Here is a 52609-nt window from a genome sequence, read left to right as displayed (position 1 = left end):
TGAATAAGTCAGCTTTAAATTTTATGCTGAACTAGCAGAAAAGTCAACCACCTCAAACAATTAGTTCAGAATATCATGGGTTTATTGCTTGCGGTGGAGCGGGGAGTGGAAAATGGTTTTAAAATACGTTAAGTTTTGAAGTTGCAGCATCTCAGACAAGGTTGTGTGCAGTGATTGAACCGAAGGGGATATGGGAGGAAAGAAACCCCTCTTTTGTCTAGTGACTGCTAAACTTTCTCAGCCCAGGATGATTTTTTTTTAACCCAATTAATGACAATAATTTTGAAGAGCAGATGCTTTACCTTTGGAATGCATATAATGGGTGGTGCTTTCAAGGTATTTTAACAATAGAGGCTATACCTGAACTTCCTACAAGAGCTTAATTTCCCCCCAATTCTTCTGGAAATGTATGTATTTATATTACACCTATCTCAATGGTGGCTAGGTGCATGAAATAGAAAAGGGGTTTAAAAAACTAGTGAAGCAACACACAAAACACTCACCCCTTGAGCACTTTTTTAAAAAAGGCTTATCAAGTTTGACTCTGTAGGATGGGATTCAAGCTGGCAGTGACTCCTATCATGAGGTCAAGTGAATGCAGCCCCATCCTCACTTAACACTGATCTCCGTACAATGCTCCTAATCTGTATCACTGCAATGCAGGTTAAGTGCAGTTACCTTAGACATGGACTTGGATGTTTCTAGGTGCAATTCAAGGTACTGACTAGGCTCTTTTAGTCCTGAATAGTCTAGGAGTCAACTACCTAAGAGGCCACCTAACTTGGTTGCATTACAGCAGTTAAGATCTACTGGGTTGTTCTTCATGACGATGATTTCTGGAGTTTTATAGTCAGTGGTATATCTTTGGTTGCGGATCCCTTGCTGGTGGAACACACTCCATTCTCTCTCCACCGCTCAGAGCCAAGTATAGTGAGCTTTAAGGAACAATGCAAAGCGTATTTGTTTACATGGGACTTTTAAGCACAACAGCAGACAGTTAAAAGGGAGACTTACGCTAAAACTATGGGTTTTAACTGTTACAGAGCTGCTGCAATGGGTGATGTACTAAAAACCAATACATAACTAACATTCAGGACAAAGGTTATAAAATCTCTTCAGGGATAGGTTTCACTTTTCGAAAAGAAATGCTGACAGATTCTTGGCTATGGGCACAGGAGCAGCTACTGTGCAAAACACACGTCAAGTCTCAGCTTGAGCAACAGGAGAATAGCAGCAGAACAAAGACTGTGGGGCGGGGGGACTGTGCATTGTTGGCAGCAGGAATAATATATCACCCTACTGGTTGGGAAGAGCCATAAGGATCGAAGGTTCTCTCTGTCTGGCGACGAATGCAATATACAAATTTAGATATACATCCATGTACAACTCTGGAGAAACACTGAAATGTTGCCTCAGTAACCTCCTGTAATAGAAAGGCATGTCTTTGTTTGGATCCTGGCATGTGGACCTTCAGATCTTATGCATAAAGTCCCTTAGACTTCTATGGGATGTTGCACAGATGTAAGGGTCCTCATATATGGAACTTGCATTGCAAATTGAAGGCTGAAGATTGTAAAGTCTTCAGGGCAGGGAAAATGTATTCTATAGAAGCTAACCCACTCAGGGTACTGTAAAACAAACATTAACATTATACAGATTAGTTGTACACAGCATACAAACATTTCATTTTAATTTTCTTACCTTTTCAAAGGGTCACTCAGGTCAAAGCTGGCCCCAAACTGAAGTTTGATAAAAACAAGCTGTTAGCCTGGAGGTGTTGGTTGTGACTCCACTGTTAAGGTTGCACTAAGTTTTTCACTTAAAGCAAGGATTTGACCTATTTTGTATGACAAATATAGTGTCTCCTCCCCCAAGTTCATAGCATACAATCTGAAAAAGGACTGAATTTTCTGAGGGTCTCCCATTAAATCTGCAGATCTGTAAGAAGTATGTCCTGGTAAATCATCTTTTTTGTACCTTTTTGCTCAAAAACCATATGACAAAACTTCTCTGACACCTCTTCAAACTTCTGACAATCTCTTGGACGTAGGTCCACAGGTTATTTTCTGTTAGCCTTTATAACTGAAAATATGTGCATCAGCAAATATATTCTTTTCAAGAGAAACCCAGGAAGGAGTCTTTTTCAAAATGGTCACAATCTGCCCTCATTTAAGAGGGCTCCTGTTTCCCTACAGTATTGAAAAGAGGAAGTTTAGGCTGCCCTGAGCAGAGACAGCCACTGCCTTCCATTGTTGCTATTGGGAATGCCAGGAGCCAGAGCGGGATACAGAGGTGCTGTGACGGCATGTGTGCTGGGGGAAAGAGCATGTGGAGGATAGATGGAAAACGAGGCTGCAGGGGAATGTGGTGTACACAGAGAGATGAAGATCAGATGGCAGCTTCTCCACAGCCCAAAGGTGAGGAGAGGCGAGGCAAAGTAGAGTCCCCTCCAGAAGCCAGCAGAGAGGCTTACATTTTGTTTGTGCATTTATTGTTGAGTTTTTAAATCTGCAATGCTCACACGCAAATTGAGGGCTGGCTATTTCCCCTTCGAGGCTCAAAAAATCAGAAACAGGAAAAAAGCCAATGTGACTATTAATATTTAAGTCAGTTTTAAGCCAGTCATGATTTCAGGGGTCTCTAATTCATGAGTATTGAATACTTGTGGTTGGCAGTACTGCTCCTGACACCCACTCTCATTCCCCTCACTGTAATCCCAACTTCTTTCTGGCTAGTGGGAATCTTGGGCAAAGACGCTCTCTGTGGCTGCCCCAGTAACAGAGCTCAGACAGTCTGCCTCTCATCAGCTTACTCTTGTAGCTTTAATTTCTGTGGGGTACTCCAACAGAAATGCCTATAAAATAGAATCTCATAATTATGAACACGTTGGGAATGGAGGTTGTTTGTAACTCTGAACAGAATGTTATGATTCTTTCAAAAGTTTACAGCTGAACACTGACTCAATACAGCTTTGAAACTTTACTATGCAGAAGAAAAATGGTGCTTTTAACCATCTTAATTTAAATGAAACAAACACAAACCGTTTTCTTACTTTTTTTAAAAAAACTTTCCTTTTAGTAGTTTACGTTTAATACAGCATTGTACTGTATGTTGGTTTGTTTTTTTTAATAAAGTCTCTGCTGCTGCCTAATTGTGTACTTCCAGTTCCAAATGAGGTGTGTGGTTGACTGGTCAGTTCGTAACGCTGGTGTTCGTAACTCCAAGGTTTTACTGTACATAAAAATAAAATGCACTGGTCTTCCGCAGCACTATTTTGAAGTGCCACTGCTCTTCACATGGTCTCTAACAAAACCTCATATGATAAATGAGAAGCCAACTCTTAAACACTGCACCTAATAAAAATTTAATATAATAAAACAAATCAAAAAACCAACAACATGATTTTTTTAACCATTCACAATTAAAGTGGAAAAAAAACAAAAAAATGATAAGGCAGCCATTCATGGAATGATTTCATGTATACAAATGGTTTTGAAAAGACATTAAAATTACAGCTCAGTACTCTGAGTCACTTTAACTGCAGTAACCAGGCAATTTTATTCCCTGGAAAGCCTGAGCTTCTGGAAGATGCAACCAAAGGAAAATGAGGAAAGCTGATATTTTTAAAAGTTTGAATCTGAAATTCATTGGACAGGTTCCCCACAACTCCATAGACAAAAGCAACCAAACTCCTCCCCCCAGATTTCCTGAGGATGATCAAGGAGACAACGTAGAAGAGAGCAACAGCAACATACTTATTCCATAGCCTTTCCATGTTATTCTGAGTATAGTTGACAATAACAGCATAAGTTAGTCACTGCCAAGAAATCCTGTAAGACAATCACCAGCCTCTACAGTAGTTCCTGAACAAATACTGTGGTTCTCCTGGGTCTCTTGGATAACGTTAAAGTTTTACGATATTCCACGCAGGAACGCTCTTTGAAGCTCAGATGTAGACACTAGGTTCTCGTGCTTAATTCATGGCCAACTTACAATACACGGAGCAGCCATCAAAACATCTTTATCCTGGTGTGAGTGCTCTGCCATTCTCACATCTGTAAATATAAAGGAGGCTCCTGTATCACAGTTGTCATCAGGTACTGAAAAAATATTTTGCCTTTAATACGAGGAAGACTGAAATCAGAACAGTCAATGAAATAGCTGAACTCATTGGGACTAACACAGATGTAACTCTAATTGATTCTTAGTATCAACTCAACCATCAGGATCTGATAAATTGGCTGATGTGGAGAGTTCTGGTTTGGGGGTAGGATTTGGAAAAAGAAGAGAAAAATGCAAGCCAATCAGATAGTATTGTCTGGGTGTACCTATTTTCCACCCCCATTACAACTGAAAGCCTATATAAGGAGGGACATTACAGACAAAAATGGAAGAGTAATGAAGAATTTATTTGCAACTAAGTTTCCTGAGGAATGGAAACTGACAAGAGATGGTGATAATTGATAACTACATGTTGATTTTATTGTGGCAGATAAAGAGGGAGGATGGAGGTATGATCAGAGATGTTTTCACTCCAACTCATATTTAACTGAAATCTTATGTTGAAAGAAAATAATTTACTATGATGAACTAAAATTAGGATAGATTTGGTCACCTGAGGCAAAAAATGGTTACTCACCTTCTTGTAACTGTTGTTCTTAGAGATGTGTTGTTCATATTCATTCCAACCTGGCGTACAATGGTCACGGGGGTTGTAATGAGCTGAAGGCAACGCCAGCAGTGGCACCGCCAACAGAAGCACCGGCACTGCTGTTGCCTTCTACAGCCCCGGCACCGACCCTCCTGTCAGCAGCACCGCCGACAACTACAGCTTCAATTCCACCGGCATCGATGATATTGGCACCGCCGGAACCAGCAACTTCAGCACCTGCCTCGGCACCAATATTTCGGCCTCCAACAAGCCTGACATCCTCGCACCCCCTGGTTCCTCTTGTGTCGCCTTGCTTTTAATAAAGACGATTGTAGAGATGACCAGAACCCTGTGGCAGACCCCAGCTTCAGTGACTGGGTCTGATTCCTCCACCACCTCCTCCACTTGTATGCCCAGGTTCTGGGCAGCACGGTGTAAGAGCTGCTGGAGCAGTCGACATCCCTGCCACCGCTTCATCCAGAGAGGATGAGGAGGAAAGGCCTGGCAGCGGACCCTGCTCACTCCTTTCAGCACCCCATGGGTCTCGCGACACATCGTATTCCACAGCATGCAATGCCGGGCCCATTGGAGGCAGAAATATCGGTGCTGAGGCTGGTGCTGAAGTTACTGGTTCCGGCGGTGCCAATATCATCGACGCCAGTGGAATCGAAGCTGTAGTTGTTGGCGGCGCCACTGACAGGAGGGTCGGTGCCAGAGCTATAAGGGGCAACAGCAGTGCTGGCACTTCTGTTGGCAGTGCTGCTGCCAGCAGTACCAGCATTGCCTGTGGCTCATGGCCATTGTACACCTGATTGGAATGGACATGAACAAGCACTCAAAACTTTACATTCTGCTATATTCACAACGAAACTTTACATTCTGCTATGCATCTCTCTGATAACCCCCAATTCCCTTGTTAACTGCAGCAGTCTCAGCCATATAAGTTTAAACAACAGTTCAACAGATATATACCATTAAGGCAGCCAAAAAAACTAAGCTAGTTCAAAGTGGACAGGAAAAAACATAAATCTTATGCCACTTAGTCAAACTGCGAAGTGAAAATTGCACATAACTGGGCCTTCTATCCCCATTTTGTTTGTAGACATTTTAATTTGTGAACCCTTTTCAGACTCTTGCACTGTTATATGTTGGCCAATAACGCTTAATGCTCTGGCCTCTCAAGCTTAGTTTATACAATACTAAACCGAGCGTTATCATCACTGGCAATTGGCCCAGAAGTTGGAGACTTTATCTTATGACATGTCCATGGCAAGAAGTCTGACAGAACCCTCTTAGCAATGCCAACAGGAAGACAATTATCACTATGGTAAACCTGCCAGAATCTATGTCAGCAGGGGAGAGAGATTTGGTCAAATGTCTCCTCCTCAATAAGCAATGGTCCACAGAGAAAGGTTCTGGCTGAATACTGCAGACTGGCAGGAAAAGATGGTAAATGGGACAGTAAAAGTGATGTATGGGTTTCTGATGGCTGAAGCTGAACCACAGATGTTGAAAGATAACCATAAGCACATGCTGGGGAAAAATGGAAGCAAACTTGAAGTATGGTTCTATCCCAAAATGTAACTGCAGAAGTGTCACCAAGGAGGTTCCATTTTCATTTTCTGCCAATGACTACAGATCAGATTTGCTCAGTTTACAAATACAATTGGTGTTTTTTCATAACTGTCAGCCCTGCAAATTTACCAAGAGGTCTAAGAGCAGGATTCTTTGTATGTTGTATGTTGCCTGTCACCACCACCTGTCAAAAAGGTTCTACAAGCCCAATTATGCTCTCAGTGACACTTGTGCACCATCACTGCCTTCAGTGGATTTACACACGTTTGTCATTGCAAACAGTTCCACAATTGTGGTGGTGCACAGGGAACAGAATCCAGCTCTCTAGCTGAGCTGTGTTGGCTTTTCAGAGTTAACGGAAGTAGATTTGTATTTGTCTCTTGAGAAACTAGGCATGACTAAATACATAGAGGGAATAGATTTAGTCAGTTAGGTGGTGCTATTTTTGCTATTGCTTTTCAGAACACAACAGCTTTTTACAGGCCTAGTTTCATGTACCATGGTTTAGGTCTAATATTTTATCTACCTTAAAATAATTAGTCTTGTGGGAAGGTCTTCTACATTCTAATAATTCTGCATTGATTTTCAAATCCAACTTTCTAACGGTAAAAAACAAAAAAGCAGTCACCACTGTTAAAATCTGATCGTGGATTACTGTTTTTGTGCTGCTACAAAGCCACTGAACAGAGTGATTACTAATTAAACTAATAAATCCTGTTCCAAGAGCCATGCTGATACCCACTGCTGAGCTAGAAGATAATGAGGATGTAATGAAGTAAAGAAGTCAGAGCCATGATGGCCTGTGTACCATAAGAAACAGATGGCGAGGGAAGAAGGAGACTCTCTCTTTCACAAGGAGACAATATGTTCCTTTAGAAAGCAGTGATTTCAAGCTTTGAAGATTTGTTTCAAACAATGAAAATGACTAAACAAAAACATTTTGGCAATATTATACATAAGAAGTGCAGATAGAGTCAGACTAGGGCTTAAAATGGATGCAACATAAAAGCAATTTTTGTAAAACAAAGAGTTGTGTTTTCAATCTGTGCATGTCAACTGTTTTGAATTTGTATGCACTACAGTTATTAAAATGTACCATTTCTTGCATAATTAAACAAAAACACTGCCTGACAAGAGAAGGCATGTCTTGATAAAGAGAGTATCTTTTATCATTAAGCTGCAATGGACTGAGTCCCAGAGGAGCATCACAACAACCAACCATAATCAAGAGGTGGTGGATTGCAAGATTCCCAAAGGAGAAAGGTGTGATTTTAATAGGTTCTCAACAAAAAACAAAATGCTTCTTGCTTTTTGGTATGAAGATTTAGCAGAGCAGAGCAGTTAATTAGTTTAGACACACCGTCCACCTGCCAATATGCCCAGAGTATGAGTATTTAACCAGAGATCTTGTTTCGTTAACCTTAATATTCTTTATTTAATGAAAGAAAAAAAAAAACAGACCACTAGTTTAAGCCCTTTGTAAATGAGCTAGTATAGTTCTCTGGTCCCTCAAAACCCATCTTCATCAGATCTCCACTCAGAACCCTGAACGGTTTGATTTAAAAAGACACTGTGTATGTGTCTCCCAAGGATAGAAGCAGTGCAGCCCTGGTGCCAGATTCCTAACTGCCTCTACAGTTTTGGTTGCTACTCTTTACAGACATGATGGGAGATCCACTTCCAAAGTGTGCTTTGTTTCTCTTTTTTGTTAAATAATGTAACAAGCCATTGCATAAACCAAGTAAAAACAGAGTATTTCCTTGTTTCTAGGACTTCCTTGTTTTCTTTGTGTTAATCCAGGGAATGCAATGCAAAAGTCATCTCCACCTACTTAACTAGCTGAATTCTCATATCCTGGACTTTCTCTAATCTTTGTCCAATAATGTTTCTTCCAATCCACATTTCTTGTCTTTTGCAACAAGTGCATTAACCAGAATGTTGAGCACTGCATCTTTACAGCAAGGCTTGTGGCATTGATATTACATGGATCAGTCACATATGTCAGGATAACATAAAAAAATTGTAGGGGAGGTTCCCCTATTCTACTGGCAAGAAGATTTCCACATATTAAAAGGCATCCATCCATTGTTTTATTCTCAGCTGTGAACGCTGAGTTACAGAATACTTTGGTGATTGCAATTTCATGATGAGCCATTAAATTCTTCCCCACTCACCTTTCTTAAAATTCAAAGTCCATCTTCCCTGAGAATAGGGGCCAGAAATCAAAATTAAAATATCAAATGTCTTCAGAAAAGAAAATTACACAGAATTTATGTCCGGCTGCCAAAGTACATTTTGCTACACTAAAAGTTTTTCCAGAATTCTTCATGTTGGAATCAAGCTTCCCTCTGAACTCCACAGTGCAGATGGGGTGGATGATGGGGTAAGAGAGACAACGATGAAAAGAGCAGCTGACATTTACTGCTCATACAAGATCAAGGAGAACAGTGACTTTGAACCTTTAGTGCTGGTGCCCGATGGACAAAACTAGAGGAATAAGGCAGCCAAGGACCAGGGCTGCCACCTCCAGGCGGCTGAGTCCTTTCCCACCTGTTGATTCAGGTTTGTGGCTATGCCCCATTCCTCCTACCTCTGGGAGGACATGCACTGTGGCAACATAAAGGAAAGTCCCAGCAGAGAAAAGCATGGCAACTCCAGTGGCGTTGACTTCTGAAAGGGCTTCTTTGCTGCTCTGTGAAAGAGAAAAAGGAGGGGGGAAGAGTGAAAATGAATCCAAACTACAACAGATTCAACAAATAAATAAAAAACCCTTAACATTCCAACTTCATTATGATTTGATCAACAATCATTCTTTCAAAGCGATAATCTTTTTTAAAAAAAAGATACCACACTTGTGTCTGAAAATGTTTTAACGACTTATACTTTCAAGTAGCATCTGACATTATAAGATCAGAGGAATTAAATATATTTTTTCCAGTTTACTTTGTGCATTTGGCAGTATTGTGTGTATCGTAAATTGAACTGTTTCTCTTGTATAGTCAGTTATCCCGTTCGTGTGAGTCTTTCACACAGCAACAGAGGAGCAAAATATACTTTTTAAAATAGGAAAATTACATTGTAAAACCATAAAATTTGGCGCTCACACAGTGAAGTTAATTTTTTTTTAAATGACTAGATTTTAAGATGACCTCAAGTCTTTAAAGGCCTGGTTCTCTTCCCACTGTGTCAATGCGAGTTTTGCTACTCATTTCAATGAGATCAGATTTCAGGTAATAGATGCCCACCCAGCAGTATTTACACTGTAAGCACAGCGAGCACTGTGCATGTTCCAGGGGTTCTATACAAAATTATTACAAACATGGGATGCGTGTAACATGTTAAGAATGATCAAGGATCCTTCTATTCATTTTACTTTAGTATGTCACTTATAGAAGAGGTTCTGCCACACCATGATTACGATCACACTACACATAACCATAGGTAATAAAATGCAAAATCTGTCCATTCATTTTTAAGGTCCTTCTTTGGTCAAGCTCCCATTTATCGCTGTGATCTTATTCCCTGGTATAGTCTCAACCTATCCCTCTGACATAGGAGAGGAAGCCAACGTTGGCAAGTAGAGGTTAATTCTTTACATCTGCAACTGCACTAGCTCCATAATTATTTCTGCTTCCCCAATTCCCTATTCTTCTAAAATGCTGCTCAAAACTCAGCTCTTAGCCTGCCTAAAACCAATGACCCATCAACAAAGATCCCTCACTGGTGTTTTTTATTAACAAACCCAACAAACCTCTCACCATCTACTGTGTAAATGGTGTTGTTGCTAGCATGGTTCCTTTCTAGTGTCTCTCTCCCAGGCTATTTACTCAAAGTCTCTTCCTGTCCTTTCTTCTAGAATCCTTTTATACAACTTCATAGCGCATCATCTATGCGAGTTACAGCAGTGGATTTGCTACAGAAAGGCGACAGTAGATACGAAAATTTAGATTGGGACAGGTGTGATAAGCACACGTGCAGTGACCTGGTTGACAACTCACTGTTTGTAGACAGCCTAGATGAGGTGGGTTTTGAGCTGTGCTTTTTACAAAGAGAGATGGGATATCAATAAGGCAAAAAGGCTATTTTACAGAGAGCGAGAGTATAAAATTCAGCACCTGACACAGGAAGGATGATCAAAACTGACAGAGCAAAGACTGAAAAGAGAAGGAGCCCTTGAACATGAGGAGAGCAAACTGCAGTGGAAGGGGAACAAGTGGAGACCTTTCAGAATTCGAGATGATGCGATGGCACACATACAGGCAAGAAGGCATGCCACAATGTTCTGAATGGACCTGAATATGAAGTCACCTAGGCATAACATGACAGAAAAATATACCAAATGCTTAGGAAAAAAAATCTTGGTGAGAAACAGCACATAAACCTAAATAGACATGTCACTTTCTGGTATGCAGAGAACATGACAGTCTCCTTTCACATCTTACATATGGATACCACTACCACTTTTATCCCTTGACTTCTGATTAGTTCTCATTACAATTTTAACACTGGATTAAGGAACAGATTTATGCATCCTAACTCTTCCTTCACATCTCTTCACAGAGACTTCAATTCCAAATTGCAGTATTTACCTTTTTACTCACTGCAAGAAATGTCAGGCTTTGTATTAGGCCACTTTCTTAGGTTATTATATCAACTATACTGAACAACTGGAGGATGGAAGTTCTGAAATATCTATAACGCTAAGAACTTTTCTGAAAGTTCTACACTTGGTGCATTTTGAGTCTCAACTTAGGCCCTGTATATTGAGCTATATTTTAGGCTGTGCTCGGTGACAGATCTCTGAAGACAAATACAATACACTAACCAAATCAGCCTCCCACATACAACCCTCTGTAGATAAGTTAACAGGCACTTATAGAAAGACTGTTACACATGTGTAGTGGTTCTCAACCAGGGGTAGGGTGCACCACTGGGAGTATACTGAGGTCTTCCAAGAGGATACATGAACTCATCTAGATATTTGCCTAGTTTAAACAGGCTACATAAAAAACACTAGCAAAGTCAGTACAAACAAAATTTCATACAATGACTTGTTTATACTGCTCTATATACTATACACTGAAAGCTTCAGTTTATATTCTAATTTATTTTATAATCATATGATAAAAATACGAAAGTACACTATTTTTCAGTAATAGTGTGCTGTGAGAGTTTTGTATTTTTATGTCTGATTTTGTAAGTAAGTAAGTGAGATGAAACTTGGGGGTGCACAAGACAAATCAGACTCCTGAAAGGGGTACAGTAGTCTGGAAAGGTTCAGAGCCACTGCACTGGTACATTTAAATGTATTTACTACAAACTAGTTAAGATGAACAAATGAGGCTTCGCCTAATGAGCATCTTATTGGGTGTTCATTCTCGGCAGATGCTGAGGTTTTCCTAGGGGATGATGTATGGGGTCACTAACAGTGCATCATTTATTGTTGCAAGTCTGTTTTTCTTGGAAAATCTTTTGATTTTTCAAAGGAACACTGGTCTGTCTCAATCAGAGTTCACGCTACACACACACATATCAGGATTTTATTATGTAAATGAATATTAAATGTTTTTAGAAATGTTTAGGTACAGATCACTTTGAATGTTTGAACTGCTATAGTCAAAAATCCAAACCTTTAGGGTGGGCAAGTTGTCTAATGGTCATACCAGTGCACCTGGGAGTTGCGATTCCTAGTTTTCCTGTTCCTGGCTTTACTAGCAACTCAGCCTGTTTTCTATGCTTGATTTACAGGACAGTTGTGAGATTTAATGACTCATGTTTTTAAAGGAGATGGATTGTCTGGATGAAAAGCTCCATGTAAATGTGAAGCATTAGCAAAGTCCCAGGGACTCTGTCATGATCTGGACCAAAGTTCTGCAGCAAAGCCTCTACTTTGAATGCACACCAATGCTGAACTAAGTGATACTTGATAATGCTGCAAAATTTACAGTATATGTTCAAAACTTGAGATTTTTTTTTTTTACCTTACTAGAAGTACGGTGTCCCTTGTGATACTATGTTTTAATATTAAATACTGTATATGGTATGCTTCACCTACAGTTTTGATGTGCTGCAGATTTTTGTATTGACAATATAAGAAGTTGTCAAGGGGGAAAGCTGGAAGATTTGGGCAGCATTTGGGGCCTTTGTCACCATAGAAGGAAAGGGAGATGATTTGAGTTTGAGCTCCCAGGAGCTGTTTGAGGCTTTTGGTACCATGGAGGGGATTCAAGGAGCTGGGGCATGAACTCACAACCCCTTGACAGTGACAGCCATACCACGGCCCCAATATCTTCCACTGAATCCAGTACAGATGGATACACACAACAACTAAATGTTTCCACTAAAATTATCAGCACTGTAACCGTTAATGTTAAGATTTAAATTATCATGTTTCAGAGGTAAAACCCCTTCAAGGAGAATGGAGATACAACCCCACATGTCAGAGATACTGTTTCAGCATATCTGCTTGCAGACTCAGGAGATCAACAAAGCAATCATATGCATTTGTCAGGTTAGCTTCTTACAATGAAACTTACAGGGCAACTTAGCTTCTTAAAATGAAAATTTAGATTCCCCAATGCAACTGTATGGCAGACTCAACTGCCACAGAATTGTGGAAAAGTATTTTTTGTTTAGTTAAAACAAACAGAAGCTTCCTTTTTTGAGAATTTTGTTCATAAACTTGTAACTATATGGTGGGGAAAGTCCCAGCTACAGCAGATAGTATGGAAAAATGTATTGGCGGTGGGTGAAGCAGTTTGGAGTTCTACAAGCCCAGTAAGAAGTTCCATGCCCCCCAAGTCCAATTGCTAAGCTCCCGGCAAAATTAAATCCCAAACATTTACCTTGCTTAGCCCTAAGTATGTCACCATTGACAAAACAGGTGCTGCCAATGCAAAGACCAGCAGGTGCTTTCTGATTCGATTCCGTTCCAGCCCAGCATGCATTAGAAAGGAAACCAGGCCAAAGGCAGCTGGTGCCTGTAAAAGAACAATAGTCAGTGCAATATCTGCTTGGCTAGGATTCCCTGTAATTTAAGATGTCCAAAGACAAAAAAAAAGTTGTGGTAAATATGTATTATTCCTACTAACTATACTGAAGTGGAATATTTCCAACTAGAGTGCAGGGATGCTCTACAGTTACTGAGCTAGAACAGTTATGCCACTCTCTGCATTCTTTTTGGTTCTGGTTATCTTATTTGCATAATCACTAGATGGTTATTTCGTAACAACAATACAGCGTATGAATCAACGTATTATTATTGAATGCCAGGATTTTCATTACTGCACTGATTTGATCAGTAACTACAACCCTTTTGTTCTGACTCGCTTTGGTAATCAAAATTTGTTCTGATCAACTCTTGTAATCAGAATTCTTAGGCTACCTGCAAGAAACAAATATGCCTCCTAAGTGACTTTTCTTCAGCCAAGGGAGGAAAAATTCCAGCATTTACATGAAAAAAGAAAAAATGCCATCAAAGCAAAGAAAAAAGGGGCTGTCAAACTGTCAGTAAAAGATGAACAATCTTTTTGATGTATTTCGCTCCTTCAGGCCCAATTCTGATCCAACTAAAATCAATGAGAGCTTTGCTACTGACTTCAGTGGAAGCAAGACCAGACACCACTTCCCCTCTTCCATCAGTACAGTCCCTTCTGTACAAGCCACAAGAACTATCAGATTCGTGGTTACATCAGGACAATCCCAATCTTTCCTTCCCAATTTAGTTTTGAAACACAGTATAAATTAAAATATATTGCAGCTGCCTGCAGGAGAAGCTGTCGATCTGCAGGAAGGGAAATATAGGTGGGGAAAGGAAATATGTGGGGAAAAAAGTAGCAGTAATTGTGGAAAGAGTAAGGAAGAGAAAAAAATTCAATTTTTTTAAAATTCTTTCAGCATCTCATTGAAAACCCACTTTTAAAAAAAGTTTTCTTCATGCATTTAAAAAATATTTACTGTACACTTAAAATATTGTTAATAAAAATTTAAAATGTCAGAATAATAAGTGTTCGCTTCCCCTTTACTTTGTAATAACCAGATCCTGACCTATAAAACACTGTGGCTTTTGGCCTCAATGTTGTCATCCCAGAACATGGTTACCATGTATATCACTTATTATACAAGTGAAAAGTGAAAACACAGCACGCCTGATTTTTCAAACACTTTAGGCATGAATCTACATAGGCAAAAGGTCTGAACAAACTGCATGACTAATTACTGTGATTACAGTAGGTTGCAATAACTGCACATATAAATTAGGTGTGCAACTGTGTGCTTGAGGTATTTGAAAACTAGATCCAATAAATCTTTTCCATACCATTTACAAATAAGGTCTGAACAAATACATGTTTAATGTGGTATTAATGGGAAATTGAAAGGCTATTGCCCCAACTTTGGAGTTTGGTGTTTCTTCTTTATTGGCAGAAGACGTATCAAAACACTTATTACAGTATAAGGAACTGAATTCAATTTTGCTTCAGACGTCTGCAATGCTGTAACCCTATCAATCTCAGAGTCACCCTTTAATGATGAAAAATGACTACAGACCTCTTAATACGTTACTCCTGGGAGAATTCTGTGCAGAAATTAATGTCTCCTGCAGAATAACTGATTCACGTGTCCCTTCCAGGCAGCAGTTCCAAGCAGGTGAGTCTGATTTGGGCATCAGGAACAGCCGGGGGAAACATAAATCACTGCCTTGGTGGGCGAGGCTGGGCATGCATGAAAGACTCTGTCCCTCTTGTTCACTATCATGGTGTGCCCAGAGCTGGAAAGGGGCAGAGCTGGGGATGCCCTGTCCGGTGGCTCCTACCCTGTGCTGTGCTCCAGTTGCTAGCCCCGGCTAGGCTGCAGGGGGACATGACAGGATTTCCTCTTCCCCTGGATGGAGTAGCTGGGGATGGGTCAGCCCACTTCCAGGAACCGTCCCAAGCTGCAGAGGGTTACACACATGCGTGCACACACACACACACGCTTCCTGCCCCCATGGCTCCCCAGCCATGGGGAGAAGGGATCACTGTACAGGTAGTTGCCCGCATCCACTCAACCGCAGATGCTCCACTGAGCCCCACCCCTCTGTATCCTGACCCCCATGCCTGCATCTATACCACCCCTGAGCTCCCTGCACTCAACCCCCTATCCTGACAAGCCCCACCCCCCTGCACCTGAACCATCCCGCCAAGTCCCCAGCACCCAGGTCCCCCCACCCCCACTAAGCCCCAACCAGCTATACCTGGACCCCCACACCCCCTGCACCCAGACCTCCTGGCCGAGCCCTATCCCCATGACACCCAGACCCCCCCGATGAGCCCCAACCACCTTCACCTGCTGCCTCCCCCCCCACAAAGTCCAATTCCCCCTGCATCCGGAACCCCCCAAGGAGTCCCTATGAATCCAGATCCCCCCACACACCTGCACCCCCCAATGAGCTGCCTGCACCCACTGTCCCACACAGAACCCTCCCACCTCACACCTAAACCCTTCCACACTTAGTTCCTGCTGGACAGAGCCTGCTTCCCCCACACCCGGATCGGGCAGCAGGGCTGGGCACGTATGAGAGTGAGACTCTGTCCCTCTCGCTCACTATCATGGTGTGCCGGCATGGAGGGGCAGGGCTGCATGGTGTTTTTGTGGCAAGCCCGGCCCTTGTGCTGTGTCAGGGTGGGGTGCAGCCTTACCACTGCATCCGTGTCCCTGGGAGGGGATGGGGGCAGCAGGATCCCCCACCTCCAGGTAGCCAGTAGCCTGCACTCGGCCACTGCCATGCTGGACCCTTCACACCCACTGCCCGTCCAATCTATTGTCTGTAACAATTTCAATTCTAGTCCAGTGACTATACGGTGACATGCCGAGTACTACTAAACCATGCCACTCACTAAGGCCCCAATCTGGCAAAGCATTAGTTTCACTGGGGATACTCAGGCGCTGAACTTTATGGACATATTTAAGTGCTGTGCCAAATCATGGCCTAACTTCACTCCTAAGGATGTACTGCCCTTAAGGGTATGTTTACACAGCAAAGAAAAACTCGCAGCTGGTCCATGCCAACCAACTTGGGCTCACAGTTCTTGGGTGTAGTGGGGCTGTTTCATTGCTGTGTAGACGTCTGGGCTGGGCTGGAGCCCAGGCTCTAGGACCCTGCAGGATGGGAGGGTGGGGTTGCCAGCTTTCTAAATGCAGAAAATTGAACCCCTTGCCCTGCTCCCTGCCCCAAGAGCCCATCCCTTCTCTGAGGCCATGTCCCCACTCACTCTATACCCTCTCCCTCCATCGCTTGCTCTCCCCGACCCTCGCTCACTTGCTCATTTTCACCAGGATGCAGTCGTGAGGGCTCCGGCTGGGGGTGCAGTCTCTGGGGTGGAGCCAGGGATAAGGGATTTGGGGTGCAGGAGTGGGCTTGGGACTGGGGCTGAGGGGTTTGGAGTGTGGGAGGGGGCTCTGTGCTGGGGCAGGGAGCTGAAGTATGGGAGGGGGTATGGGCTTCAGGGTGGGGCCAGAAATGATGGGTTCAGTATGCGGGAAGGAGCGCCTGGCTGGGGCAGGAAGGCGGGGTGCAGGCTCCAGGAGGGAGTTTGGGTGCAGGCGGGGGAGCGGGCTCCAAGAGGGATTTTGGGTTCAGGAGGGGGCTCAGAGCTGGCACACAGGTTTGGGGTGCAGGTTCCAGGAGCGAGTTTGGGTGTGAGAGGGGGTGGCTAGGTCCAAGGGGTTCAGAGTGCAGGAGGGGTTTTGGCATGCAGACTCTGGGCGGCACTGACCTCAGGTGGCTCCTAGGAAGTGGCCAGCATGTCCTTCCGACTCCTAGGTGGAGGGGCTAGGGGGCTCCATATGCTGCCCCTGCCCGTATGTACTGCCCCCGCCCTCAGGCACTGCTCCTGCACCTTCCACTGGCCAGTTCCTGGACAATGGGAGCTGCAGAACTGGCGCTCAGGGTGGGGGCTGCATGTGGAGCGCCCATGGCCGCCCCTTCGCCTAGGAGCTGGATGGACATGTCAGCTTCTTCCTGGGAGCCAGGCAGGAAGCCTGCCTGCCTGCCCTGCTGCACCACTAAGCAGACTTTTAACAGCCTGGTCAGCAGTGCTGACCGAAGTCACCAGGGTCTCTTTTTGACCAGATGTTCTGGTTGAAAACCAGACACGTGGCAGCCCAACGGAAGGGTCCCAGGGCTCTGGCTCTAGTCCAAGCCCAAAAGTCTGCACACCAATTAAACAACCCCCAAACCTGAGCTCCGTGAGCCTAAGTTGGCTGACATGGCATTTCTTTGCTGTGTAGACATACCCTTAAAGTCTTCTGTGCTTGACATACATGGACATTATTGTTGTCTGTTCTGTGGAGCCATATAGATGTGCTAATACACCTAGTAAGAAATCTGTTTGTCAAAAAACATTTCCTGGATCTTTTGTGCTGTCTGTATTGTTACAGACACACTTGCTGATGGGTATTTTGAAATAGTATGATTATATTATGTAATTTTGACAAATAAAATAAGGAAAATTCTAAAATACTGTGCACAGAATTTTTAATTTTTTGGCACAGAATTTCCCCAGGAGTAATAATATGTATATATTGTTCCCAGAGCACTGAGAACCACACATACAGATAGAAATGAATCCTAGCAGGAGGAAACAGTTTTCCATACTTTTAACATAACCTACATAAGTACCCCTTGCCATATTCCCAGGGCTTCTTCAAGTATCCCTAGGGGCTGGTCTACACTACTGCTTAAGTCAATGTAATTTACGTTGCTCAGAGGTGTGAAAGCCATGCAAGTTACATCAACTTTAAGTGGTGTCCACACTGCGCTATGTTGGCGGGAGACACTCTCCCGCTGACATAGCTTCCGCCTCTCGGTGAAGTGGAGTAATTATGCCAACAGGAGAGCACTCTCCCATCAGCACAGAGAATCTTCACAGGACAAGATGCAGCTGCGCTGCTGCAACAGTGTGGCTGCTACTATAGCAGTGTGGCTACTACATTGCCTCCCGTGAATATACTGTTCTCCTTTCTCTCTCTCCTCCATTTTTGTAGGTCACAGTCAGTTGTTTGGGCAGCAGGGAGTTGGGTTTGTCAATGAACAGATGAAATGCATCCTCCCCCACTGAGACTGACTGGATATAGCTTCCTTTGATACCCATAGCCACCCAATATTATACTTGTGTTCTCCAATCCCTTATTTTGTATTACCACCCGATCACTTCACTGCAGCTCCACATACTGAGGTTAACTCAAGCAAGAAACCCAAATAATTAACTCCTTCTACATGCAGTAGAAATCGACTTTCCTTTAAAAAAAGAAAGTATGAATTTATTATCTGGACTTACCTTGTGTAACATAATTGCAACAAACACTATTAACTGGACACTGGTCTGAGAAGTGGAAGCTGCTGCACCCAATGCAACACCATCAGCTTAATGGGTAGAAAGCCAAAAGAGTGCATAAGAGTTCACTGATTATTCATACACATCACAAGGTTTACTTATTTTTCCATTGGCTACCAATATAAAATTGTATATTGCTTTACAAATAATTTCCCTTACTTACAAAAAACCCTTAATACTAACCCAGCTGCTCTCTGACTTGCTTCCCCATTCCTTTCCTGAGCCACTCTGAGGTTTGAGGGCAAAATCCTAGCCCTAGTGAAGTCAATGGGAGTTTTGCCACTGACTTCAATAGCGCAAGGATTTCACACTGAGTCTGCTCAGTCTTTGGTATGTCCTAATATAAAACTGGAATAATTCAGGGAACAGAGAGTTAGTAACTAATTTCAAAAGTTATGGAATGTGGTTTCCTATCTAAACTTAAAGCAGAAAATCAGTTTTAATCTTTACAAATTTACAAAGAATTCTAATTATTACTTTTGGAATTGTGAACTGCCTAAATGTTACATAAATATTGGTTTACTGTGTAAAAATCAAAAGAAAAACATACAAATCAGTTAATTGGCTGTTCATAAAAAAAATTCTCTCTTTTTATATAAAACACATGCATGAATGAAGCACTATTTTTTGGTTAAAATCTGTTTCATGATGTACATTTACACAGTGCCTTTTATCATGGTAGATCCAAAAAAATTTGTGTATATGTATGCATTTATATTACACACACAAGTGTGAAGCTTAGAGGAAGTGTAGGACTTCACGAGAGTTTGAGCTAGACAAATTATATATAAACAATAAAGCAATGGATGAGTTAAACAGATCATCCCAAATGAGTGTGAATCAAAACCTTAACATTGTATGACACAGACAAATATTTTGTTTATAGAACATATTTTTAGAGGAAAAATGGCTTTAAAGAAGTTTTAGAGAAATTTAAAATTGATACTATTTTTCACAACATCCCCCTCTCCCATCTGTAAAAGTGGCTTATCTTAAGACCATGAATCCAAATTGTAAAGGTCTTGGAAAGACAGGGGGAAAAGTATTAACCAATACATCTTAGAAACTTCTAAAAGTTACTTAAGGTAGCTTTTCTATATAGAAATGTATAATGATGACCAATATCTTCCAACCTACCAGGAGTAGAATTAAATGTTGCCATTTCATTGGCAAGGAGTGTTTGTTGTATGAGAACATACCTACATTTCCAGTGGTTAAATGCACCATTTTCTAACCCCAGTGGCCTGCAAGATATTGGACCTAAAACCAGCCATGGATCCAGCACTGAATATTGCTCATCCTGCAAGCAAGTCATTCCCCTCCACCAAATATGGATTTTCCCCTCACAAAATTACAACTTTCTTCCCACTCCCTGCAAAGTGACTGCTCTATGAAAGTTTCTCAGAGGTTTGGAATTTTAGAAGTGGTCCCAGCGGGGACAGATTAGTGGGCAGATTGAAGATAAGGCAGCCAAAGGTTCAATTTAACCAAATTGCTAAATCTAACTTGCATTTAAGTGGTAAAATCCCTGGAACAAGAAGTATCTTTTTTATTACATGTGTTTACAGTGCCTAACCCGTTGTGCACAACTGAAATCCCAATAAATGAATAAATAATTCATTACAAAGATTTCAACCCCACATGTATAACATAACAAATATTTGTATGTATTGCTTCATCCATCACTGATCAGCAGCCACCACGGGAGTTGGAGCGGCAGATGGTTAACAATGCACCACAAGTCTTCAGGAAAAGAAATGAAGAAAAATATTGTATCTAATTAAGGCTCCCAGGAACATTTTCAGAAGGCAGAATACTATTTTCATATTAGGGTTTAATCGAGCCAATCACTCTGCTTTTGTTTTAAAATAAAACAGACGATGCAAAAAAATTCAAGGCTTTCAAAACAGCCTTCATTTTACAGTAAAAGTAATTTACTAAATACATGACATGAGGACTCACTAAATCCTAAATGACTGACCAAACATACTATAATACTGTTACAGCTGCAATTATAATAGACAAATTGGTGTTCCTTGCCCCTTAAAATTTTTGGATGAAGTGTTATTTTGCATTGCTAACACTTAACCCCCAACTATTAATACATTTTAAAAATTCTCTATGTTGTTTCTTAGCATCTAGAGTAGTTTCTCTCCTACAAAGTTAAAAATCAGGTTTACTGTGATTAAGATTTCTAAAAACCTCCCTAAATCCTTCTTATCTGAATCATATCTAGACATATATCCCAGGCCATGTGTGGATTTTTTCAAACCATTTTTAAACAATCTTCAGTTAGCTTACTTAGGAAAAGATGGAAAATGTGCTTCTAAATACACCTCTACCTCGATATAACGTTGTCTTCGGGAGCCAAAAAATCTTACCGTGTTATAGGTGAAACCACGTTATATCGAACTTGCTTTGATCCGCCGGAGCGCACAGCCCCATCCCTCTGGAGCGCTGCTTTACCACGTTATATCTGAATTTGTGTTATATCGGGTGGCATTATATTGAGGTAGAGATGTACATAAAAAATCCCCACAGTGCTGGCTTTTTTGGTGAATATATAATAATTATTGCAATTTAAAATTCAAAAGGTTTATTTAAGTTAAACAGGAAAAGTGACAGAAGATTGTCCCTTACAGATCTTACAGTTATTCAGCCTACCTGCAGCATGGACCACTAGTCCCAGTGTAGTAGTGATTTTGGAATTGCCTGACCTTGCCGCTTCTGGATCTGAAATAATCATCAGGAAATTAAGCATTAGACCAGAGGCAGGCAACCTATGGCATGTGTGCCGAAGGCGGCACATGAACTGATTTTCAGTGGCACTCACACTGTCCGGATCCTGGTCACCAGTCCAGGAGGCTCTGCATTTTAATTTAATGTTCAATGAAGCTTCTTAAACATTTTAAAAGCCTTATTTACTTTACATACAACAATAGTTTAGTTATATATTATAGACTTATAGAAAGAGACCTTCTAAAAACGTTAAAATGTATTACTGGCATGCAAAACCTCAAATTAAAGTGAATAAATGAAGACTTGACACATCACTTCTGAAAGGTTGCCGACCCCTGCATTAGACAATATAAGATATCAACAAGCATATGAATCATGCTGGAAGAAAACATATTACAAACACCGAGGCATAATTTCCCAGCTGTGACCCATTTTTAAACAGTTAAGCAATTACCACAGGTTTCCCAGGCAAACTAGTCAAGATATAATATACTATCCTTCAGAATTTAAGGGAACATTGACTAGGGGATGCAACAGTCATCTTCCCTCATCTTTTTTAAACTAAACTATAGTTTGGGATTCTTTACCTTCCTCAGCTCAGCACAGAAAGGTAGCTTTAAGCCATTTTTGTACTCAGGATTCTGGGCTACTCCAAGGGCTAGTGCATCTCCCAGCCTAAATAAGAGCAGCCAAGAGTTGCTCTAATTTACGTCAGCCTCCCAAATGCTGCCTCTGGGCTATTCCACAGTCTGATGCAGCACAGAATGCCCACACTATCATGTGCTACCCACGCCTGCTCTCTCCCACTACGCCCCCTGAGCTGGGGCTTATAAGAAGGGCCAGCTATGGCAGTGATTGGACTATGGGCAACTCCCTGCTGGCTCCTTGTGAGCTGTTTATGAACTCCATATGCTGTCATATGGACTGAAGCAGATGGCAGAATCCTCCCATACTCTTTAATGTAGAAAAAGAACATCATGCATAACTGCTTAGGGTTGAAGGCAGACAATGGGCCATTCATGTCTGTAATTGTTTGATAACTACTTTTATCTCACCATCTATTTGTAAACTAACTTCTTCTGGAGAAATAAAAAAAACACAACACTCCTATACAGAAGGGGAATTGATCAGTGAACTTTTTTTCCAGTGGGCGGTCAACTACTGTTACAAACATAAAAATATCTAATCCTTTACGTTTCAAGTGGTCAGACAACTTTAACTATATTGCTACTTGACTCTGCTACCTGAACTGGAAGCCCATTCCATCTGTTCACACTCTCAAGTTCATTTTCACCCTTCAAGTTCAAGAGACAAAGTGGATGAGGTAATATCTTTTATTGGACCAACTTCTGTTGGTGAAAGTAGACGTTTTCTAAAGCTTGTCGTTCACCAACAGATGTTGGTCCTATCAAATATATTATCTAACTCATCTTGTCTCTCTAAAGCCCTGGGAACAACACGGCTACAAAACTCCTTCAAGTTCTTCTGTCATTTAATTCCTCTTAATTTAAACCCATGTCCTTAGTTCTGGATTATCCACAAAACCCAAACAGATGATCACGTTTAAAGGTTATACTCCATTCTAACCTCTATATCTATCCTAGTTTAAGGGAACAGAAAATCTAGTCAACTGAGATTACATTAATGGATAATTAATACCACTGGTTCAAGGTTCAAGTCAGGAAAAGGTGTTTTATAAATCCCTAATTATTCTGGCAACACTTGCAGTTACTCTGTTATATTTCATGTGGGAGATAAAGCAAAGGCTCAAAAAAATTGTTCCCTGTATCGTTCAGTTTTTGAGTCTGTGCATCTTAATAAGTCAAAGGCACAAGGAATCCCATTTTCTCCTAACGAGGAAAGAGAAAAAAAAGTGTTGTAAAATGTAGAAAACAAGGACTACTACAAGTTGCTCCACTGAGTTTTTTGGTAACCTATTTGCCAAGCTTCCATTTGAGAAGCTAAGCGAATAAGATAACAGAGTCAGTACACAGACATGAGCATCTGCAGGGGAGACTTTCAATCGAGGTGAGAAGCCTGTGCGTAGAGGAGGGGAAAGACAGAAAAGCGAGAGAATGTGATAAAGAGTATAAAATACTTACATTAACAAAATCTAAACATAAGCACATTGCTGAACACTGACAAGAAATAAGGATGTAAGTGAAGTGTGACAGAATTTTGAACTACATTTTATTCAAAAGGTTTTTGTAGAGGAATAAAATTTCACATTAAAATTACAAATATTTATTGGCCTAGTTTTCAGGAAAGATTACCTACATTTTGTTCGGCTGTACACAGAAAACCAGCATGCACTTACTGCGAAACTACTGAGGATAATTACCAGTGAAAGTCACCATAGCCCTTATCATGCTTGGTGGTCCACGTGAAGTCCACTGAAGTCAACAGGGCTCCATCTGGTTGCAACACTCAGTTTCTGCAGATCACAATGCAGGACTGGGGCCTTTCTTCCATGAAAATGGACAGCCTGAACTAAGCCAATATTTTGTTCTTTGAAATGTTTAATTCTAAGCAAGACAATAAAGTAACTAATGAAGTTAAGGCTCTGGCTCTTCAGTTCTGGATTTTAGCTATGTCAGTGGACTACTCTATTTGTCATATATTAAAACTTACACTGCTTAAAGCCTTAACACACAATGCTGTTAGTCATCTATTATTTCTACGTAGACTTTCTCTGTCAGCATGGCACAGTCCACACACTTGAGCATTATGAAGCAAATATTCACACTATGCTCGCTTCCAGCACTGACAGTAACACTGCTTTATTATTTCACATAACAGACCATGCTTACTTATGTTTGTAGAATACCAAGCTAAATAGAGCCCTCATCCTGAATGGGCACTACTGTATTAAAAATACATAATAAATAATCATTTTGAAAATACACCTTGTTAATTCATTCTGGTTGCTCACTAGCTCCAAGGCAAGTGCCAGTCTGGCAAAAGAGGCTTTACTTACCATCTGTAGAGTGCACGTGGGAGCTGCCTATCTGGTCCACCAAAAGCATGAAGACAAAACCAAGGACAAGGGAAACGCCAATGTACGCGTGTAATTTTGAATGGTCGTGGCCATGGTCATGCTCGGCTGTTATTTCTGCTACTTTCTCAGATTCAATCACATTTTGCGTCTCACTGGCCTGATGGTGCTTCCCTAAAGCAGATAAACAGGTTGATTAGGAGAGAAGATCCCAAAGGTGATGTTCTAATATTTTCTAATCCTTCACTGAAAGCTTTCTTCATACCTGGTCTTAATAATATAAAGCAGGAAAGAAAAAATCTAAATCTATTTTTTGTTTTATTTTTAATGTTCTAGTTTATCCCACTTTGGGGACCAACACTACTACTGTTGTAATTGAAATCAGTATATTTGAAAATGTAGAAAACATCCAAAAATATTTAAATTGTATTTTTTCAATCGCGTGATTAATTTTTTTAATTGCTTGACAGCCCTACTTAAAAATCTGTGGTTAGTAAACTTGTTTTATATTTTACCTAAAACAGTGTGTTTTGGTTGAATTGCTTGTGAAATCTCAGCTCAGTTTACAAAAGGCTAGTGTGTGTCCATTCCACACTGAGGGAGTGGTGAACTACTCAACAAACTTACACTGGCTAGGCTTCTGACCAGTGCAAGACAATTTAGTTCTGCGGTGCAAGGCTGGGGAGCTGAGGGGAATTGGCTGGTGCCTCCCTATTGATGGTTCATGAGTGGCTGGGAGATCATTCATGTAACACAGTTGAGTGTGTTCCCGCCTGTGGACGTCCGTGCACGTGCACTGCCTACCAGAGCATGACTTCAGCATCAGTGTGAGCAGCAGCCCAGGTTAGTGGGTATGAAGGGCTGAGTGGTCCCTAAATCCAGGTTGCACCCTGGGGACCTCATCACAACATCTGAAGTTATAGTATAGCCCCAAGTACGGAAGTCAGACTTTACTAAAAATGCATTTAACCATACTTAAAAGCCCCAACTATAATCACAAAAATTAAGCTGTTTCAGTTTCTCAGTAATATGATCCCAGACATCTCAGCTGCCCTTTCGTTGTTTAGGTGGGAAAAAAAACAATAATGGAAGCATGGTGACTGGTTTGAGCAAAGTTCTGGGTTTTGTTCCTGACTACAATGTGACCTCGGGCATGTCATTTAACCTCTTTGCACCTCAGCTAACTCATCCATAAAAATACTGTACACTTCCATAGCACAGATCACCTGAATCTCTAAAAAGTACTTTACAGATAGCAAAACAGGTGCAGCTACCTTGCCAGATCAATGACTGAGTCAGAAGCCCTGAGATATATTCCTGACTCCCAGTCCCCATTCTAGCCTCTAGACAGAACTTGCTGCCTCCATCACAAAAGAGGGATAATACTTGTGAGTGTGTTTGCTAGGTTTACTTAGTATTTGTAAAGCACTTCAAGATCCTGGTAGGAAAAGATGCAACAGAAGTGCTAAGTATGATATTGTGCTGGACCCAACCTTTGTCTCTTTTAACATTATTATAATTATTTTGTAAGGTTTTTTCCCCTGAGAAGACATAATTAATGTATATTCAGAGGGGTGACTCCATATTTTCATGAAAACTCTTAGGGGGTATTTTAAAATGAATTTAAATGAAGCATTTTGCAATGTCCTACAAAATGCATGCATGGTGACTTTGAACAAAGAGGTGTCTGTGGCACACAAGACATTCTACAGACTCCTGAAGAAACAGTTAGCTGTGGATGATGAAATGGCTGACTAAGTCTGGGGTGTTTTTTTGTTTTTTTTTTTGGTTGGTTCAAACGCTTGAGTAATACTGAATATTGTTTTCTATTATGAGGACTTCTGGCTTAATTAAATATTAGTGGCCTCTTGAGAACAGCAGCCACTGTTAGAGACATTTGGGACAACCCTAGCAAAATCTAATGATGTCTCACTGCTACTCTTTTTATGAATTAAATGGACCTTTCAACAGTTCACTTCAGGGGGAGGAAGTGGAACACTATGTGCAAATGTTCAGTTATACTCTGTGCACAGATCATTTAATTTGCAATTAAAGGGACACTGTCCAGTTTATTGCTGTTTTTTACACTCTTCCTACATCTCCGTCTGGTCCTTTTGCACTGCTCAGGCACTACTCTTGTATGAGTCTCTCACTCTTGTCTTTGTGCCTTCTCTTATGCTGTTCCCTAAGCTTGGAACTGTCTCCCTGATTTTGCATGCCACTAAAACATCCTTTCTTCTTTCAATCTTCCTTAAAAGCACTGTTTCCAGAAGGACTTCAAACAATAACCCAAAAACAAAATTTAAACCAGCTTTAAGGGAAAACAGACTAAGTTTAACTTTCGCGTACTTACACACTAGCACAAGGTAGCAAAGTTTGTGTTGCAACACTGCAGAGGAAAATGTATTGATTAAGCAAACTTTCCACGGTAATTTTAAAAGATGTAATGGAAAACATTTTATTTGCTTTGGTTTTGTAAGACACAGGCTTTTACGAAAGCTTCATTAGGGCCAAATATAACGTGACTGCATCTCTTTAAAAATAGTCTTAGGTATGAACAGACAACTGGAATAAAGGAGACGAGAAGACAGTCCATTTCTTAATCTAGCACTTCAATAAGTTTTAGATAGAGGACAAAAGCAAAACAATTAAATTTTACGCCTGCTAGACATCAATGAGTGAAGTAAAACAAGTCAGATCAGATTCTTATGCTTAATTCTGAATGTCTTATTTTGTAAGTGGACCCTTTACCTTTTATGGCAACCTTCATGGCTGAGTCTATGCAAGTGGGTACAGCTCTCTACAACTTTATCTTCACATATAATACACACATTTTATGCAGTAATATTAGGATTAACTCATTTTTCCTTGATTTATTAGTTCTAGTTCTCTTCAACTTGCCCTACAAAAGTAGACAAAGGATCAAAGTGTGATTTGTAACCTGAGTTATACTGAAGGGACCTAAATTCTGGCCTGAAATAACTTCACCTGAAAAAAATAACTCAACGTTCCTTAAATAATTTCTTTACAGCTAGATTGGCTTTGATCAGGGTATTTTACGTTAGAAATTTAGTTTAAGATATCATTAATGCACACTGTAAGTTTCCCAGTTATTTATTTTACTTCAATATGGATGGACAATATGCATGAACTGCTGTGTAAATAGGAAGAGACAGAATTTTTCAAATGCCTCTTATTTACATGATAGTTTAACGGGTCAGATCATCTCACTGAAAGTATCAAGCCTGGGCAATAAACTGACCAAAAATTTAATGAGAAAAGTGTAAGTGCTCCCAATAACATTGTCTGCTGCTATGCTAATCATAACAAAGATTAAAATGGAATGGATCACAAACCCTCAACTAAAGTGCAATATAGTGAGAGGCTACAATAAACATACAGATTGGAAAGTGTATGAGCACATGAATAAATAGTTTTATGTTATTGCAAGGTTCTATGTTTATCAAATATGAATAATTTTAAGTTACATGAAAGACACTAGGTAAGCCTAAAATACACAGAGAGAGACTATAAAGTAGGTTAAATAAGTGCAAATGGTAAAAATGAAAAATATATTCTCCTCCAAAGCATGTAAAAGGAAAGCACAGATACATCAAGAAAAAAACCCAAACTTACTATGGTGGCATAGAGTAGTGGTTCCCATCCGCTGATATGCAGTAGCAGTACTGGTACTTCGAACATGTTTGAAAAGTCCTCTAGAGTCCCCTCTCCCCCATCTTGACATTTCTTTGTATTAGGACCCAGTGCGTTGCTGCCACCCACCTTTGACTGAGTTACTGATCTTAAATCTACTCAAAACCTGTGTCATACCATTGGAAAAGCACCTGAAGCTCCAATGAGGATTAGAATGCATTTGAATGAGAGATGATGGGCATTTCCTCATAAAACTAAGGGATGGCATAACTGGTACAGTTATCCAAGACTTTGGGGCTTCAGGTATACCCTATGCCTATGTCTCTCTAAGACATGTATTTTCACTTAACAAAAAAAATCAGTTGGCATCAAACAATTTTCTAATTAGTTTAACATAAAACCATAAGAACAGCCATACTGGGTCAGACCAAAGGTCCATCTAGCCCAGTATCTGTCTACCAACAGTGATCAATGCTAGGTGCCCCAGAGGGAGTGAACCTAACAGGCAATGATCAAGTGATCACTCTCCTGCCATCCATCTCCATCTTCTGACAAACAGAGGCTAGGGACACCATTCCTTACCCATGCTGGCTAATAGCCATTTATGGATTTAACCACCATGTATTTATCCAGTTCTCTTTTAAACGCTGTTATAGTCCTACCCTTCACAACCTCCTCGGGTAAGGAGTTCCACAAGTTGACTGTGCGCTGCATGAAGAACTTCCTTTTATTTGTTTTAAACCTGCTGCCTATTAATTTAACAGGCAATTTTGGCCTGTTAAACTAATTAGCAAAATTGTTTGACGTCAACTGAGTGTAGAAAGTTCTTCAGCTACAAGGGAGTGAGACTCTTTTGCAAGATAAAATATATGGAGATCTATAAAATACCACTGATAATGATTGCAATAACCAAAAGGGAACTAAACCACAGAAAGCTGCAGCTTATAAACACAAATTAAATCTCTTTCAAAGGCAATTTCCATTATGTCCATTGTTTGAGGTTTCAGCAAGAGATTAACTTTAATTATTCTCAGAGTAAGATACTCTACTTGTGCCTTTCTGTCTTATCAACCGTCTTGCACAAGGACATATATCAGGCTGTTTTTTTCCTCACCCTCCAAAATGTCTTCATAAAGTGCATGTACTCCTTCAGGCACAATTACCGCCAAGGCAGTTCCGCAGAGGAGCCCAGCACCCAGAACTGTCACCAGCTTTAACCTTTCCTGCAAGCAAGCATAAAACAAGTAACACTCTTTAGTAATGAACAACAAACTCTCCTATCCCCCAACAAAAACCAGAAACTTTAACATTTGGAATCAATATTTTTGCTCAAGAATGTTGAAGTAGCATGACAAATTACAACTCCTGATCCACAGATCAAGGTAGGATGGATGCAATGCATGTTTCCCTCGCAATGTTTTAGAGATTACTTTAATCCGGTGTTAAGTGAGATCTGAAGTCAATAGACTCACTTATGAACTTTTTCTGCATACACTGCCAAACACTATTTAATACACACTATTTACTTTATGCTAGAGTAAACTTACTTCATGTAGTCCTGCTCAATAACTCAGTGCTTCATAAGATTTGTTACTTTAAATTACAAAGTAAGGTGGATAGAAGGCCATATAATTGGATTAATACATTTCTCTCTTTAAAACTAAACCTATTTAAAATTAAATTTGAAATTACAACAGCTGATATTAAGGTGTAATTTTACCATAATCTATTAAAATAATTTAGATTAAATAAAAAACTAAATATTCAAGAAGTGTCTGCTGCTCAAGTATTAAAGAAAATCAAACCACTGAAATGGCTGAAGTCATTGGCTAAGCACCTGGAACCAGTCTGTTGAAGTGTTCGACCAACTTTTGAAAGAACTAGCCTCTTCTGCAGGTGCAGAGAGAGTATTTTCTTCATATCAGTTTATTAAACTCAAAGCTCAGTTCAATGGCTAATTCATTCAATGTTAAGAACATAACTGGGAGTTGAAAAGCAAGAGAGCTTGTGAATACAAATGAAGTGCAAGAGGGTGAGATCTGCTAGTTCTAAAATCTTGAAGGATGTGATGACCAGAAATAATCATTTCAATTCACTAATAATTTAGTTTAACAAATCAGTTAGTTTTAAATAAAAAAAGTTTATCAAAATGTTTTGTATGTATTCATCATATTTACAGTAATTTTATTTAATAAAAATAAATTAAAATGCTGTTTTTGTGCATTTTAACTGAACTCAAATTTCCATTCAAATGCAGATTGACACAAATCACAAGTAAAAAATTAATCTAGTAAAGAAGAAACGTAACATTCACTATTTTCTAATGTGATAAAACATAAAAATTAAAAATCTGAATAAATGTATGCTAAGCTATATCATTTGGTTAAGAAATCATGCAGAGATATACTGTATCCTCCTGGATAGCAAAAGAGAGGACCAAATTTAGTGTGAAGGTTATATTTAGTTGCAAACTAATATGTTTTAATGCTTACCAATCAATGAGAATCAACCTCTCTTTAGGAAAATCATAAAAAGTACAAATGCAAATCAAGATTAAAATTGATTATTTAAATCAAAATTTCCTGCTTGCTGATTTAAATCATGATTAGAAACAGTGACTGATATCAATCTACCCTGTCAGAAATACATAATGGGTTAAAATTTGCCAATCATCATTCAGGATTCCCCACTTCCCAAAAGTGAGATCTATTAGACTACAGTACAGTCCCCCAAAACAGTGGAGCAGATTAATAGATTACTATCCCTTCTCTAATTTCTATGGTTGATTAGAAAAAGTTAACTATTTTTCAAGCATGCCTGATAGAGTCCAAAGTAGTAAGAAAGAGAGATTATAAGAGAGTAGGGAACAAACGATCCACAAAACTTTACAATATAGGTTTTCATTCCAGAAACTGAATTTCTTAACTTTACATTCCTAAAGGTTAATAAACAGTTGGAATAGGAATGTGTATTGTCAGCATCTCTAACTCAGACAATTTTGAGCAGGAAATGAACATGAAAGATATCCTCTTCTTTGATAAATAAGGGCAGCTGAGAATGAATGAAATGGGAAATATCATTTCCCAATAGAAAGGACTATTTTAATTGACAATGAAGATTACTCTGAACCTCAGCTGCCAGATCCACTGTGGTGAATACTGTTTAAGTATATATGAGTTTTGAAGGATGCCCACCAGCAGCCCAATTTTGACAGAGTCAGGTTTATATTTTCAGAGCCTTCAAGCAAGGCCATTTTTGAGGTGTCCCCCTACAAATGGTAATCCTTATTTTTGTCCATTGTAAAAATCTAAATGTTTGTCCTATGAAGCCAAAATCTACCCTGCAATGTTAAAACTAATAAAAAATAATGTAGTATTAATACAGTGTACAACTTGTTGATCATTCCCTTTATAACTTATTTTTTGAATTAGGGTAGCACCTAGAAACCCTGATCAGGAGCCCAACAGTAGTAGACCAGGGTGTCAAATACACAGCTGGCCAGCAAGGTGTATTTATGAAGCCTGCAGGATATATCCAGTCTGTGCAGAAACTCAGCTTTCATTTAAAAAACAAAAGGACATTTCTAGACTTCATGGCTGCAGAGATAACTTTCTAAACATAAACAGAGTGTAACTGATAAAGTGACATCTGCCTGAATCCACAGTTTGAAACAACAATGTAGGGGAAAATCCTCTGTTCTCTATTAATCTGGAGTGTCAACTCTACACCCCAATAATGGCATTTCTATGTCAGCATTAACTATTAATTGCTGATCACTTTAATAGATGGATTGAGGAAGGAGCTGGGACTGAAAGCCCTGGTGGAGTCAATTGGAGGTTGCTATAGGCAAGGAAATGTAGAGGAAAAGAACTGAGAAGACTCACAAAAACAAGGAAGAGGGAGAGAAAGAGGATGGGGATAAGGAAGGAAAGAAACAAAGCTCAGGAATAGCAGTGGGCCTAAATGGAAGCATCAATGTGTGATAAATGTAACAACAAGGCACTCAACAGCTAATAAATAACCACGTTTAATTACTACATGAAGGCCACATGCTCCCTTTGAACTCTGTGAAACCCTCCCATTGACAAGGGTAGGGTAGGCATTGTGCTGTGAATTATTAGGAATATACAGCCCTGCATTTCTCTCTACCCATTGAGCATAGCTGTATAAGGGGATTTGCTCTCCTCATCTCCAAATGAGTTTCACACCTTGTGCTAACCACAGTACAAAGAGTAAAAAAACTATCCTAACACCAAAAAACTTCCAATCTAAATGACAAGAGATGCAACAAGTGAGGCAAGAATGGGGAAGGTAGTCGAGGGAAATAGTTACTATATAGCCCGGACACAGGCAAAGCTAAATGGCTGATAGTTCTATTAAAAAAAAAAAAGAAAAGACATCTCAGAGGCACCTTCTGGCCATCAATAACCTCACTAGCAGCTTCCCAAGACACTGTGCTAAAGAGAAGTCCTGAGGAAATATTTGAATGAGGACCGAGTAGTGTCTTTATGAACTAATTCAGAATGTATACCATGCATGAGTGGCAGCATATAAGAAAAAAGCCCAAAAGTCTTCACAGGAGAAGTGGACAAATGGATAACCAAGGCTGACACTGACAGTCAACTGAACACCATACAAATCAAGAGATAATAAATTAGGAGGTGTTAAATTGTGAAGGGTAAGACTAAGAATCTGAGGTCAATATTTGATGTGGCAGCGAAGAGGGAAATCGGTGGGTGATTTCAGAGAGGGGAGCCACATGAACAGAATGATGACCCAGGAAGATTAGTAGCTGCATTTTAAATGGTGCTGAGAGGAGTAAAGTGGGTATCAGGAAAGCCAGAGAGAAGGTGGTTTCTATAGCCTAGGCAGTAGATGAAAAGGGCTTGGATGGAAGTTTTAGCAGCATGGATAGAGAGAAAAGGGTAGGATTTTAGAGATTTTATAGCGGGAGATAAGGCAGGATTTGAACACTGCCTACATGCGCCAGTTTAGAGAGGATGGAGATGATGACGACACCTAGGCTATAGGACTATTGCTGGTGAATAAACCAATATGCAATATAGCTTGTTCACCCATAGATGATATTGGTTCTGAATAGCAGTGGTAACAGTAACAAAAACAAATGTATGTAACTCAGATATATAGGGAGTGCAGCAGCAGCCAAAAAAGCTAACAATGTTAGGAACCATTAGGAAAGGGATAGTTAATAAGATAGTAAATATCATAATGCCTCTATATACATCCATGGTAAGCCCCATATCTTGAATTCTGTGTGCAGACCTGATTGCCCCATCTCAAAAAAAGATACATTACAAATGGAAAAAGTACAGAAAAGGGCAACAAAAATGATGAGGGGTATGGAACAGCTTCCGTACGAAGAGAGATTAAAAAGACAGGGACTTTTCAGCTTGGAAAAGAAATGACTAAGAGGGAATATAGAGATCTATAAAATCTTGACTGGTATGGACAAAGTGAATACGGAAATGTTATGTACTCCTTCATATAACACAAGAACCAGGGATTATCCAAAGAAATCAATAGGCAACAGGTTTAAAACAAACAAAAGGAAGTACTTCTTCACACAGTGCAGTCAATCAGTGGAACTCATTGCCAGAGGATATTGTGAAGGCCAAAACAACAGTAGCGTTAAAAAAAGAATAGATAAATTCATGGAATATAGATCCATCAATAGCTATTAGCCAGGATAGTCAGGGATGCAACAGTATGTTCTGAGTGTGCCCTAGCCTCTGTTTGTCAGAAGCTAGGAGTGGACGACGAGATGGATCACCTGATGATTACCTGTTCTGTTTATTCCCTCTGAAGCACCTGGCATTAGCCATTGTTGGAAGACAGGCTAGTGGGCTAGATGGACGATTGGTCCAACTCAATATGTCCGTTTTTAGGTGTTGAGCAAGAAGTTGTCCTTACTACACTTTCTTGACTACAACTGTGCTTTAAAGGCCCCTCTCCAGCAACATACCATCAGACAAACTGACTTGTTCCATTTTTTTAAAATCAAGTGAAAATTACTATTGATGGACCCATATAAAAAAAAAAACCTAAAACCTTGCCAGGGCTTAAACTTTTCACATTAAAAAAATGAATATGAACTCTACAGAAGGATTAAAACTGGAGTAAGTTGTGAAATTCCTGTTTTGTAAGCATCTAACATTTCACATTACAGAAGAGATTCAATTCCCAAAGTAGGTTTAAACAGAAATCATGTAAATCATTAAAAGGGTTTATTTAAAGGAAAGCTTGAATTATGGAGCTGTATTAGTCAAAGATAACAACTGAGCTCTCAAAAGCACCAGTACACAGTTTAGGTCAGCTCAATTAAAAAAAAAAAAAAAAAAAGTGTGTGATCAGCAGATGCATAAATGCAGAATGTCGCCAACTATTTTATGCTGCTTCTTCTAAGATTTACCATGGCATTTATACTGATCTGAAAGTCTGATCAGAAGATTAAATACAAATTTCAATGGAATATAAAAAGGTATTCTACTCTCTACACAGCTACAAAGATGTCACTGCAAAAGTTTAGTTTTTCTTAAACAATTAGCAAACTGCAGTGAAAAAGCAGTCACCATCATCCTAATTTGATATATAACAAGGCCAAGTGCTAGTTTATGACAAAACTAACAACTTACTTGTTTAAAATATAATCACCAGCTAGTCAGAGGTTAAAGTGAAAAAAAAAGAGAACAAGTAATTTCATGAAAATTAATAATGTAATTATAGTAACATCTCACAACACAGACATGCTTCAATCAGAATCATTAGATTAGCCACATTAGGGCCTTATCTACACACACACACACATTTACACTGGTTTAGATAAACTAATGGAAATCTCTGTGTGGACAGACATTTTAAGAGTGACTTATATAATTTAGCTTAAACATGTTTCTGAGGCCTAATCTACACTTAAAATTCTGACAGGCATAGATAGCTACGTCGTTCCCTCAGGGGGATAATGACATAGCTATGCCAACCCAAGACCGTGTGTGGACGCCTGGCTAGTTCGACAGTGGACTGCTTCTGTGAACTTACCTACCACCACTGGGGGCGGTGGATTACCTACAACAGAAAAAAACTTTTCCATTGCTGTAGGAAGGGTCCAGTACAGGGGTAGGCAACCTATGGCACGCGTGCCGAAGGCAACATGCGAGCTGATTTTCAGTGGCACTCACACTGCTGGGTCCTGGCCATCAGTCCGGGGGGTTCTGCATTTTAATTTAATTTTAAATGAAGCTTCTTAAACATTTTAAAAGCCTTATTTACTTTACATACAACAATAGTTAAGTTATATATTATAGACTTATAGAAAGAGACCTTCTAAAAAGGTTAAAATGTATTACTGGCACGCAAAACCTTAAATTAGAGTGAATAAATGAAGACTCGGCACACCACTGCTAAAAGGTTGCTGACCCCTGGTCCAGTATGTTGCTACAGCGGGAGAGCTATAGCACCAGTAGCGGAGACATGGCCTAATTGACTTAAACTAAACTGAAATAAGATGGGTGTTAAATGAAATAACAATGTCCACGCAGCCTTTTGCACGAGTTCACCTAGATCAGCTTTTTTTAAACACACCTTAAGCTAAACTGGTGCGACTTTACATATAGACAAGCCTTAGGATTTAATATTATGACAACTGAAGTGTTGTCTACACGGTTAAAAATTTTAACAAGCTGACGTTGATTTAATTGTGCTTAAGACACTATGGTGATGGGAGCCAATATCAGACACTGTACAGAAAGAACTGTTTGAGCATTAAACCCTAATATAATCCAATATGAAATACACCAGTCCAAAACCTGTACAGAACAAGAGAACCATAAACTCCAAAATGTTTTCTTGCACAGCCACAAGAGTCTCTTCATGTCAGCCAAGTTAAAAAGAACTTGGGCCTAAAGTGATTTGTCCTTATTTGAAAATGAATTAGATTTTCACTTAGGAAAACAATTCAATAAGTCATCCCTGAAACAAACTGCTTCAATTCAAAATCTATAGTTATACAGACTTTGGAACCTTCTTTTGAGACTGTCTGCACCCAGATCTCACAACATTCTAAGTAAGCAAAGGTAGTTTCACTCCTAAACTAATCTAGTTTAGAACCCCAGGATTACAGTTTGGAATTAAACCTTGAACAAAGGTAAATAAACTCACTATTTTTGCACACCAGGTTAGTGCATATTCCAGAAAGGCCAAGTTCTTGTAACAAGCAAAGCAAGAAAAATTGGAAAAGGATTTACTAGTTAAACCATTATTGCTAATGCATAAGGTGCTACCTTGCTAATGAGACTATGAGATGGCCATAATTCCCATTTAAACATTTTCTCAACAAACTTTCAATATCACATTCACTTCTAAACTCCCCTTTTCATCTACTGATTCCATTATTAGAATCACAAACAAAAAAGCGTAATGCCACTGATATACATCATATCTAAAGCAAAAAGGGAACTAGGAGCCAAGTATTAAACATTTAATTACGTGAAGAAATCCGCTAGGGCCTAAAGCATGTTTTATTTAATAAAAGAAGTTTCTCCTCCTCCTCCTTCATCTTAACGTCTCTACAACAGTCTTCATTCATGTGCATCCCCACATCAACATTGTGTCCTTAATGTGTCTAATCAAGGATAAGACTCCTAACACTATATTATACTTATATTGTAAACTCTTTGTGGCAGGAACTGTTACTGTTTGTAAAACACTTAACGCAATGGGGCCCCAATACTAACTGGGGGTTCTGGGTACTACCCCAATATAAAAACAACTATTTGGGGGATTGGGAGAGGTGGGGTCGCTTTTGAACAGTGGCGAACTGTGAAGATATGAGGCTCAGCTCATAAGAGGTGAGAGAACAGTGGGTTATTAAGTCACCCCATCTCCCTCAAATACTACAGTGAATTGGACCATGTAAGTATTTAAATAGATTACATAATGCTCAGAAGATTTTTGTGAGCTCTAGAAGTCACACCCAATTTTCTTTGTGCACAGGGAAAGCAACCATGATGAAGGTTTTGGAATATTATTCTGGAAAATTAAAGAGGGAAAGGAGTTTTGTAGAGAATTTCTCTTATTATTTGTATTAGTGTTTTTAGACACCTCAGCCCTGACGCTATGCAGACATATAATAAAAACCAGTCACTGCCTTCAAGAGTTTATAATCTAAAACCATTTTGTAAAAGAAACATCCAGCTTCTGCCACCTCCTTCCTACTGATGCAGAGTCTTTGTTCTACTTTGGCAATGAGAGGTTGAGATCTGCAGTTCCAAATTAATTGTAGGATTCATTTTAAAGCAATATTAAAATACACTTTACACACATCAGAGATTCTGCGCTGTGCTGTTGAATAAGATTTAATATTTCACTCAATGTTTCTTTAGAAAGCTCCTTAATTTAAACTGTCACTGGTAACTAGATGTCAGCAGCCCCAAGGGGACGAGCTAGACGATTTGATAGATGTCTGTCTCTCTCATTCCCAAGATTCTTGCATGACAAGGGATGGACAGTGTGGTGCAACCTGCTTACCTCTGAAAAATTAACTGCCAAGGGGATAATCCCCGCCACATAACAGCCAACCAGCATAGCCAGAGACAGGAGACTGATGGAGATGAAATCATCCATGTTGTTGCTTTTTATCCACTCGTTTAAAGTGAAATTCAACTTTTGCAGCTTTTAGTGCATGTAGCTTTTCAACTTGTTCAGGTGTTGTGGCTCCAGCAGAGTCATGAAGGTCAGAGGCGCCTGTTCCCCGGTGGTGCCACAAACTCCCTCCCTCCCCCAAGAGCTACGTGTGTGAGAGACACCCAGCTTTCCTGGTCCTGATCCCTGGATCTGTCAACAGCAACTGAGATACTGCGATTCTCCCCCTCTCGCCGCCTCTCGTCAAGGGCCCCAGGGCATTAAGCCACCCGGGGGAGGGAAAGGCCCTTTCTCTCCCACAGCCTGGGGGCAGGGGGCACCTTTTCGCCCGAGCGAGAGAAGGGCCCACCCCGCTCACAGACGATACCAGCCCCAGGTGCAACGGAAAGGCCGCTCGCCCCGAGACACAGGTCAGTCAGCAGCTCTCTGGAGGGAGCCTGGCCCGTCCTACCAGCCCCAGGGAGACGCCGGCAGCGCCTTCGCCCTCCCCTGCTGGCCCCTGGTCTCGGCGGACTAGGAGGGGGGCGGTTCAGCGGGGAGCTCAGGCTTCAGCCTCCCCTTTGCGCCCGGCATCCCCCGCGGCTGCCATGGAGGCCAAGTGGCAGCCCCGCAGTCACACACTTCCCCTTCCCGAGAGCAGCTTCCGGGTTAGCGGCCTGAACCTCCCCGGGGGGGAGTAGGAACGGAGCGTCTTTCTCACGTGACTCACCTTCTGTCGCCGCTTCCCGCCCGATTTCAAGATGGCGGACAAATAATCACTAAGGGACCATCTCGGAAGGGGCGAGAGGCGCAAAGCCTCTGATAGGATACGGTGCCCCTATCAAAGATGACTGCTAAAGTCTCAAAGAAGGACGCCATTTTGCCCCTCCCCAGGTACGCAAAACCGGAGAACGCTTTTCCATGTGGTATTCTCGCGAGAGTTTCTCTATAGCACTAGTGACGCTCTGGTCTGGTTCCGTGATGTCTATGGTAGGACGCTAGGGACTGGTTGGCGGTTGGTGGAGTGTTTCCGGTTAGCGCGGGGGATTGCGGGTGACCGTTGGGAACTGTACGTTCGGGACCGTCACAGTCGGCGGGGCTGTGGAGAGCGAGTCGCCATGGTGAGGAGGGGTGATTCCGGGGTGCTGGGAGGAACCGGGTCGATCGGGCCGCGCCATAGTGGCGGCGGGAATGGGTCTGCTGAGGGCGACGTAGCGCTGCGGCCTGGCGGAGTCCCCAGCCGCGTGTCTCCTCCCGCCTCCCACTCCGGGGCTGGGGACCGAGCGGGATACAGACCCCGCCCCTTCCCTCCCGCACGAGCTCCGCGGGAGAGGGGTGGAGGCGAGTCTAGCTCGCGCGGGGCAGGATCACGGGGAACCTCGCGCGGCGGTTTTTTCGCATCCGCGGTGGAGGAGGGGCCCTGATTCCCCAACGGGCATCTCCAGCCCTCGGCTGCTCCGTGCGGGGCCCGTGCTTCTCCGCGCGGGTAGATTCCTCACCCACAGCACGTGTCTGCCCTGGCCGCTGGGGCAGGGGCTTTGGCCTTAGGGGTGACTGGGCTTGTGGCTTTGTCTGGTTCTCTCTGCTGCGCACGTGGGGTCTAGGCGGGTTCTTCGCGATGCGTTTTCAGCTCGTTTACACCAGAAATTCTAGGTCTGTTTGGGCTGGAAAAGTCTGTCATGACAGGAGAACTAGTGTAAATGAAATCCCCAAAGGGAGCGAAAGGCCGGTATACATCACACGCGTGGGGCCGGGAGTCCAGTCCAACTTTTAGAAAATGCTCTGCAGGTCACTTCTTAATCTTTATAAACTCTTATTCAAAGAGCTGCTTCCTTGCATTTGTCGAACATAATGCCATTAAACAGGTGCTGGTGTTTTTTAATTGAAATGTTTCCTTGTAGCACTTGGAATTCAGAGCCCTCTTTATATGTTGGGAACGGAAAGTGAAATTGAGATAGATAGATAGATATAGATATATATATATATAGTTTCATTGGTTAAACTACGTGAAATGCAGAAAGAGCTGATAATCCTAGTGCTTTGTTACTTTCATGTGAAAGTGAACTGCAGGGAAGGAAGCCTACTGATCAATGCTTTGATAGCTGGCTAACAGCTGCCTGTGAAGAGGAAATATTTGAAGCACTTCTGTAAGGGCTAATGCTACTATGACATTCTTTTAAGTGAAGTTCTTGAGCCAATTCAAGCAAACCACTACTTCTGGCTGGTAGTAGGAGTAACTTAAAACCCTAAATATATCTGCTACATACCGCCTACATTCACTTGATTGTACTTATATCAGTGTCCTGGCCCTGCCCTCTTTCCATCCCCAGCATCCCTGATGTCCACTGTTTACTATGGGTGCAGCATCTTAGTTGGTAGAAGCCTTTCTGCATGGGTACTGAGTAGATGCTGAGGTCTGAGCCTTAGTACTTTGGTTTTCTGCACTTCATTAAATGTCCATAGGTGGTAATTAAAGCCATTTTTAAAAGACCTGGCAAAAACATAGTTGGACTTGCTATAACAGATCAGATGAAATTTCCATCTTGTCCAATACTGTGTCTGAAAGCGGACAGTATCAGGTGCTTTGGAGAAAGGTGCAAGGAGCTAGAAAGTCTTAGAAATTAAAATACATCCATCCTCAGATAGCTAACTGCAGACTATAATTGTGGAATTTTGTGTTCACTTGTAACTGATAGTGAATACTCAATCTCATGTTTCATGTACTGGCTTTTCACTCTGAGGTGAGATTTGCAATGTTAGTGAAATGAAAGTTTGATTCCACTCTGGTTTTCCATCATGTAGGGTATTAAAACAAAACCAGTTACAGCCAGCATTTACAATGGAATAAGCAAATCAATATAATCTCCAATATAGTAGCTTTTTTTTAAATTTTCATTTCTTTTGTTATCCTAGTGTTGTATTTACAAGGGAAGAGCCTGGGCCTTGCATGCTATTTCTTGAATGCAGTCAGTGTTTTTGAGTGTGAAATAATACAAGATTGTTATTCAGGACAAACACACGTGTGCATTGACAAGTCTCAGGATTAATGTAACTGTGATTGGAAGAAAAAATTGCTGGGGCAGCCCTCTTTTCAGTTTCTAATGCATGGTATAATGGGACATTTGTTTTCTGTACTACAGGCCTCATGGGATTTTTTAGAAAGAAATGCAAAGCCATTTTAAGACTGACTCTGATTCTCCTTTATACAGTGAGATTTATATGTTACAAGTATATAAGATCAGATTACTAGAAATACAGCTGAATTTGTGTCTCATGGGTTGGTCTTTTAACCTTCAGTTTAGTCTTCATAGGTTTTAATATGTCTTTCTAAGTCTGATTCACTGTCTTGTTTTTGTGCAGTCTCACACAATTTTGCTTGTTCAGCCTACCAAGAGGCCAGAAGGGAGAACATATGCCGACTATGAGTCGGTGAATGAGTGCATGGAAGGTAAGTATTGTTGCCTCTGGGGTGAAGATGCTTTAGATGATCTCTTCTTGTTAAGGCCAGTTTAGTTTGATTATTTTTTCCAAACTTTCACCTGCTGAGAGAATCCATTCTGAACACATTTCCTTAAATTGAAAAGGTATAAAAATAACTTATCAAAAAGCACCCTGTTGGTGTAACGGTTTGCTGCAAGACTCAAGTGCACATAGGGGCGAAAGAATTATTTCAAAAAGACTCCTCGTTATTTCACAAATCATCTTCCTGTGTTTATTCAGAGTCCTATTCTGACTTTACTGACTAAGGCCCTGAAACTGCAATGAGGGGTGCACTGTGCAAGTGGTCTGCCTTTGCAGGATAAGATCCCAATTTTCTAACTACTAATTTGTTATCCCTACAAAGTAAATACTACTATGAATGGTAATCTAGATCCCATTGTTCTGCACATAATCAACTGGATAAATACTAATTGCAAACTCTGCTACTGGAAATGTGTGAGCCAGAAAGAAACCGGTTTGACTTTCAGACACACACTAGTTTGCAGGCTAGATGGAAGACAATGTTTTCATTTGTAAATTGGCCTGATTTTATATGGATTCACCGGTGGCCTCATCGTGAGAGGTGCTAAGCACACTCGTCTCTCATTCAAGTCAATAGAATGAGTGTTCAGCACTTCAGGACCAGGGTCTGAGACACATAGAATCTCACAGTTCAGACTGCATAATGACACATGAAGCAATTTGGGTGTTTAATTTAGCATTACACGTTAGCACAATGCAAAGAAGATCTGACTGGGGGTTAACATGTAAAAAATGTGGTATATCACGTTAGTTCTTATACTCTCTAACATCAAGAATATCTTGTTGTACCAACTGCATTAAAGTTTTCCTCAACTACACAATTCTTTACCCACCAAAAAAAATTCCAAAATACTTTTTCTTCTAAGATGCCTGTTGTAATGAATGAAAGTCCGTTGCTCCATTTGAGAATATATACTTCCTTGCTTGATGTCTGATCCTGCTGCACAGCAGGCATGTGTACAGCTCTGTTGCTAGGATTTGTCAACTTAACTGCTGGTTCTAAATCAGCAATGAGATAATTCTAAACTTTTGCCCTGTATACTCAGTGTAAAAAAAAAAAAAAGTATATTGTACATTTTTGTAAAATTATGCCTTGACCCAAGTGTAGATTTAAAATCCAGAAGACTGTTCTCACTACTTCATAAGTCATGGTCTTGAACTATTTGACAGTGATACCTTAAAAAGGTGTAAATAATAGTGACCCATTTCCCACATCAATGTGTTCTGGGTGCTATACAAACAATTATGAGAACTAATCAACATGATAAAATTGAAATAAAATATTAAAGCTGAGTGGTATTGTCTATTAAAACAATTCTACAGCATCAGCATGTTCCCATTCTAAATGTGCTTCTAAAAACTAACTTTAATACCAGAAGGAACTTATGGCAAACTGAAACCAATAGTCTTCTAATGCCATTGTTGATGGTACTGAAAGTTCTTCTCTCTCTGCAGGAGTTTGTAAAATGTATGAAGAACATCTGAAGAGAATGAATCCCAACAGCCCATCCATTACATATGACATCAGCCAGTTGTTTGATTTTATTGATGACCTGGCAGACCTTAGCTGTCTTGTGTAAGTACTATTCTGCTGTATGGAAGGTAGTACTTCAAATACCCATCCTATTTTGCGGATGAAGGGATGGCTTCCCTCCCATTTTGGGAAAACAGGTGTTTTAAAAGTTACAAGGAATTACTTATAAGGTTATGTACAAAATCAGTGATGTAATACTTTACATTAGTGTAGTATTATCCATTCTCACCCGTACCTATCAGTTACTGATGAGAAACGTGTTATTTTTGTTTAAAATGCCCTTTATATTCTGTGTGGTGTAACGAGCTGTGTTGGTGACGCAGCAGTGTTCCATAAAACAGAGTGGCATTCCATATCGCCCTTAGCAAGAGTTGCATTGGGACATAACATTTGTCTGAGAGTAAGTACACATAGTTTTGAAAGTTGACAGTTCCATTTCAGATCTTATCTACAATAATATTTATAACCGTTTAGGTATTTGTACCCAAACAATTCAGTAGGATTGCAAATTGCATTAGAAACTGTCCAGAGCTAGTGCTAGTGCTAGATCCCTAATTTAACAAAAGCGTCATAAGAAAGCTTTGTGCTGGAGTGCCAAAGCTACTAAAGCTTGTCTAGCATGGTTTGATTCTGAAGAGGCCACAGTGTTGGGTATATCTTACTCCACTGAGGATCATATTGGCAACATGCTAGGGAGCCTACAGGCTGCACCTAACTTTCCTAAAGTGGAGTAAGCTGTAGTCAGTTCATGTAGATCAAAACAGAGCATTGCATGTTAGAAATGCAGGGTGGAATTTAAAAAAAAAATATCACCTAAGGGACTTAGGAACACAAGTCTCATTGACTCTCAGTAACAGTTGTGCTCTTAAGTCGCCTAGAAAATCTCACCTGTAGTCTCCAGGGTTCTCATCTGTGTATAAAACATGAGGGCAGCTCAAGATGGCATTGTAAGTTCTGCATGCTTTCCTACACCTGGATAGGTGACTAGACCCATTTGCCCTACTGTTCTGCTCTGGAAAATACAATTTAAATCTCAGCACTTCTAGCAATTCACAGCCGGTCTTCATACCATAAATATTCAGTTAATTTTTTACTTGCATCCCTAAATTTTGTAGAAATAAGACAAGAAGTCTAACATTCAGTTATACTATCTTTTTCTGCTTATTCAATTGGCATGGGCACAATTGCTCTTCATAATCAGAGTAGAAGTTAACTGTAAAAGGGTTGTCAAAGTACTGGATAACTGCTGTAGGAAGTTACGGAGTATGGTATGTGTGCAGGTCTGTAAGTCTTCTAGAAAACTTGATCCAGCAGCAGTGAAGCTATTTTTAATAAGTGACTACCTCTCTCATACAATTACTTGTTTTTGCGATGTATTATTTTGAGAAGTCAGAAGAGAGCCTGCAGGGGATTCCTTACCCCTTGAGATTCATTAGCCAAAGTCATTGATGAGAAGGATGAAAAGATCACTTAATACTAGTTTCTGAAGTTTTATCTTGTCCTTGAGCTCTCCCCCTGCCATGCTTGATCCCCAGCTACAGCAGTATTGGGGTGGTGCAGGGCTGATCAATCATGCTATGTTTTGTTTTCCCCTCTGACAGATTAATGATAGGATCCTTGTTTTCAAAAAGGAACCTCTGTTTTTTAATACAATATTACGTTTTTTAATCAGGAGCCTAGTCAAACCAGTAAAGCCAAAGTGTGTTTGAGCCAAATTCTGTTTTAGCTTATAGTTTCCCACCAGATGGCATACTTAGCAGGTAATGTACTATGCACAGTTTGTGGCTGCACAAATCTCTATGCGGCTTGATATCTGGTCTTTCAATGCAGCTTTAGTTACTGATTCTTAAAGATACATCTAGTGCTCTCTGAGAATTAATAAAAAAAGTATCTTGAACTGAATCAAATGGCATTACAGATATTAATTTTTGGCCCATCCAAGGCTTAATGCTAACGATCCCTTTCTTGTCCTTGTCATATGGGTAGAAAGGATTATGTTCAAAGATGTTCTGTTAATCCCGTTACGCCACAGTTTCTTGGAGTATCCAGGTCAGGCACTGGATATTTCAAAAGGCACATGCCAGATTTAAGGATTAAAACTGGGCATGAGGGGACAAATCTTAGTACTACATCTACACAGCTAGCTAACCTGATGTATCAGCTTGTTGAGTTGCTTTTGCTGTAAATACGTAAGACTGGCAGAAGTGGAGGCAGTGTTTTAATATAATTACGTTTCCTGGGTCTGTCAGGATCTTGGTGATAAACTACAATGTCCTGAGTTAGTTTATAAAGTAAATGAGCTCAAATAAATTTGTAATCCCTAACTTGTAAAGAGAGAATGAATGTGTGAATGCTTAGTTCGTAGTATTCTTTTGGGGGGAGTGTGCTTGTTCTGGGATCTAGACTCACTGCCGGTTGCTGGCTGGAGCTGCTTCCTTATTCTTTTGGCTTTGATCTTGTTAGGGAGAATGAAGAAAACACTTAAGAGCTCTATAAAGCCTCATGTGACTGGAAGATCTTTGTTTAAAAAAAAAAAAAACCTTCTTTGAAGATTCTAAGCACAAGTAGAAAATAATTTCTCACTTATTTAAATATTTGAAAATTAATACCTTGCCCGCTGTTTCTTAAATTCAAGGAGGACCAGCATTTCAATTTTTAAAAAGTTTCATGACTTGCATAAAATTTTCAAATTCTGAGGCGTTTTAAAACACTTTTTAAAGGCTCTCTCTGTTCACTTTCCGTAGATGGGGAAAAATCATTTTTCTGAATTTTAATGTGTAAGAGAGAGAGAGAGAGAGAATGTGACCTAGTAGTTACTGGTGCTTGAAACATCTGGGTTCTGTTCCATGCTCTTCCACTGATTTACTGTGTAACTTGATCAAGGTCACTTTAGGTAAAATTTCCACTCAGTCAAATGGAAGCACGATCAAGCTTCAGCTATCTGTCTGTAAAACATGGATAATTACTTTGCTATCTGACACACTTGGTGAGCTTTACAGACAGTTGTTAAGCCTCTTCTGAAATGTGAAACCGAAGGACAAAGCAATGTTACATTAACTGTTTGGTTTTCTTTCTTTCCCTAGTTACCGTGCTGACACTCAGACATACCAACCCTACAATAAAGACTGGATAAAGGAGAAGATCTACGTCCTCCTCCGCAGGCAGGCTCAGCAAGCAAGCAAATAATGGGGCAGCCTCATTATGGGGCTTGGGGAGGGCTTGGACAACAGGTGTGTACAGTAGTAGAAGTTTTGTATTATAGTCATCCTGTTGTCATCTTGTTAAACTCTAGTCAGGACTGAATGTATTGTTAGCGACACAAGGATTTTGTTCAGTTTGAAACCCTTTTTTTAGTGTAAATGAAGAAGAAAATGTAACATCTTTGGCAGGGATTTAACTTTGTTTCTCTCTGGTCGGCTAACAATCCTACTTTTGTTCAACCCCCTAGGGCTGTTCATATGCTTTGCCAGATTCACTGTGTCTGCCCTTCTGCGGGATATCCAACTATTAGTTATGTCATTGAGACAAAAGACTTAGCGGAAAATAAAATGAATACTCTTTAGTTAAATCATGTGTGTGCTGGACTTCTTATCTGACTCCTAAAGCACTTTAGAGTAATTTAAATCCTACTGGTCAGTGTGCTGTATAACAGGGATTGGAAGGCATGTGTGGACTGAACTATGAAAGATTTTCTGTTGCATAGCATATAGCTTTATATGAGCAAACTTTTTCCTAAGTGCTGCAAAACAATAAGGTCGGTAAACAAAGCTGATGTGTCTCTTGGACTGAGTGCTTATGGCTTTGAGAGAGAGCCTGAAATAAAGAGAGCTGAAAATAAAAAAAATTAAATTGGGAATATTGTGGAAGACTTTATAGTAAGTGAAAAGGTTGTGAAATTGTCATCACAAGTTTCATGGGGCTGAAAGCAGAGCAACTGAGGCAAAGGAAGATGTTGCCAATCTGCTTTACTTTTAACTCTAATGCCTAGCATTTGGAGAAAGGAAGCCTTTGTTAAAGATTCAACATTACATCTTCCACGGAGAGAGCTTGTAATACATGCCCCTCAAGAAAACCTCCAGCAGCACCATGCTGGACCATTCCTGACAGTTCTAATGTTTGAAGGGGAAAAAATGGGGCGCAGAAAAATTAAAAATAGCTTTCCAACCTTCTTTACACATCACAAGGAAGCAAAAAAGGCACAACCCAGTTTTATAAACAGCACTTGTATCACCTCATTAAGTAGAGCTACATTTCTGTGATGTTACTAGCAGAATGGGCACTGAACATGGAATCTTCTGACAAGCAAAATGACTGTGAAACCAGAAAAAAATAACACTTCTGTCTTCAGCCATTTTGAATTAGAATAAAGTATATCAGTTACTTATAATCAAGGCCTTTGTTTTCAGTTATTACTGATTTTTACCAAAAATTTTCCTGGTTTTGTGCAAGCTATTAGCTGTTACTGCTTTTCACCCAAAGTTTGGAGCCTATGTTACCTAGGACTTGTGGAATTTATACTGAAGCGCCTTATATCAAGTCAACAGTTTACTGTTGGTATATTAAAGAAGAAAAGTTTTATTTGTAAGGAGGCTTAGAGATAATGTTTCATAAACTCATCAGGGGCATGCAGTGCTTGTATGTTCAATTTAAGTTCCAACAGCAAACCACATTAAATTATTTGTTACAGTATCTCAGAGCTCCAATGTGTTTGGGTTCCATCTAGTGGCACTATGTATTAGGCAGCTAAATACAGTTGAATAAATAAACCACAGTACTAAACTTTTATTTTTTCTCTATTTGTTGCTTTTTTTTGTCCTCTCCCCCAATATTTACTCATAAATGCTGGTTAATTTTTTGCACTAGTTTTCATCCATTTAATTTTTCACTAAAATTCCCTAGACTTTTTAAACAAAATGAAGATGAAAGGCCTTGCTTATAATCCACATTAAGTTATAACTTTTCAGGTCCAGCACAAATCTCTACAGTGGAATCATACTCAGCCTTGCTAGGCAAATAAATGCAGTCCAACAGCCTGTCAAGAAAACTGATAGACAATGAAAGGCAGTGGTGGCTGGGGTACAAATATAATGTAATTTCAGGCTCCAGTTTCCTCAACCATTATGGAGCCATCATTGTGTCTGTTGGAGCCCACAATTGCGGGGTCTGCTGATCAGGTAGAATGTAGAAGCATAAAGATATCTGGTTTCTCAATCTTGCTGTTTTTGCAGGATCTTTTCCTGCAGTGTTACTAATTAATGCAAGAGCACATTCACTTCTGCTGAGACTAGTCAGTGGGAACTTAGCTTCTTGGAAAATCCACTTATTCAGATGCTTAACTTTAAGGAAGATATGAAAATTTTGAGCTCAGTGCATCTTTGTAAAATACATATTTTTACTTCCTACAGCTAGTCTAAGAATGATCACTTGAAGTAGAAATTGATTTTAAAGCAGTGCTGCCAGTCCTATAAAGTTTTTTCATACAGTGTCTTGTCTGCTGTAATTTTATTTAGCCTTGGATGAACAGTAATAGCTGATGTTTGATTGAACACCAAAGAAGTGGATTTATCAATTGTTCTGAGTGGAAATGTTTGGTTTTGCATATTATGAGTGACAGTGTTTATCATGACCAGTTAATCATTTCACTGCACTATATCTGAAAATCACTGAAGTTAATTAAAGGCCCATCTGGAGATGCCACAAGGCAACATGGGGCATCAGCAATTAGTGCTCTCATTACTGTAATCTGAATTATGCTTGCGTGACCAGGTTAGCTGGCTGAGTTTCGGGCAGTGCTCCAGTTTATAGGCTCTCTTTTCTTCTTTTTAATTGTGCTCAGTTTGAGTCTGACACATACAGATACAAGCAGCTATACTTCATATCCCAGCTTATTGCTAGAGCGTCAGCAGGGGTTTACCTAGCAATGTGAAGTTAGTACATATGCTAGTCAGTCCTGACATGCCACCTCCTGCACTATCTGCATAATCTAAAGTCAACCTGCTATTCTATTCCATGGTCCTTATGTTTCTATCCAAAGCAAAAACACCTGGAGAACAAACACAGCACTTCCCCATGTGTGTGGCTGCTGTGTGCACTGAGCTCTGCAGCGAACGCAGGGAAGAAATAGGAATGGCCAAGAAACCTTGCCCCAAATGCTAAGCATCCAGGACTGTACTTTGGGTTCGGTTCAGTTCCTATCTCACACACACAATGGCATCGCTGCTGTTGATTAGCAAGCCACCACCAGGCCTGAGTAGCATTAACTCAGGGGTGGCCAACCTGTGGCTCCGGAGCCATATGTGGCTCCTTGTATAGGTACCAACTTCAGGGCTGGAGCTACAGGTGCCAACTTTCCAAAGCATCAGGAGGGTGCTCACTGCTCAACCCCTGGATCTTCCCCCACTCCACCCCTTCCTGCCCTCTCCCCTGAGCCTGCCATGCCCTTGCTCCTCTCCACCCCCTCCCCAGCCACCTGCAGGCCCCAAAACAGCTGATCAGGAGGTGTGGGGAGGGAGGGGGAGGCACTGACTGGTGGGACTGCTGGTGAGCAAGAGTCGCTGCGAGGGGAGCTGCTGATGTATTACTGTGGCTCTTTGGCAATGTACATGGGTAAATTCTGGCTCCTCAGGTTGGCCACCCTTGCATTAACTAATCCTTATTACTTCACATGAGCCACTTAGGTGGGGACACAGCCCTTAAAGTGACCTTTCCTGCCTGACACTCCCTGGCCCTGCCTCCATTTTTCAGTAGACTGATGGCTTCCACAGATGTATCACAGAGGCAATAAAGTGCATAGATAGATTTGGTGGGAGTAAAGCAGCATTACTGCACACGGTGTAGCTGCCTCTTCTCTGTTCATTTGCCTTATAGTTTTTCTACGGTTTTGATTTCTTTCTGCAGCAGGTGGTGGAAGGGAGCATTGAGGCCAATGTGATCACTAATTGAGCTGGTGCAGTTAGAGATCAAGTAGCATTTGCTAATAGGCCAGAGAAAGACAAAAAATAATCCCTCCCTCAAGTCTTCAATAGTACTGTAAGTGGTACCACAGATAAGTGGCATTAAGTGGTTTTTTTAAAGTGTCTGCACTATTAATATGGCAGCTCAGTTGTCTGTCCAGCAAAGTAAAGGAAATTAATTAAAAGGAATTCATGGCTCTTTGAAGTTTAATACTTGCACTCTCTCAAGTTCTCTCCAGCTGGAATTGGCTGGGCTTTGGCAGTTGCTTGTTGCTAAGGTATTGACTCCTATGTCTAGGGTCCATGTAACGAATAGTGAGACTCAGAGATATGCATCTTGCCCACTTAGAAGTGAAAGCACAGAGAAAATTGATCTGCAGCTTAAAACCTTTTAAAGATTTCCAGCTTTCTGAGTCTGTCTGATCATTTGCTCATTGCTAGGAAACACATCGCATCTCTACTACTGTTTCCCTTTCTTTATACTGCTAGAAGTAGGGGTACATTAAGACATGATAACAGATCAGCTGACATGGGCCCTGGCCTATGAAAGAAGCCCTGAAAAACCACCCACCCACACACACACACACCCACACACACACACACTTTTGCCTGTTTTTGTCAGTACCAACTCCAGCCTCCTACATCTTTCTCCAGCAGCCCCTCCCCACCCCCATGTGGGCAGCACTGGAGAGCTTTCAGGTTTTTATACTCACTTCTTATTGAGACAGTATTATGTGAAGATTCTGAACTTGTTTGAAGGTTACAGGTGATAGCATTACATACACAGTTATGTGAATGCAAGATAACAAAAAAGTGTCCCATGAACTCAACTGACTCAGATAAAAGCTTCAGCCATCTCACTGATTAGACTAGGATGAAAAACACAACTACAATGCCTTGCTGTCCCCCTCCCCCCGGGTAATCAAGCACACTTTACTCAACTAAACAAACCTTTGGAGAGTGATATATGGAGGGAGCATGGCTAGTGATATGCCTTGAAGCCAAATGATCTAGGTTCTATTCCCAGTTCAGCCACAGACCTGCTGTGTGACTTCAGGCAAATCACAAACTCTGTTTTTCAGTTTTCCTATCCATAGGAGGGGATATGTCCCCTGTGTCCTCCCTGTGTCATAGGGGGAGTGGAGGCTTGATTAGTAATGCCCTTTGAGAGCGTTAGACACAGGATGGTCTAGAAGTGCAAAGCATTACTTTTTAGCGGGAGCAGTCAAGACTCTATTTTTGATCCACCCAGGGCAGTTTTAACCTTTCTTTGTCCCTGGTAAACATAGAGGAATGAAAAGCCTCTTCAGTTTAGAGAAGCTTTAGTGATTTCTACTTCCAGGCTACCACAACTGAACTTCAGTGTGCTGCACGCAGGGGCTTTAGAATATTCATATTAGGATGGAACTTCTGGAAGCCCATATTTTGAAACTCTGCCCTTTGCTTGGATAGTGGACAATTTTGTACATGAACACCTGCCTGTGCACTTTGAGCATGATGGTACATGCAAGTGATGGGTTTTGCACATGTAAATTCTGGCACTTGAGTGTGTAAGTACTTAGGCTTTAAAATTGTGTGTGCGAGACTTTGTGTGTACAAAGCTGCATTCATACAACTGGAGGCAGAATTGTGTGATCCCTTTGAAAAAAATTGGTCCTCTATGTTATGATTGGTGGCAAAGCTCCATCAAAATCTCACACCAGTTGTGAATTCACCCCAATATGGGTGATTCAGGTAATGCACAGGTCAGTGTAGATGTTTTCCTCTAAGTTTTATGTCCAATTATTGAAAAGGGTGTGGGTATATATTTATTGCAACATAGTGTGTCCCTAAAGGGGCCTTATGGTAATTTATCTACAGCTGTGGTCCTGAACCTCGGGTCATGCTCCCCAGCCATGTAGGTCATCAGTAGTAGCCATGGTAGGAAGTTCACAATCTCAACCCCATTCCTTGTCTCTGGTCTTCTGCTGGAGCAACTGCCTCAGCCACTTACAACCTGGTCTTCCTGAGAAGTTCTTCCTGAGCCAATAAATTTATTCTCTATGGTGTCCCTAGAAATACTCAGAAAACTTGTCTAAGGGATTCTGAGTGCACCTGAGGAGGACTGGTTACGAGCACTGATGAATGTTACAATCTGCAAAAGGAGAAGATTTAGGGCAACTGCAGCTCTAATTTTTGATGAGGTGTTGCAAGGTCAGTCACAGACTGTTCTTCACACCACACCAGTTCTTCCCATTTAGAGAAGCATTTTGAGTTGCTGACATGTGAACAGAAAGGGGGTGTGGATGTGGGGTTTGACAGTCAGACTTTGTTTTATAGAGAGCCTACAGTGGAAATGACTTCTCCTATTTGGAAGTGGCATGCATAGCTAGAGGGGTTGATAACAGAACATAGTTTCTTTTACCTTTAGGTATCCAGTTCAAGTCTATTTGGTGGTAGTTTTAGTCCTTGTTTCTAAAGAACAGATGCCACCAGGGCTAACTGACATAATTCTTGGTCATCTTAGCACAGACATCAAATTACTCTCCCACCATTGGATCGGGGCTGGGGTAACTTGCAGGGCAGCATGAGGAATTTTGCATTGGTGCTACTTGTGCCATGCCTGTTTTACAGGACGAGATTCCTGAATTCCTCAGAGCCCTTTTCCCTATTAATGTATTCCATTATTACAACAGGGGGCCTGAATCATGATTGCCCTGTGATCTCACGGCACAGTCAGCAGAGCCATCTCCTGGGGTTGTTCCCTGATATAGGGGGCTGCCTGGCTGTGATAGAGCCAAATAACAGCTCTACCTCAACTCCACAGTAGTCTCACCTCCAGGGAGTGTGTTAGAGGCATTCCCAAGGAAAGGAGACATGATCAAAGTATTGCTGCACTCTGGCTATTCCTGGCAGCCACAATGGCCCATGGTGGCCACAGGCAGCCAGGTGCATATTAGGGCAGCCCCCAGTGCCCAAACCTGTGTCTATACTGGC

General features: G+C 40.7%; 2 protein-coding genes across 3 annotated transcripts; one reads left to right on the top strand and one right to left on the bottom strand.

The window, feature by feature from the left end:
* Positions 1-7925: 7925 nt before the first annotated feature.
* Positions 7926-38279, bottom strand: SLC39A9 (solute carrier family 39 member 9). Of its 2 annotated transcripts, XM_050953602.1 has the most exons (7): positions 37532-38279; positions 29103-29211; positions 24317-24508; positions 21265-21333; positions 18544-18629; positions 13072-13206; positions 7926-8918 (listed from the first exon to the last, which is right to left on the bottom strand). In XM_050953602.1, the coding sequence occupies exons 1-7, from the start codon at positions 37625-37627 to the stop codon at positions 8688-8690; spliced, it is 918 nt and encodes a 305-aa protein (XP_050809559.1). In that variant the 5' UTR covers positions 37628-38279; the 3' UTR covers positions 7926-8687. The 2 variants fall into 2 exon arrangements, with proteins under 2 accessions (XP_050809559.1, XP_050809560.1); XM_050953603.1 differs by lacking the exon at positions 37532-38279 and having other exon boundaries at positions 29038-29123.
* A 338-nt stretch (positions 38280-38617) lies between these two features.
* On the top strand, positions 38618-46248 carry ERH (ERH mRNA splicing and mitosis factor). The gene is made up of 4 exons (XM_050953645.1): positions 38618-38745; positions 40985-41072; positions 42602-42722; positions 45764-46248. Exons 1-4 carry the CDS (start codon positions 38743-38745, stop codon positions 45864-45866), a joined length of 315 nt encoding a protein of 104 aa, XP_050809602.1. The 5' UTR covers positions 38618-38742; the 3' UTR covers positions 45867-46248.
* The last annotated feature ends 6361 nt before the right edge of the window (positions 46249-52609 follow it).

This window comes from Gopherus flavomarginatus, chromosome 5 (assembly GCF_025201925.1).
Source record: "Gopherus flavomarginatus isolate rGopFla2 chromosome 5, rGopFla2.mat.asm, whole genome shotgun sequence".
NCBI classification, from domain to species: domain Eukaryota; kingdom Metazoa; phylum Chordata; order Testudines; family Testudinidae; genus Gopherus; species Gopherus flavomarginatus.
This window is presented reverse-complemented; position numbering and strand designations above follow the sequence as displayed.

What these genes read in the sequence shown, in the direction of transcription:
- SLC39A9 (XM_050953602.1), bottom strand. Translation starts at nt 37,627, where the DNA reads ATGGATGATTTCATCTCCATCAGTCTCCTGTCTCTGGCTATGCTGGTT. An exon ending in TTATGAAGACATTTTGGAGG is followed by an intron (nt 24,509 to 29,102) that starts GTGAGGAAAAAA and finishes TATCTGCTTTAG; the next exon opens with GGAAGCACCATCAGGCCAGT. An exon ending in CCACGTGCACTCTACAGATG is followed by an intron (nt 21,334 to 24,316) that starts GTAAGTAAAGCC and finishes TGATTATTTCAG; the next exon opens with ATCCAGAAGCGGCAAGGTCA.
- ERH (XM_050953645.1), top strand. An exon ending in GGTGAATGAGTGCATGGAAG is followed by an intron (nt 41,073 to 42,601) that starts GTAAGTATTGTT and finishes CTCTCTCTGCAG; the next exon opens with GAGTTTGTAAAATGTATGAA. An exon ending in GCAGACCTTAGCTGTCTTGT is followed by an intron (nt 42,723 to 45,763) that starts GTAAGTACTATT and finishes TTCTTTCCCTAG; the next exon opens with TTACCGTGCTGACACTCAGA.